This window comes from Triplophysa rosa, linkage group LG21, assembly GCF_024868665.1.
Source record: "Triplophysa rosa linkage group LG21, Trosa_1v2, whole genome shotgun sequence".
NCBI lineage: Eukaryota > Metazoa > Chordata > Actinopteri > Cypriniformes > Nemacheilidae > Triplophysa > Triplophysa rosa.
In genome coordinates this window covers 18,222,088-18,294,176 of record NC_079910.1, presented here as the reverse complement: position 1 = coordinate 18,294,176, position 72,089 = coordinate 18,222,088, and the positions used below count along the sequence as shown (strand labels likewise).

Genomic DNA, 72,089 nt, shown 5'->3' with positions numbered 1-72,089 from the left:
GACAGGGAACAAACAAAGCAAAATGATCCGGCACAAGACAGAAGACAGAGGGGCATTAAGTAAGGGGTAAAATCAAGAGGGTAACAGGTGAAGGGCATGAAACAATAAACAAGCAATAATGAGGAGACGAGAGGGCGGGAACAGAGACGAGACTGGAGAGAGTATGGCAAGCCATAAGGGCCAAAATTACCCCTCTCCACATGAAACATGAGGTTCTGTCATGATCCTGCCACTAGACTATGAGAAACATGACATGATGCGGCAGAATCATGACACTCCAATATGCAGAAACACTAAAAATCCTCAACGCAGCCAGAGAAATGGGCAAGCTATAGCAATGGAAAATCTCCTTTCATGATACAGTATATCGTGACATGTCATCGACCTTGTTCAGAAAGCGACAAGAATTCGGCGCACTCAAAAGACACCTATGTAATAATGAAGTGACTTATGCTTTGCTTCATCCTGCAATGTTAAGGATTCAGCTGCCAGAGGGACAATGATCATTCAACTCCAAAGCATCAGCTGAGACCTACCTTAAACAACATCATCCACATCTTATTGCAGGATAAGACACCACCAAATGGCTGTCACAAATCACTGAGGTTCCACGATAAATGTTTCTAAAAATAATGACACGAAATTATAATTATATCAAAGCATCAGGGGTGAGTTATTTTATTTTCTCTTTTACCTTTTGTTGGGAATGAACATTATAATGTCACAATTCTTTCATGGATGAATAACATTTAAGAAGAAGAATGTGACTTGTTATTTTGAACTTTGAGTTCTCTTTTCACCCTGATTGTTTAATTTGTTATCTGTGAAATGACCAGCAATGTCACAATTGTGTCAAGGATGACCAACACATTTAGAATCCGTTTGGGAAAAAAGTGACTTTATTTGTCATATTTTGGACTTGGACTATTTTTTCATCCCACAGTCAAAAGAATATTTGATCGAAGTATGTGACTATCTTCCAAGAATATTGTCAAGATCATGCCCCTTTACTTATAACAGTGCAATACTCTCCAGAACTGTCAAACTATAAGCTATGGCGATTTAACAACCACTTGCTGAAGCACTGTGTTTCATAAATAATTATATAGACTACTTTATGAGTACAAACAGTAACTCAATATCAAAAACAGCTGCAATTACTTCAAAAAGTGGAAAGAAAACATTCCAAAACTAAAGATCCCAAGTTGTTTCAAAGATTACAATTAAAAAAATTGGAGAACAATATGTCGACAACCAAAGAAGCAGATAATGCGCTCCTCCGATCACGACAGAGATATTATGAGCATGGCAAATAAGAAAATAAGAAATTAGTAAAACTATAACTGTAATATGCTCGTCAGATAATAAAAGTATTACACACAAAATTAATAAACCAAGAATCCTTAGATTTTTACGAATTACCATACAAATCTGAAGGAGTAGATGTAGATTAATTTTTTTTTAGCAAAGCAAATTGGATATCCCAGTTTTGGGAATATCTGGAAAAAGAAATTTCGCAAGAAGAGATTCAATTTGCAGTTACAGCACTGGCTGTGGGTAAAACATCTGGGGATTCACTATGAAAATTTATACAACTTTTTTGTAAGTTAGCTGACCCAATGCTTTCAATGTATAAGGAAGCCATTCAAAATGAAGAATTACCAGAGACTTTAAATCAGGCTTTAATTACAGTTTTGCTAAAACCAGGTAAAGACCCTAATTTATGTGCTTCGTACAGACTAATCTCACTGCTTAATACTGACTATAAAATCCTCACTAAAATGATTGCGATCCGTTAGAATGGGTATTACCTAGTGTAGTTCATATGTTTCAAATGGGATTTGTTAAAAATAGATCCTCCTTTGAAAAACATTCAATGGTTTATGAATATTATTTATTCGGCAAAACAAATAGATTCTCCGGTGATTGCTCTTTCTTTAGATGCAGAAAAATACAATTAGAAGACCGAATAGAATTATCTTACATGATAGCTATTTTGTTATTTATCACCCTACTTTCACTTGTCAAGAGGAACCAGACAGGGATGCCCTCTGTCTCCTCTACTTTTCGCAATAGCGGTAGAACCCCTGGCCATTGCAATACGGGCAAACAAATTAATCTCTGGGCTAGAGATAGGAGGCTATGTGCACAAAGTATCATTATATGCAGACTATGTGATGTTATACCTCACCAACCCGGAATTGTCTTTGCATGCCTTATCTCAGTTGTTAGAGAACTTTAGAGAAATATCTGGGTATAAAATTAATATAAATAAAAGCGCTATGATGCCATTGAATTTAGCTGCAGAAAAAAAAATCCTGAAATAATGTTTTTATTTTTCATGGAATTCAGAAAAGAGTTTATTTGGGCTAAATATCCCTTGGAGATTGGAAGAAGCATACTCTTTGAATTATTCACCATTAGTTAAAATGGTAATGAGAGACCTAGATAGGTGGAATTCGTTACCATTATCACTAATTAGCAGGGTAAATTGCATAAAAATGAACATAGAGAAATATCTGGATATAAAATTAATCTAAATAAAAGCGTTATCATGCCATTGAATTTAGCTGCTGAAAAAAATCCTGAAATAATGTTTTGTTTTTCATGGGATTCAGAAAAGATAGTTTATTTAGGGCTAAATATCCCTTTGAAGTTGGAAGAGGAAAATCTTTAAATGATTTACCATTACTTAAAAAGGTAATGAGCCGTTACCATTATCACTAATTGGCAGGATAAATTGCATAAAAAATAACGTTCTTTCTAAATGTTTATTCTTATTTCAAACTCTCCGATTTCTATTCTGCAAAAAAAAATTAATAATCTTAATAGTTCAATTAGAAAATGCATTTGGAATAATAAAGCCCCAACAGTAAAACTTAAAACATTACATTAAAACATTTTAAAAAGGTGGATTACAACACGCAGACTTTTTACTTTATTTTTGGGCAGCACAAATGAGGGTGATATGGTTTAGCAGACGTACTGTATGTATGGATACAAGTTGAAAAATAACATGCTGGGCGAATCCCTTTAGACGGGGCTTTATTTATTCCCTTGACCTGGGTAATGAAGGAAATAAACAACCCATTTATTAGACACACTTGCAGATTGGGATCTGAGATTAAAAAAAGGTAAATATAAAACAACACTCCATTTGCTTGCAACCCTACTCTTCCTGAGGGGTATTGCACAAAAGTAGAATTAAGAAAGCCAGGATAACAGAAAAGGCGCAGCTTGACCTATCTTAATCAGTGCATCCCAGCTTAGTCCGTTGCACATTTGCTGAGCCAGGATGAGAAAACGGAGCTAGGTCAAGCCAGGTGTAGATAGCTGGGATGAGTGCACGTTCAAGGCATTCTTAAATAGACCACAGGATCGATCACAGAATCAGTGATGCAAAAGTGGAAAAAACCTGTGCGGCATACTTCTCGCCAACTGAGCAACAGCTCATAATGCAAACATATGAAGCGGTAAAACATATAATATGTAAAAGGCGAAATACGGCTGCTATAATAAAACAAAGAGAAAAAGTCTGGCAGACAATAGCGGACCGATTGAATGTGTAAGTACACTCAAAAAAGTGATGCTCAATTTTTTTGGTGAAACAATTTACACTCAATAAGTAATGTTATGAGTAAATGTTAAAGCTCTGAAATCAATCAAATATAACTTTTTAAAGTAAGTACATGTAAGTAAAAAAACAAGTAAATCTGAGTAACTTAATTATTTTATTGTACTTGCCAAAAAATATCAAGTATAAATTAGTTAATTAATACACAAATATCGGATGCCATCACCTGAAAATCTGTACCTCTCAGTCAGATATTCTTCTGCAAAGGCCAACGGGTCTGACCTGTCCCGGAACACTCTTTCATGCCAGAATGCTCGTCTGAGTATTAACGCTTCCTCGTCTACTACGTCATCCAACAAAGGGCACGCCATCGTGAAGAGGAAACACCTGAATCTGACTTCAGCCTATATATTCGTCTTGAACTCGTCACAAACTCAAATTAAACCGCCTTTGCTACGTCATCAGTCATTTCTTATGCTCTCTACAACTAGGATATGTATTCATCAAACCTCTGACAGCAATATGAACAGCACTCTCCATAATCACAGTAGGCATACAATGAATGACAGTAACGTTATATCTATTATTTTAATGCAGGAAAATTTAAATGATGCAACATATTTACAGAACACCATGGAGTGACTGTATTCATTTCAAGATTGACTGCGGAAAAGACTGATAAATCACTAGGATTAATATTTAGCCCGGTTGTTAGTCTGCTCTGGAGCAGGCTAGCTGCAAAGAATAAATCTCCATAGCAACTTAATTTAGCCTGCTTTCATGCAACTGAGTCAGGGCTAAATTCATCCAGGATAATGTCTTGGTTACGGATGTAACCTCGGTTCCCTGATGGAGGGAACGAGACGTTGTGTCGAACCGACAGAATGGGGTTTGTCTTGAGAACCTATCATCTTCTGAGTATATAGAAAAGGCCAATGAAAATTGGCGAATGAAATTTGCATGCCGGACTCCTCCCCGGATGTCCGGGTATAAGAGGGCATGCTCATTCATTCACCTTTGGTCTGAGAAGCCTAAAGCATCCTCCCCCGACCGCTGGGGTGGGCGGCCAGTGTTGTGGCATGAGGGACACAACGTCTCGTTCCCTCCATCAGGGAAGCAAGGTTACATCCGTAACCAAGACGTTCCCTTTCTGTCGGTCTCTCGACGTTGTGTCGAACCGACAGAATGGGGATCCTATGTAAGACGCCACAGCACTGAGCCGCGTCACAATCTCTAGCGGAGCGACGTTGACTGGCCTGGGCGAGTCAGACGAAGACGCTAACGCGAAATTATGACCCTCCAGTGGAGAGGACGGGGGACCCAGAGCTTTACCACAAAGTTGGGAAGCCCCTGCCACCGGCCGTCACGGGCGGAGGCCTAGTTCTCTAAATGGCGAGAAGCTGCCCGGCACCGTAAGGGCCACTGGGTAAGCATTATTCCCCCACGGGGGAAAAACGCTGCAGAGACCACTACCTACCGTAGGGAGGAATTAGTGGAGACACCACTTTGGTCTCACCAACAGGGGAGAACTCATGGGAAAATGTGCGGACTGCAGAAGTTAACCGCAAGGTGGGAGTCCACCTAGGGAGGTCATGGGTTGCCAAGGTGGGAACCATTCATGAGGATACATCAGACGGAACAGCCCACGGAGGGGGGGTTACCACGTCTGGAGCACTAGGTCCGGTTAGAGCTATGTGGGAGATAACTCAACTGTTCCCCGGCCTAAGGGGGCAGGGCTGCTCTGCCCAGCCTGTCCCCTGGAAGGGTGCTTAGTGATGGATAAAATGCCTGTTCTTTACACGAGGGGAAAGAAGTGAGGCGGGATCGCCACTGCTCCCCCCGGAGGGGGAAGGGCTTCAGCAGGCGTACGCCCTACCGGCTGCCGGTCCCACACCTTGCCAGGATGCGGGCTAACACCGGTTCCGGTATTAGAACCTCACGGAGTTGTTAGGCATAGCCCAACCCGCAGCTCTGCAGATGTCTGCCAGAGAGGTGCCCTGAGCCAGTGCCCACGAGGGGTGTGCCTCACTCACAACGGGCAGGGGCGAATTGAGATCGGTATGCCCTAACGAGGGCATCCACGATCCAGTGCACCAGCCTCTGTTTGGAGACAGCCCTCCTGCTGACCTCCGAAACAGACAAAGAGCTGCTCAGAGCTTCTGGGCTCTGCGTGCGGTCCAAGTAGAGGCGCTGTGCGCGTACTGGACACAACACGGATAGGTTGGGTCTTCCTCCCCAGTGGGGAGCGCCTGCAGGTTCACCACCTGGTCTCTCGGGAGAGTGGTGGGAACCTCGGGCACGTAGCCGGGGCGGGGTCTCAAGATAACGTGAGAATCCCGGCCCCGAGTTCTAGGCAATCTGTGGACACGGAGGGTGCTTGTAGATCCCTACATACATTCCCATTGTGGAGGGGGAGAGGTTACTCCCCCGTCTCTCTTGAGGACGGGACAGCTCGTACCCGACCGAGCAACTCTGCGGGTCTTCTCGCCGAGAAGAGCACCAGGACGAGAAGAGGCGCCACCTATGGGCGTATAGCCGCCCAGTGGCCGAAGCCCTAGCCTGAGTGACGTCCCAACCAGACCGGGGGTGGGTCACTCAGGATCTCCTCATCCCGTCCAGACATGGAGCCCAGATTCTGCCTGGGATGCCGTAACGTGCCCCTTCCCCTGGGGAAGCAGTTCGCCAGGGGGAGCGGCCAGGGGGGAGTCGTTGTCAGAGCCTTAGCTCCGAGAACCAAGTCCTGGTTAGGCCAAGGGGCGTAACTAGTGCCACTTGATGCTCCTCTTCCCTGGCCTTGCACAGGACCTGTGCAATGAGGCTCACTGGGGGGAAGCATACTTCCGCTTGTCCCGCGGCCAGCTGTGCGCAAGGGCATCCGTGCCAAGGGTACCTCGGATAGGGAGTACCAAAGCGGACAATGGGTGGAGTCCGGGGAGGCAACAGGACCACCTGTGCCTGGCCGAACTGCCCCAAATGAGCCGGCTGCGCGGGGAGGGAGTCGCCACTCTCCGCGAGGCGTCGACTGACGAGAGAGCGCATCGGCTGTCTGGTTCAGGACGCCTGGGATATGTGTGGCTCGCAGGGAGCTGATCACCTGCTGACTCGCGTCGGGCGAGTCATGTTAGCTGCTGTGAGGCCAGCTGCTCCTCCAGTGGAGGGCGTCGAAGAGGACCAGGGCTGCTGGGAAGCAGACAGTGCACGGGACTCGACGGCCGAGGCGGCCGAGTTGCGGCACGGAGGACTGCTTTTTACTGTCGAGAACCCTCCGGGGAGGCCGCGTGCGGGTCTTGCGCCCCCCCCGACGGGCGGGGGGTGAGCGGGGCCGCTGCTGCTCGACAGTAACACCAACCAGCCCCCCCCTGCGAGACGGGTGCGTCGAGAAAGCGGACCTTCTCAGCGTTACTCATCTGCCCAAGGATCGGCCAGAGGAGTTTCTCATGGACCACAAGTGTGGACATCGTCCGACCCAGGGCCCGCGTGGTCACCTTGGACGCCCGTAGAGCGAGGTCGGTGGCGGCGCGGAGTTCCTGCATAAGCGCTGGGTGGGTCTTACCCTCGTAGAGCTCTCTCAACGCCCTGGCCTGGCAGGAGCCATAGCGTGGAGAGAGGAGGCAGCTTGGTCTGCCGCAATGTAAGCTCTCGACACCAGAGATGCCGAGACACCACATGCTTTGGACGGGAGTCTAGGTCGAGCCCCCCCTGGTGGCCGCCACTTACGGGCACGAGTGCACCGCGGCGGCATACTCCACCTGGGGGACACCGACGTATCCTCCAGCTGTCTCAACCTCGAGGGAAGAGAGGGTGACGGAACTTTGTTTGACGTGAAACGTGCCGGGAAGGGGCGTTCCAGGTCTTACAAAGTTCCTCATGCACTTCCGGTAAACACGGCACTGGGGACGGGCGCGGCTTGGAGCCGCACTCAAACCCGAGGCGCCATGTAGCCAGCAGCGAGCGCCGGGAGAGGCAGTGCGGGTCCTGCAACCCAACACTCACGGCAGCCCGGGAAAGCATGGCCGACATCTCGACGTCCGCTTTTCCCTGGGCTCGACCCCCCGAGGGAGGGAGCCCGAGGAATTGTCGGAGTCGGATGGCAGTACGTCACCCCCGATGCTGCAAGAGACATCTCACCATCACGCATCGTGTCCGAATACGTGATTGAGGAATAAGACGGCGGACCGTCTCCTGGGGAACGGTCAAACGAGTGAGACGAGGTGTGAACGGTCCGTGAGCCCGTGGCTGGCGGATTATCGCTCACAGTAATCCTCATATCACCCTCGCTGCTTGCCGTAGCGGACGGCAGGGCCGTAGTCCTGCCGCCACAGAACGGGGAGCAAACGAGGTGGTGGCTGAGTCTCGTGGGAACACAGCCACCTGTGACGCAACGTCTGCATCGTCACCGCCCGCAGTGCGGGCAGGACGTATCCACAACGTCTGCCCCAGCGTACTGGAAGCAGGCATTGTGTCCGTCCCCCTCCTCGATGAGTGTGTTGCACCCATGAGAACAGCGGGACAAGCCAAGCAGGAGAAATTTGCTCTTTTAGAAAAGGAAATTTGCTCGACCACCTCCGGAACTGCCGAGACGCCCAGGGGAGAGTCACTGCAGGAAGGGACCGTCCGCTGTCCACGTCGTAGATTCCAGCAGAAAGAATGATCACCAAGATCGTAGAGAAGCTCATCAGATGCGTAAGCTCTGAAGAACAAAAGGTGAATGAATGAGCACGCCGGCTTCCCTCTTATACCCGGACATCCGGGGAGGAGCCCGGCATGCAAATTTCATTCGCCAATTTTCATTGGCCTTTTCTAAATACTCAAAACCCTTCTAAATAGACAAACCCCATTCTGTCGGTTCGACACAACGTCGAGAGACTGACAGAAAGGGAACTAAGGTTACTAGTGGTTGCGTGGTTACCTTTTCCTACGACTCCTATGACGTAATCACGTTCTGTGCACTATGACCCTAAGGTTTGTCACATGTGGTGACATCAAAAGCCGCGACATTGGATCTCCGTTTGTGGTATGCTTTACGTTCTACTCGTCGTTGCGTCTCTTTATCATTACAGTCCGTTGCTTGATCATTTCTTTCACACATGCACATTTACAAACGCAAGTGCAAACACACACACTTCAATGCGTAACGTTATGACTGCACGGAAAAAGAAGTATACGAGCGCGGAGGTTTTGGAGCTACTACTCGCGTCCGACGAAGATGAACTTTCCGACTGCTCATCTGCTCCAGTTTCAATCAATTTCCATTCATGTGCGAGGCCTGCCAAGTGCCCCTCTGTGTTATTATGGACAGGAACTGCCACAAGTCTCATCACAGCTAGGCTGTGTATATGTAGCGGTGTCTTTCAGTATGTTTAGGTTTGTTTTGGGTTATTTATATTTTATTTATTTATCTTTTTGACCCCACAAATTCAAATGCACTCCATTTATGTGTGAAACATGTCAAGAGCCCCTGTGCGTTATTCTGGTAAGGAACTGTCACAAGTGTCATCACAGCCTTTTTGCATCTATAGTTCTGATAAAGTACAGATATTAGGGTAATTTATTATTTTACATGGTCTGTTTTAGCTGTTCAATCAACATTGCTCTCAAAAGCAGTATTTTATCTGTTTTACTTCACAATGCACTGTTTACAAAAATTATTATATCTCACAAACTATTTTGTGTAAACAGTCCAAATAAATTGTATGTGATTTTAAAGTGTTTGATGCAAGTTTTTACATTGACAAGTTTGAGGTTGATATTTGTGATAAATCTGTATTTAGTCAAATATCTTGGTGAAAAAAAACAATTTTCCTTTTTAGGGGGGGTTTATTGCACTTTTGACTGGTTTACCTAGTTACTATGGATCAATTACACACATAGCCTTCAAATTGGGGGTGTAAGGATTGTATTGATGTATGGCATGTGAAAATACTCAAAAGCATAACAGCACAGCATGTAAAAATACTAAAATGTACTCTAGCGGAATTGTTCAATGGCAGGTCATAAAGGGTTAAGAAATTGGAAACCTATTGCAGAAATATTATGCAAACCATTGATAAAATCATTAATGTTGATCTTCCATATGATCCGAGATTTATATTATTGGGGGATGATTTGATTCTAAGACTTGATCAATGAAAGAATTTGGGTTTTGTTAAAATGGCTCTTATAGCAGCAAAGAAATGTATAGCTACAATGGAAATCAGGAGAACCACCTAGTCACGTTGAATGGCTTAGAGAACTTTCATCATATGTTTCTGTTGAAATGTAATGTTTAATTTGAAAAGAAGGCTATTAATGTTTGAAAAGATCTGGGGCAATTTGATTGACTATATGAATAATTTAGACGTAACATCGAGTAATATGCAATATCTCTTATTTGCATATAATTTTCTGTTATATTTTTCTCTCTGTTTTTTCTTTTTTATGACTGCTGTGAATTAAATTTTTTCCCTTCTCTTATACACACCAACTCAATGCGTTGTTGTGACGAGTCACCCCTTGCACTATCAGCGTCACCATGGAGACGGAGGAATTCAGGGCGACACACCTGCCGCCCATCAGCACCTCATGCCGAGTGGCTATAAAAGCCGCTGGCATTTGTAGGAAGGGGAGCAACGTCTCCCGAGCCCAGAGATCGGACTCAAGCTTTGTGTCTTGTGTTTCCCTACAGACTCCGATGATTGAGCGAGCGACTGGCAGGAACGCCCACGCCCTCCCTACTCGAGGCAGCTGGACAGGCCGGCTCAACGACTCATCCCTACCAGAGCTCTGGAAAGTGGCGGATCCTGGGAAAGGACAAACGAAGCTCCATATCCTCTGTGTTTCCTTCGTCTCTTCCGGGAGTTTAACAATAAACTTACCCTCCGGGGCCGTACTCCTTGACCACTGTGTACGTGTCGTTGCTCTGCCTATCACACTGGTGGAGAATGCACTGTAACGACCCCGTGTACGTACCCCCCGACATTTTTTTGGAACAATTTTGAGTTTTTTTCCTGTTTTTTTTATTTGTCTCCTTGTTGTGTCTCTCAGGACGCCCATTGCTCTCTCTCTCAACTTCACCGACTCGAGCCACGATGGAGGACATCGTCCACCGCCTGGCTGAAGTAGTGACCCATCAACAGTGGTTTTCGGAGCAGCTGGCCCAGCGCCAGGAGCAGACCGACCACGTCGTGGGATTGCTGAGGGAGAGCGCGGCTGCCTGAGTGCCTCTGTCGGATGCCCGATCTACGGCCCATCAGCTGTTAACCAAACTCACGGCCCAGGATGATATTGAAGCCTACCTCCACACGTTCGAGGTCATCGCTACCCGGGAGGCCTGGGACAAAGCTGAGTGGGTGAAAATCCTGTCCCCCTTCCTGACTGGTGAGGCCCAAAGGGCCTATGTAGCGCTACAGCCGCCAACGAGTGAGGATTATGATGCCCTCAAGAGAGAAATCCTGGCTCGCCTCGGCCTCTCCCCCATCAGCGCTGCCCAGCAATTTCACCAATGGTCATTCGAAGACCAAGTGCTGGTACGGGCCCAAGCAGCCAGACTGTCCCGGCTAGGACAACTGTGGCTGTTGGCTGGAGAACCTTCAGCCTCCCAGGTGGCCGAACAGGTGGTGGTCGATCGGCTGCTCTTCCCCGGCGCTGCCGAACAACGGTTGGCATGAGAGGTCCTACCACCCTCCGCAAGGTCGTGGAGGCGGTGGAACTGGCAGAGGCCTCGGCAGCCCGAGACGCGGGAGAGAGAGCTTGGGCGTCGCCCCGGAGGGTAAACCCGGCTTGGCGACCATCGGAGGGCACTTCGAGGCCAGTACCCAGACCCGCAGCGCCCACACCGCCGGACGAACCGATGCCCACCGAGCCCGCTTCCACCGGACCCCAGGCTTGGCTGGCGATTGCATTGCACTCTCTACAGAGCACTTATACAGATACACACGGAAGCGTTTGAAAGTCTATCAAAGTAAAAATCAAACGCTTCCGTGTGTATCTGTGTAAGCGCTCGGTAGAGAGTGCAATGCAATGATCATTTCATGCGCTTCCAGGTTTGGTTGCGCAAGCGCTCGGTAAGGAGCCATTAGAAGACATATCCGATGACCTTAGAAACACAATAGCCAATCAGAGGTCTTTCATAATTTGCTCAACAGTGCTCAAAATGATAGCGGGAAATGCAAATTTCGTCACATTTAGTACCGACTGGTACCGAAATTTTGTGTTGTGACAACACTACTACGGACATCCGTCTACCACCCCTAAACCGATGGACTGGTCGAAAGGTTTAATCAGACCCTAAAGAGGATGCTCCGTCGAGTGGTGGCAGAGGACGGGCGCGACTGGGACCTTATATTGCCCTATGTGTTCTTCGGCCTTCGATAAGTGCCCCAGGCGTCCACCGGCTTCACACCTTTTGAACTCCTCTTCAGCGGGCAGCCACGTGGTATGCTGGACGTGGCCAGGGACGCCTGGGAGCAACAACCAGCTCTGCACCGCAGCCTGATTGAAGACGTCCAACAGATGTGGGACCGCATAGATCGGGTGATGCCCATAGTGAAGGAGCACCTTGTCAAGTCCCAGCGTGCCCAAAAACGGTGGTATGACTGGCCCGTCCAACCAAGAGAATTCCAGCCCGGAGACAGAGTGTTGGTCCTGACCCCCAAAGCCACCTTCAAATTCCTAGCCTCTTGGAGAGGACCCTACACCGTTGTGGAGAAGGTTGGGCCGGTCAACTACCGGGTCTGTCAGCCGGGACGTAGGTGGGAGAAACAGCTGTTCTGTGTCAACTTGCTGAAAAAATGGGTCACCACCCCAGCCCAGATGGCCGCGTTCTCCATGGATAACCCCCCGGTGTTCCAGATGGGAGAACAGCTGTCCCCCATCCAGAAAAAAGAACTCCAGGCCCTGGTCAGTCAGTTCCCGGACGTCTTTTCCCCAAAGCCCGGGCAGACTCGGGTAATTCAACACGAGATCCGAACACCACCTGGAGTCATGGTGAGACAGCAGCCCTACCGGGTGCCAGAGGCTCGTCGGCTGGCTATAGAAGAGGAGATCACCAGGATGAAAGAGTTGGGGGTGATAGAGCTTTCCCACAGCCCCTGGTCCAGTCCCATCGTAATGGTCCCGAAACCAGATGGCACTCTCCGCTTTTGTAATGACTTTCGGCGACTCAATGAGGTGTCCAGTTTCGACGGATACCCAATGCCCCGAGGGGATGAACTCCTGGACCAGCTCGGGAAGGCCCACTTCATCTCCACGCTCGACCTAACGAAGGGATATTGGCAGGTGCCCCTCTCTCCAAGTTCCCGGGGAAAAAACGCGTTTAGCACCCCCTCCGGGCACGGGCGCCTGCCACGTTCCAGCGAATGATGGACGTCTTGCTGCGGCCCCATCAAGCCTACACGGCCGCATATACAGTATAGACAATCTGGTCATCCACTCGGGGTCTTGGGACACCCACCTGGACAGAGTGCGGAGAGTGCTGTCGGACCTCCGGAAGGCAGGCTTAATGGCAAACCCCAAAAAGTGCCACCTCGGACTAGCTGAAGCCCAGTACCTGGGGTACCGGGTCGGGGGAGGCCTTATCCAACCCCAGACGAAAAAGGTGGAGGCCATCCGGGACGCCCCCCGACCCTGCAACAAATCCCAGGTGCATGCCTTCCTGGGGCTAGCGGGGTACTATCGGTGTTTCATCTCCAACTTTTCGTCCATAGTCAGACCCCTGACCGACCTGACCAAAAAGGGGCAGCCGGAGCAGGTGAAGTGGACCCTGGAAACGGAGCGATCATTCCAGGCCCTGAAGAAGACACTGTCGTCTGCACCTGTACTGCATGCACCCGACTTCGGCTGTCCCTTCATCCTCCAGACCGACGCCTCGGACACCGGCCTGGGAGCAGTGTTGTCGCAGACCCACAACAGAGTGGAGCACCCGGTGGTCTACATTAGCCGAAAACTCACCCCCGCGGAAAGCCGGTACGCCACCGTGGAGAGGGAGGCCCTGGCCATAAAGTGGACAGTCCTGGAGCTGCGATATTATCTCCTGGGACGGAGCTTCTCGTTGGTGACCGACCATGCCCCCCTCCAGTGGATGGCAAAGGCCAAAAACACCAATGCCAGAGTCACTCGGTGGTTCCTAGCACTCCAGGACTACCACTTCACCGTGATACACCGAGCCTGGGCCTCCCATTGCAACACAGACGGTCTATCGAGGATGTGGTCAGGATGGACAACTCGGTCAGGTAACTCTCGGTCAGAGAAACTTGACGCGTCATACTTACAGGGAGAGAACTAGACCCTCTGGGGGAGAACAGATCTGTGGGGAGAGAAACCATCGTAGACTCACAAGGAGAGAGCAACAAAAAAACAAAAAAGCAACAAAACACACACACCCAGACAAGAAAACAAAGCCCTGAAGTGGTCAGCTTCACGACAGTTTATTGAGTGCAAGACTGAGATGTTATGAGAACTTGAATTTAAAGAGTGATTTATAATAGTGAATGATTAGGGATGTTGGGTATAAAAAGTATTTGATATATTACTGATAATAAGTATAATCGATTTCACAAAATTGATTGGATGGTTATTTTTACAACAGATATTGCTCACTCATCGATAACACATACCAAACAACTAAGATATTGTAAATCTATAATGTCTCCTGTCGTGATCCCGGTCACGTGGGTTCTCTTCCTGTCACTGTGTCTGTGTTTGTTCTGTCGGACGCACATGCTAGTGTTTTTGACAGTTCAGAGTGCGTCCAGTGTCTGCGTCACTTACCCCGCCTTCGTGTTTCCCTGTTAGGCTTTTCCCTCACCGGTTTCTCATCACATCTTCACCTGTAGATATTCCCAGCTATCGTTATCATCATTACCGCTAATTCCCCGCCACCTGTGGCTTGTTAGGTTTTCCTATTTAGTCCCTCTTGTTCTCTTGTCTTGTGTCGGACCGTTTCAGTGTAAACCCTCTGATCGCTGTGCTCTGCCGTATCGACTTATAGTCTAGTGCTACAAGTAACCTTGTCTTGTTTAGTAGTATCCTTAGTAATTACTACTCTGACATCTTGTCAGTGTTTACCATAGTTGTTCTGTCCTGTTTCATCTCTCTCTGCATCTCTCCAGTTCCCGTTGGCGTCCCGGCTTGCTCCACACTCCACCGTCTGGCACCACTTTCTCCACGGAGGATTTTACCTCTTGCAAGGTTTCCTCAACCGAGGTTCTGAGCCGTCGTACGGCTGGGCATCCGTTCTCTCGACCCGAGAGATTTATCAGTTGAGCATCCCTCCCGTGGTGGATAACTACCTCTGCTCTGCTACATTCATCTCTCCGGTGGGTCGAGCTTCTCCCCACCAGCTGTTCCATTGCCGCCGATCCGATGGAAGTGACTCTCTTGGACTATAAACGAACTGTGGTCTGTGCTTGTGCTAAAGGAATCTCTGGGACTTAAACGAATTGTGGTCTGTGTTTGTGCTAAAGGAATCTCTGGGACTTAAACGAACTGTGGTCTGTGTTTGTGCCTAAGGAATCTCTGGGACTAAACGAACTGTGGTCTGTGTGTGGGCCTAATAAAGATCCTGTATTTTCCCTGCAATTGAGTCTACTCGCCTTGTGTATCATGACAGTCTCCGCCTGTCGTGATTCTGCCTCGTCGTGTCATGTCTTTCTTGATCTTGTGGTAGAATCACAGCAGGATCCCTTGTTATGTGTGGAGAGAGTCATTTTGACCCTGTCGGCCTTCGATACTCTCTCCGGTCCTTGTCTGTGTTCCCGCCCTTTTTTATCTCTGGTTATTGGTTGTTTATTAGTTCATGCCCCACACCTGTTCCGCTTTGATTTGTCCCTCTATTTAATGCCCCTGTGTTCTCTGTCTAGTGTCGGATCATTGTACTGTTATGTTGCACTGTGTCGTGTGGGTCTTGTCTTGTCTTGTCTTGTTAGTTAGTCTAGTTTGAAGTGTTCCTTTGTGATGTGTTATTAGTTTAGTCTTGTCAGTTTAGTTAATCTTGTTCTTGTTTCTCTGTTTTGTTATGTTTACCCCCACGTGGGTCTTTGTTTTGAGTTTGGTTAATTATTTATTAAAAGTCTTGTTAACCCCTTACCCGGGTTAACACTATTCTCCAGCAAATTTGTAAGAATTACCATGGCTTGCATGTCTTGCCCATCAAAAGAAAGAAAGTGTCCTGATGCAGTTTGTTGAGGCTCCAGTTGATCTTGGCTGGAAGTGATCAGACAAAATCAGATAAACTGAAGAGACGGTGGTCTCTTAAGCTGTAAGGATGTCACATCCTACAGACGTGACTGACCCAATCAGGAGATGGCACCTTTGTAGGGAAGTTAATTGTCTTTGTCTTCCAACATGGTGTTTTGCATGTGGAAGCTGATTGGATGTTCACTAAGACAACTTCTAAGATTTTAATAAACTAATATAAAAAGAGTTACCAAAACACAACAAACATTAAGGAAATCACAAATGCAGCTCATAGACACCAAACATGATCTACCTATCATCTTGGTTAAATGAGTTACTACAAATCTAATACACATTCATTCAAACTACTTTGTATTAATGTTTGAGGCAGACATAACAACAAGAACATCAATACATGGAAAGTTTATAAATGAATATATGTACATTTCTATATAAATGTACTTTATGTCTGTCCCCAGAGTGAATAAAGAGAGCGCATCTCCCTAAATTCCATTAGATCGTAAAAGAGTCTTGATGGTTTGGTGTGGGTTGCTATGGTCACCAGTGATCTGGTCCTGCGCCAAGGTGTTAGTTGCAGATTGGGGGTAGACCCCCTGGTGACTCGCTTGCTTGTTGGGTGAGGTGTGTTGTGTTGTTATATTTAAGAAATATAACTAGTTATTGCGTGTCTGAACTATCTCAGGCACTACAGCTTATAAAAGGCAAATTTGAAGTGGTCTCTTAATGTTTTCCAGTGCTATATAAGTCATCCAAAGGAAGGATTGTAGAATAGAAGAGCAAATTTTAGAAAGAAATTCAATTCATTCACTTTTGTCTTTCCACAGAAAGAAAATAATTGAATGGCAGTGTCACGCTATGTAAGAATGTGGCCTGACCAGTCAATCAAATGTAACGCTAATTTGCTAAACATGAATAAATGAGGCTAAGCTGTTTACTAAGGAAATGGGGAGTGGTGACAGGAGTAGAAGGAGCCTCTTCAGATGAAACTATTTCACGTTTTACATATCACTGATCTACAAGTTTGCTACACCGAGCTACAAGTTTGACATAAATCAACTGTGCATGTATGCAACACGTTCTCAACGGTTATTTTAACCCACAACTCCATGTGTTGTTTGTCTAACCCATCTTATGAGTAGTGCTAATGTTAATTATTCGAATGACCATATCAGTATGTTCTAGTTTTTGGGAGTTTATAATTTGCAATACTGCAAGAGCATGTCAGTTATATATTTTACTACCCTCAACTGTATTTCATAGACAAAGCAGTATATTTTGTAACATATTTCTGATTACAAACCCTTAAATTGAATGAATAGCTTTGTTTTACCAGTACGTTAACTAGTTTTAAAACTAAGTTTACTGTAAACCAGCACAACAACAAACAACAAAGAGTTGATGGCACTGATGGAGAAGAGTTTAAAAGATAAACTGCATGCAAAGAACATAAAACACACTATACATGCCTTGCTTTATTTAATCGCCGAGGGAACCATGTTTACCCCAACTATTTAAGAAAACAAAACAACATACAGCTTTGAAATACTAGTTCTTCTTTCAAGCCAGAACGTTGCCGGTATATGCCCGGAGATTTTTGGAAATTGCTACTGCAGCCATGGACATCCCAGGATGATATCAGCTGTAGAACCAGAACTGGAGATTTTCCAAAAGGTATATCCAATTTGTAAACAGAGGGGTTTTAAAAAATGGCTGCATCTCAAGGGCAACCCGGCAACAAGCGCATCTTCAGTCTTTGGAGAGAGCTTTCAGCCTTTGCAGTCAAGGCGGTGGAAAGTCATTGTTTTAGTTCCACAGAATTCAGCTCACACATTCCACATTTATTAGTGTAATGAAATGTGTAGAATGCTTGTGTGCAGGTTTCTGTAGAATTGAAAAGCACACCATTAATACAGTTCTTGTAAAAGCAGTTTTACATGTATACACTGTACAAAAATGCTTTGTCAGGTAACCTAAATTATCTGCTGTAACAATTACTGTTAAACACTGTAAAACGTTTTATATTGTGAATTTACAGTTTATTCTGTTTGTAAATTATTACAAAGAAGTAACACATACTTCTCTATTTATTTTTAATCTATAATAACATCAAACTGTCACAGTCCCGTCCGTTCCCTGTCAGTTTCTCTCCCTCCGTGACCCATGTAGTACATTTCCCATCATCCTCCACGATCCCTCACGTGTTCCTCGTCTCCCATCAACCACACCTGCGTCATCGCAATCATCACCCGGACACTATATATTCTCTGTTTATTCTTCGTATTGCTGTCCTGTCTTGTCACGTTGATGCTTATGCTTTGTGGTAGTTCGCTTGTATTTGGCTCCTTGTAATAAATAATGTGATAATTGTATTTCTCCGTGTCTCCGGTTTGGGTTGGCCACGTGCAAGTTTACACAAACATAGACTTTATGGCCTGGTTGCCCCGCCCACACTCATTTGAATATATCTCCTATGTCCTCCCCATTTGTCATCTGAGCAGCTTTAAATACTGAGAAAGAGGAAAACGTCTCGGTTACGGATGTAACCTCGGTTCCCTGATGGAGGGAACGAGACGTTGTGTCGAACCGACAGAATGGGGTTGTCTTGAGAACCTATCATCTTCTGAGTATATCGAAAAGGCCAATGAAAATTGGCGAATGAAATTTGCATGCCGGGCTCCTCCCCGGATGTCCGGGTATAAGAGGGAAGCCGGCGTGCTCATTCATTCACCTTTGGTCTGAGGAGCCTAAGCATCCTCCCCCGACCGCTGGGGTGGGCGGCCAGTGTTGTGGCATGAGGGACACAACGTCTCGTTCCCTCCATCAGGGAACCGAGGTTACATCCGTAACCAAGACGTTCCCTTTCTGTCGGTCTCTCGACGTTGTGTCGAACCGACAGAATGGGGTTCCTATGGAAAACGCCACAGCACTGAGCCGCGTCACAATCTCTGCGGAGCGACGTTGACTGGCCTGGGCGAGTCAGACGAACACGCTAGCGCGAAATTATGACCTTCCAGTGGAGAGGAAGGGGGACCCAGAGCTTTCCACAAAAAGTTGGGAAGCCCCCTAACGCCGGCCGTCACGGGCGGAGGCCTGATTCTCTAAATGGCGAGAAGCCGCCCGGCACCGTACGGGCCACTGGGTAAGCATTATTCCCCCCCCGGGGGGAAAAACGCTGCAGAGGCCACTACCTACCGTAGGGAGGAATTAGTGGAGACACCACATGGTCTCACCATCAGGGGAGAACTCATGGGAGGAATGTGCGGACTGCAGGAGTTAACCGCAAGGTGGGAGTCCACCTGGGGAGGTCATGGGTTGCCAAGGTGGGAACCATTCATGAGGATACATCAGACGGAACAGCCCACGGAGGGGGGGTTACCACGTCTGGAGCACTAGGTCCGGTTAGAGCTATGTGGGAGATAACTCAACTGTTCCCCGGCCTAAGGGGGCAGGGCTGCTCTGCCCAGCCTGTCCCCTGGAAGGGTGCTTAGTGATGGATGGAATGCCTGTTCTTTACCCGAGGGGAAAGAAGTGAGGCTGGATCGCCACTGCTCCCCCCGAAGGGGGAAGGGCTTCCGCAGGCGTACGCCCAACGGCTGCCGGTCCTACCTGTTGCCCTGCAGGACGCGGGCTGACACCGGTTCAACGCGGAGGTTGTAGAACCTCGCGAAGGTATTGGGCGTAGCCCAACCCGCAGCTCTGCAGATGTCTGCCAGAGAGGCGCCCTGAGCCAGTGCCCACGAGGAGGCGACACCCCGAGTGGAATGTGCCTTAACTCCTAAGGGGCAGGGGCGATCTTGCGACCGGTATGCCAAGGATATGGCATCCACGATCCAGTGCGCCAGTCTCTGTTTGGAGACAGCTCTCCCCTTCTGCTGACCTCCAAAACAGACAAAGAGCTGCTCAGAGCTTCTGAAGCCCTGCGTGCGGTCCAAGTAGAGGCGCAGAGCGCGTACTGGACACAACACGGAAGGGGTTGGGTCTTCCTCCCCGGTGGGGAGCGCCTGCAAGTTCACCACCTGGTCCCGGAAGGGAGTGGTGGGAACCTTGGGCACGTAGCCGGGCCGTGGTCTCAGGATAACGTGAGAGTCTCCAGGCCCGAATTCTAGGCAACCCGAGGACACAGAGAATGCTTGTAGGTCCCCTACCCTCTTGAAGGAGGCGAGCGCTACCAGGAGGGCCGTCTTTATCGACAGGCGAGAAAGATCGGCCTCTCCTAGGGGCTCGAAGGGGGGCCTCTGGAGGCCCTGCAGGACCACTTCGAGGTCCCAAGAGGGTACGGGGCGCGGGCGAGGCGGATTCAACCGTCTCGCGCCCCTCAGGAACCTGGTGACCAGGTCGTGCTGCCCTAGAGACTTACCAGCAACTGGGTCGTGATGTGCGGCTATAGCGGCAACATACACTTTCAGTGTGGAAGGGGAGAGGTTTTTCTCAAGTCTCTCCTGGAGAAAGGACAGTACGTACCTGATCGAGCATCTCTGCGGGTCTTCTCCGTGAGAAGAGCACCAAGACGAGAAGATGCGCCACTTGAAGGCATACAGTCTCCTAGTGGCCGGAGCCCTAGCCTGTATGAGGGTCTCTACCACCGCCGGGGGTAGGTCGCTCAGGATCTCCTCGTCCCGTCCAGGGGCCAGACATGGAGGCTCCAGAGGTCTGGCCTGGGATGCCAAAACGTGCCCTTCCCCTGAGAAAGGAGGTCCTTCCTCAAGGGAATCGGCCAGGGGGGAGTTGTTGTCAGGCTCACCAGCTCTGAGAACCAAGTCCGGTTGGGCCAATAGGGCGCAACTAGTAGCACTTGATGCTCCTCTTCCCTGACCTTGCACAGGGTCTGTGCAATGAGGCTCACTGGGGGGAAGGCGTACTTCCTCTTGTCCCGCGGCCAGCTGTGCGCAAGGGCATCCGTACCGAGGGGACCGTCGGATAGGGAGTACCAAAGCGGACAATGGGTGGAGTCCGGGGAGGCAAACAGGTCCACCTGCGCCCGACCGAACTGCTCCCATATGAGCTGAACCGCGTGAGGGTGGAGTCGCCACTCTCCGCGAGGTGACCACTGACGAGAGAGCCTGTCTGCTGTCTGGTTCAGGACACCCGGGATGTGTATGGCTCGCAGGGAACTGATCACCTGCTGACTCCACAGGAGGAGGCGTCGGGCGAGTCGTGTTAGCTGCCGTGATCGAATACCACCCTGGTGGTTGATATACGCCACGGCAGCTGTGCTGTCCACCCGGACCAGCACGTGTCTGCCCTGCACGAAGGGTTGGAACCTCTTCAGCGCAAGTAGCACAGCCCACAACTCTAGGCAGTTGATGTGCCATCGCAGGCGGGGGCCCGTCCACCGCCCCGCTACTGCGTGCCCGTTGCACACAGCACCCCAGCCCTGAAGGGAGGCATCCGTCGTTACCACGACGTACCTTGATACCTGCCCTAGGGGGACCCCCCCCCGTAGGAAGGCCATCGATGACCAAGGGGTCAGGGTGCGCCGACAGAAGGACGTGATGACCATACGCCTGCTGCCGGTGTGCCACGCTCTCCAAGGAACCCGACTCTGTAGCCAGTGTTGGAGCGGTCGCATGTGCATCAACCCGAGGGGGACCACCCCCGCCGAGGATGCCATGTGCCCCAGGAGCCTCTGAAAATGTTTCAGGGAGACCGCCGGCTGCCTGAAAACCTTCAGGCAGCGTAACACTGACCGGGCACGCTCTGTAGTCAGTCGTGCTGTCATGGAGACAGAGTCGAGTTCCATACCGAGAAAGGAGATGCTCTGCGCGGGGGAGAGCTCGCTCTTTTCCCAGTTGACCTGTAGCCCCAACCGATCCAGGTGCCGGAGCACCAGGTCCCTGTGTGTACACAGCAGATCTCGCGAGTGAGCCAAGACAAGCCAGTCGTCGAGATAGTTGAGTATCCGCACACCTTCTTCCTTGAGGGGAAGAAGGGCGGCCTCCACGACCTTCGTAAAGACACGTGGAGACAGGGACAGACCGAAGGGGAGGACCCTGTACTGATATGCCTGTCCCTCGAACGCGAACCGCAGGAACGGCCGGTGTCGAGGGAGGATCGAGACATGAAAGTACGCGTCCTTCAGGTCGATTGCCATGAACCAATCCTGACGCCTGACCGACGCCAGGATGCGCTTCTGCGTGACCATCCTGAAAGGCAGCTTGTGTAGGTGCCTGTTCAGAACACGCAGATCCAAGATAGGGCGCAACCCCCCGCCTTTCTTGGGGACAATGAAGTACGGGCTGTAGAACCCGCTGAACATCTCGGCCAGTGGGACGGGCTCGATCGCTCCCTTCACCAGAAGGGAGGCGACCTCCGCCCGAAGCACGGGGGCATCCCTGCCTCTGACTGAGGTAAAGAGGATGCCCCGGAACTTGGGCGGACGTTTCGCGAACTGAATCGCGTAGCCGAGACGGATCGTCTTCCTCAGCCAACCTGACAGTCTGGGAAGCTGAGACCAGGCACCCAGGAACTGTGACAGGGGGACTAGAGGTGTGATCTGCTTCATCGTCCCCCCGGAGGGTGGTTCGATGGCTAGCAGTACGGATTCCTTGCCGGGGGAGGACCCCCGGGGAGGAGATCGGCTCTGCTGTTTTTCCTGCCTGGCGATTGTCTGGCTCGACGCACTGTCTGTCTGAGAGTGCTGAAGGCCAGTGTTTATACTCGACATTGCGCTTCGCCATGACGCAACGTCGAGTTGCCGTCCACCGTCGACCAGAGGGTGGGAACGGCTGTGACAACCCAGAGAGAGAGGAAACTCTTTTCGTGAGGAAGTGGGCGCTGGCCCCCCGGGGGGGACCAGCTGATGGTAGGACGGGGCAGGAACCGTCCCTATCCGATCCAGCGATGTGGTGGCTGGAATCGGGCCCGATGGTAATCTCAATCTCCCTGGGGTCTCTCCGTCAGGGCCGCTTCTGCTTCCGCGACGGCTGCTGACGGGGAGGCGGTTTCCTCTTCGACGTCCTTCTCCGGGAGGCAGCCTGAGAAGGGGGCACTGGAGCCGGATCCGGAGTCGAAGAGGTCCGGGGCTGCCGGGAAGCAGACGCCGCTCGGGATCTCGGAGGCCTGACGACGGCCGAGTCACGGCGGGGCAAGATGTGCTTGATAGCCTCCGTCTGCTTCTTCACCGTTGAGAACTGCTGAGAGAAATCCTCAACGGTGTCACCAAACAGCCCTCCCTGCGAGATGGGGGCGTCGAGAAAGCGAACCTTCTCAGCGTCCCGCATCTGCGCAAGGTTGAGCCAGAGGTGCCTCTCTTGGACCACCATGGTGGACATCGCCCGACCCAAGGCCCGTGCCGTCACCTTAGTCACCCGTAGAGCGAGATCGGTGGCGGTACGGAGTTCCTGCATAACCGTTGGGTCGGTCTTGCCCTCGTGGAGCTCCTTCAACGCCTTGGCCTGGTGGACCTGCAGGATGGCCATGGCGTGGAGGGAGGAGGCGGCCTGACCCGCAGCCATGTAAGCCTTCGACACCAGCGATGCCGAAAACTTACACGCCTTGGATGGGAGTCTAGGCCGAGCCCTCCAGGTGGCCGCTGTCTGCGGGCATAGGTGCACCGCGACAGCACGCTCCACCTGGGGGATCTCGACATAGCCCCTGGCCGCCCCACCATCGAGGGAAGTAAGGGCGACTGAGCCTTTCTGACTGGAACGAGCCGTGAGGGGCGCGTTCCAAGTCTTACTCAGCTCCTCATGTACCTCCGGGAAATACGGGACCGGCGCTGGGCGCGGCTTGGAGCCGCGCTCAGACCCCAGGTACCACGTATCCAACCGCGAGCGCTGGGGTAAAGGCGGTGCTGTGCACTGCAGCCCAATGCTCGCGGCGGCCCGGAAGAGCATGGTTGACATCTCGACGTCCGCCTCTTCCTGGGCTCGACCCCCCGGGGGAGGGAGCTCCGAGGAATCGTCGGGGTCGGATGCCAAGAGGTCGCCCTCCGATGCTGCGATCGACATCTCATCTTCGTCACGCACTCCCGAGTACGTGACGGAGGAACAAGACGGGGTAGAACCGCCTCTTAAGGAATGGTCAGACAAGCGTGACGGGGCGTGAACGGTCCGTGAGCCTGTGGCTGGCGGTCTAACGTTCACGGTGATCCCCATATCACCCCCGGTGTTAACTGAAACGGGCGGCAGGGCCGTAGTCACTGCCGTCACGGATCGGGTAACAGACGAGGTGGTGGCTTTACCCATAAAGAATACAGCCACCCGTGACCGCAACGTCTGGATAGGCATCTTCCCGCAGTGCGGGCAAGATGTATCCACGAAGGCTGCCTCAGCGTGCTGGAGACCCAAACACGTGAGACAGACATCGTGTCCATCCCCTTCCTCAATGAGTGCGTCGCACCCAAGAGAACAGCGGGACATGCCACGCTGGAGAAATTTGCTCTTTTAGAAAAAAAGTGCTCAGACACTTCTGGAACTGCCGAGACGCCCAGGGGAAAGTCGCTGCAGGAAGGGACCGTCCGCTGCACCACGTCGTAGATTCCAGCAGAAAACCAGCGAAGAACTGGAAGATCAGCGAAGATCTGGAAGCTGCTCATCAGATGCGTAGGCTCTGAAGAACAAAAGGTGAATGAATGAGCACGCCGGCTTCCCTCTTATACCCGGACATCCGGGGAGGAGCCCGGCATGCAAATTTCATTCGCCAATTTTCATTGGCCTTTTCGATATACTCAGAAGATGATAGGTTCTCAAGACAACCCCATTCTGTCGGTTCGACACAACGTCGAAGAGACCGACAGAAAGGGAACTAGGTGTCAGTCATTCAGGACTGCTTGAGGATTCAACATGAGGACCCTTCCTGTCACTTCTCTTCTTCTGCTGGTGAGTTAAAGGCTTGTGCGGTTTATGCCTCATTTTTATCCTCAAACATTTCCAAGAATGTGAATGTTAAATTTGAAATTAACCCAATAACATGATGTTTTGGTTTGGATGAGTCAGCAATACTTTTCGTTTTAACCTTCTTTAAGTTTTACGGTCACCTTTTTTATTTCAGTTTGCCTGGACCGTGCATACATGGGCTGATACAGGGCGAATAAGACAGAAACGTACATGGATCATTGATTCGTTTGCTATTGAAGAAGAAAATCCTGGACCGTTTCCATATAAACTCGGAAAGGTAAGTAACAGTCACTACATTCAGCTTGAGATATTCATCAATTTAATTCCTTTTTGTTTGTAAACATTAATTTTAATGAAAATTATATGAAATTTGTTTCAGATTGTACTTGACAGGAAATATTTAGTCAATTTTGCCCTCTACGGAGATGGTGTGGATAGAGAGCCAAAAAATATTCTGATCATTAATAAGGATACAGGTGAAATTTATGTACACGGAAAAGTGGATTACGAAGCTATAACAGACAGAAATAAAGCTCTTAGTGTATGTGCTCCTTAAAGTACAATATGTTATTTTATAATAAAATAACAATTAAAAATCTGAAAAATGTCACTCATTTCAATACACGGCAAGCGAGGTCTGCATATTATCTTTCGTCTGACCCAACTACAGCTCTATTTTGAAGCAATAAATAAATCCAACAATGCAGTGGACACAAGGCTAGGGGTTGAGATCAAGGTTTTGGACATAAACGACAACCCCCCCATATTTCAGCAATCAAACTATGACGTCACTGTGGAAGAGTCACATCCCCAAGGTAACTACTTCTATACATGACAACGTTTTATGTCTAAAATGACAGAAAAGTCGTTACCCCAGAAATGAAATTCACGTTTAAGGTGTTTAAATTCTTTGTGGTCCAGTGAAAAGTAAATAATGTTTGAAAACAACACAAGTAAATAATGACAGAATATTTGTGTGACTTATTGTTTATATTTTATTCATATTCATGCAGGTGAACAGGTTTTCACTGTGTTGGCATTTGATAAAGACGATTCAAAAACGCTCAACGGAACCTTTTCCTTCACAATCAAGTCTGTCACACCAAAAACGGACAATGTTGAGTTTTATATCCAACAGAAGGAAGGATCAGGGACAATTTATTTTAAAGGGTGCTTGGATTATGAGGTATGAGCTTCATTTGTGTTTCATGAAAGAAATGTTCATAAACATTTATTCATACTGGGTTGTTTCCACCTGAAATGGTTTTACCACTTGAAATTTCAGATACTGCAGATGTTAATTCTTCTAAATTCAAATCTTTCAGAAAGCTCAAAAATATACAATTCTGGTTGAAGCAAAGGACCACGGAGAAGTGAAAAAGCTCTCAAGCACAAGTACAGTGAGAGTCAAGATTTCTGACAAAAACAACCACCTTCCAGAGTTCTCCGGCCAAACAGTGAGTTTCTCAGGTCGATGGGAGATTGTTTATGCCTGTGATGTTTTCACTTATTGGATGCTCTAAAAAAGTTGTTGGCCAGTTTGATAAAAGAGGACTGATATGTTACAGTTTCTGCTGTCTGAATTGGGCAGTTTGGACATTCAGAAAGCAGAGACCTGTTTTAGATGGTACAAAATATGACCGCCAGTTGATAATTCCCTGCAAGATCTTTTTTAATATAATAATGAATGTCATTTTCCTTAATATCATAAAGTCATATTTAACTTCTGTTTTAGGGCAGTGGGAACGTAAAGGAGCGAGACATTGGGACTGAAGTTTTGAGACTTCAAGTATCAGATAAAGACAGCCGTGGTTCAAAAGCCTGGAAAGCTAAATACATAATCAATGGAGATACCAAAAATATATTTAAAATAGAAACAGACCCAACTACAAATGAAGGGATTTTAACTGTTGTTAAGGTAAGCTGATGGTTTTTACCAATTAAACAAACCTGACTAAAATCATCTACTTCACGCTTTAAATGTAAAGAATGTATTTTTTGTGATCTTGTTGTTATTTAAACACCCAGCCAATGGACTATGAGGAGCAAACATACCAAAGTCTGTCCATCAGCGTGCAGAATGAGGCTCCTTACTTTTCATGTACGATTAAAAAGCGTCCACAGAATGCTTTGTGGGAAGTCGACAGATTTTTTGAAACCCCCGGCACGAGTGATCCACAACTTTACAAGTCCATCCCAGTGACAATTAATGTTGAAGATGTCAATGACCCTCCAGTATTTATACCCCCTGTTAAAGATGTTGTTGTAATGGAAAACACAGATGTAGGAACCTATCTAACAACCATTGCTGCTAAAGATTTGGATGGAGCTCATGCGAACACATTTAGGTAAGTAAAACTGAAGTTACATGATGCAAATAGCACTGTAATTTACAAGATAGAAAAGCTACAGGATTATATTAAGGTCTTTCTCCTTCTCTCAGATATATTAAAGGGGAAGATGATGCTGGTTGGATAACTGTTGATGAAACGACTGGAAACATATCCACAGCCAAAATTCTAGACAGAGAATCCCCATCTGTGATCAACGGCATCTATAAAGCAATCGTGTATGCAGTGGATGATGGTACGATATACAAATAATTATTGTAGATATTTGTATGTTAAGTGCAGTCATGGAATGTATTTTTAAATGAGTTTATTGTGATATAAATGTACGGAGCAACCAAAATGTTAAATTTGTTAAATTTATGTGAAAGTTGGCTTTGGTAAAAAACGAAAATATTGCTGGCCTTTCAAGAATCCTTTATACATAGATGTCGAACCTGTGCACGGCCAAAATGGTTTATATTCTTGATCACAAGCAGATACAGAACCAATCATTTAAGAGCTGAGTGACACTTCATTGGCTGAATAATAGGTGCTTTATGATGTTGTAATGTAAACATAATATAAAGCGGGTATCACCAATACATCACAACGTCATGCGAAGAAGAAATGTAGTGTTAAATTAAAAGTACCTAAATAATGAAGGAACAAAACAAAATTCAACAAAATAGTCTTCCAATACATTAACATAGTCCAGAATGCCTACTGTATTACTGCTGTGTTTACCCCCGTAAAGACAAACGTTTATACATGTGAAATTTGCAACATCTTCACCAGGTGGCGCAAAGGGACCATAAAGGCATAGTTCTCCTAAAAATGTCATCATGTACTCAACCTGAAGTTGTTTCTAACCTGTATGAATGTCTTTGTTCTGTGAGCACAAAAGAAGATATTTTATATTATTTATATTAGAATGTGTGAAACCCAAAATTGACTACCATAGTGGTAGTTTTTCTTACTGTGGTAGTCAATTGTGCCCCACAACAGTTTGGTTAGAAACTTTCTTCCAGATATCTTTGCAGTTAGCAGAACAAATACCTTTCTACAAGTTTAGAATAACTTGATTTTCATTTTTGTGGAAAGTTAAGTCTGAACAGCTGCTGTTACGTGAACATTTTGATTCATGACTGAACAGAACATCCAAGAAACAATGAGGTTCGATGATATTGACATTTGATCACTGGATAACAATAGCTAAATAAGCTCAAAATATTAATTTATTATAAAAATATTTTTTTGTCACAAACAACTCATTTGGCTTCAGAAGACATTCTATTCTGCATGATTTTATTACTCATAATAAATAGTTTTAGTAATCATAATGTTTATTGTATTTTATTTACTATGTTTGGAACTGTTGTTTTTATGCCACATAAAGCACTTTGATCAACATCAAGTAGTGTTAAAATGTGCTATATAAATAAACCAAACTTAAACCAAACCAAACTACTTTAATGGTGAATGCATGATTATGTCAGTTTGACAGCTTGGGCAGAATATCCTCCACTTTCACTGTCCACACAACACTAAACGTCTCGGTTACGTTTGTAACCTCGGTTCCCTGATGGAGGGAACGAGACGTTGTGTCAAACCGACAGATGGGGTTCGTCCCTGAGAACCAATCGCTTCCGACTACTTAGAAAAGGCCAATGAAAATTGGCGAATGAAATTTGCATGCCGGACTCCGCCCCGGAAATCCAGGTATAAAAGGGAGACGGCATGCTTCATTCATTCACCTTAGTTCTGAGGAGCCTGAGACCTCTCACGACTGCTGCAGAGGACAGCACGTGTTGTGGCAAGGAGGACACAATGTCTCGTTCCCTCCATCAGGGAACCGAGGTTACAAACGTAACCGAGACGTTCCCTTTCTGTCGGTCTCTCGACGTTGTGTCGAACCGACAGATGGGGTTCCAATGGAAAACGCCATAACACTGTGCCCTGTCACAATCTCAACGAACCGACAGTGACTGGCCTGGGCGTGTCAGCCGTGAGCGCTACCGCGAAATTGTAACCTGCCAGTGGGTAGGTAGGGGGTCCCAGAGCTTTCTTGAAAGGTGGGAAGGCCCCTGCCTTCGGCCTCACAGGCGGCGGCCTTGTTTCTCTAACAGCGAGAAGCCACCCGGAACCGTAAGGCCACTGGGTAAGTGCTACTTCCTCAAGTGGAGGATGCGCTACAGAGACCACTTCCTACCGCAGGGAGGAGTCTAGTGGAGATACCAACATGGTCTCACCGATGGGGGAGAACTCATGGGAAGAAAGTGCGGCTGAAGAAGTAACCGCGAGGTGGAGGTCCACCTGGGGAGTCATGGGTTACCAAGGTGGGAACCAGCATGAGGATACATCAGACGGAACCGCCCTACTGGGGGGTTGCAACGTCTGGTAGCACTAGGTCCGGTTAGAGCTATGTTGCGAATAACTCCGGAGATACCCGGCCTAAGGGGCAGGGCTGCTCTGCCCAGCCCGCCCCAGAAGGTGCTTGCTTAGTGATGGATGGAGTGCCTGTTCTTCGCCCAGTGGGGAAAGAAGGGAGGCTGGATCGGTATACTGACCCACTCGAGAGAGGGGGAAAAGAACCAATATAGGCGTACACCCTACCAGTTGCCGGTCCTACATGTTGCCATGCAGGACGCGGGCTGACACCGGCTCTACGCAGAGGTTGTAGAACCTCGCGAAGGTGTTGGGTGTAGCCCAACCCGCAGCTCTGCATATGTCTGTGAGAGAGGTGCTGCGTGCCAGTGCCCAAGAGGAGGCTACACCCCGGGTTGTGTGGGCCCTCACTGCTAGGGGGCACGGGTGATTTAGGGATTGGTAGGCTGCCTTGACAGCATCCACAATCCAGTGGGCCAACCTCTGCTTGGAGACAGCTCTCCCCTTCTGCTGACCTCCGAAACAGACAAAGAGCTGATCCGAGCTCCTGAAGCTCTGTGTGCGGTCTAAGTAAAGGCGCAGCGTGCGTCCTGGACACAACACGGACGGGGTTGGGTCTTCCTCCCCAGTGGGTAGCGCCTGTAAGTTCACCACCTGGTCCCGAAAGGGAGCGGTGGGAACCTTGGGCACGTAGCCGGGCTGAGGTCTCAGGATAACGTGAGAATCCCTGGGTCCGAACTCTAGGCAGTCAGGGGATACGGAGAATGCCTGTAGGTCCCCTACCCTCTTGATGGAGGTGAGCGCCATAAAGAGAACCGTCTTCATCGTGAGATGAGGAAGAGCGGCATCCCCTAGGGGCTCGAAGGGGGGCCTGGTGAGACCTGTCAGGGCTACATCCAGGTCCCAAGAGGGTATGGAGCGCGGACGAGGCGGATTTCGCCTCCTAGCGCCCCTTAGGAAACTAATGACCAGGTTGAGCTGCCCTAGAGACTTCCCAGCAACTGAGTTGTGATGAGCGGCAATGGCGGCTACATACACTTTCAGTGTGGAGGGGGAGAGGTTAGTCTCGAGTCTCTCTTGTAGGAAAAACAGCACGGACCCGATCGCACAACTCCGTGGGTCTTCTCCTCGAGAAGCACACCAGGTCGAGAAGAGGCGCCACTTGTAGGCGTACAGTCGCCTAGTGGCTGGTGCCCTTGCCTGAGAAATGGTACCTACCACCGCTGGGGGCAGACCACTCAGGATCTCCTCGTCCCGTCCAGAGGCCAGACATGGAAGTTCCAGAGGTCTGGCCTGGGATGCCATAACGTGCCCTTCGTCAGGGGAATCGACCAGGGGGGAGCTGTCGTCAAGAGCATTAGCTCCGAGAACCAAGTCCGGTTGGGCCAGTGTGGCGCAACGAGTAACACTTGCTGCTCCTCTTCCCTGACCTTGCACAGGGTCTGTGCAATGAGGCTCACTGGGGGGAAGGCGTACTTCCGCTTGTCCCGCGGCCAGCTGTGCGCTAGGGCATCCGTGCCGAGGGGTCCCTCGGTCAGAGAGTACCAAAGCGGGCAATGGGTGGTTTCGAGGGAGGCGAACAGGTCTACCTGGGCCTGCCCGAACTGCACCCAAATGAGCTGGACTGCGCGGGGGTGGAGTCGCCACTCTCCGCGAGGTGTCGACTGAAGAGAGAGCGCATCTGCTGTCTGGTTCAGGTCGCCTGGGATATACGTGGCAAGCAGGGAGCGGGTCACCTGCTGACTCCACCGGAGGAGGCGTCAGGCGAGTCGTGTTAACTGCAGTGAGCGAACGCCACCCTGACGATTGATATACGCTACTGCAGTAGTGCTGTCCGACCGGACCAGCACGTGCTTGCCCTGCACGAGAGGTTGCAGCCTCTTCAGTGCGAGTAGCACGGTCCACAACTCTAGGCAATTGATATGCCAGCGCAGGCGGGGGCCCGTCCAAAGCCCCGACACTGCGTGCCCGTTGTCACCACGACATGCCTCGTAACCTGCTCTAGGGGAACCCCTGCCCGAAGGAAGGTCATGGAAGACCAAGGGGTTAGGGTGCGTCGGCAGAGAGGCGTAATCACCATCCGCCACGCTCTCCAGGGAACTCCACTCTGAAGCCAGTGTTGGAGCGGTCTCATGTGCATCAACCCGAGGGGTATCACCACCGCCGAGGATGCCATGTGTCCCAGGAGCTTCTGAAATAGTTTCAGGGGAACCGCTGACTGCTTGAAATGATCCAGGCAGTTCAACACCGACTGGGCGCGTGCTGTGGACAGTCGCACTGTCATGGTGACAGAGTTGAGTTCCATACCAAGATAGTGGATGCTCTGCACAGGGGAGAGCTTGCTCTTCTCTCGGTTGACCTGTTGCCCCAATCGATCTAGGTGCCGGAGCACCAGGTCCCTGTGTGCACACAAAAGATCTCGCGAGTGTGCCAAGATAAGCCAGTCTTCGAGATAGTTGAGTACCAGCACACCCCTCTCCCTGAGGGGAGAGAGGGCGGCTTCCACGATCTTCGTAAAGACTCGTGGAGACAGAGACAGACCGAAGGGAAGGACTCTGTACTGATATGCCTGACCCTCAAAAGCGCACCGTAGGAACAGGCGATGACGAGGGAGAATCGAGACATGACAGTAAGCGTCCTTTAGGTCGATTGCCATGAACCAATCCTGACATCTGACAGTGCGTGAGCATCCTGAACGGCAGCTTGTGCAGGTGTCTGTTCAGGGTACGCAGATCTAGGATGGGGCGACTGCACCGCGACTGCACGTTCCATCTGGGGCACGTCGACGTAACCCTTAGCTGCCCCACCATCGAGGGAAGAGAGAGCGACGGAACTGATTTGACGTGTACGTGCCGAAAAAGGGGCGTTCCACGTCTTCGTCAGTTCCTCATGCACTTCCGGGAAGAACGGAACCGGGGTTGGGCACGGCTTGGAGTCGCACTCAGAGCCCAAGAACCATGAATCCAACAGTGAGCGCTGGGGGAGAGGCACCGGAGTACACTCTAACCCAATGCACACGGCGGCCCGGGAAAGCATGGCCGACATCTCGACATCCGCCTCTTCCTGAGCTCAACCCCCCTTGGGGGTGAGCTGCAAAGAATCGTCGGGATCGGATGCCAGCAATTCGCTCTCCGATGCTGTGATTGACATCTCATCTTCATCACGCATCGTGTCCGAATACGTGAAGGAGGATGCCGATGGTGTGGTACCGCCTGCTAGGGAATGGTGAGGCGAGCGAGACGGGGTGCGAGCGGTCCGCGAGCACTTGACTGACGGATTAATGCTCACAGAGACCCCCATGTCACCCTCGCCACTCGCCTTGGCGGACGGAATGGCCTTAGCCATCCTCGTCACAGCCCGGGAAGCCTGCGAGGTGGTGTCTGGTTCTCGGGAGAAGACAGCCACCCATGACTGCAAAGTCTCTATGACTATCTGCCCGCAATGCGGGCAAGATGAGTCCATGAAGGCTGCCTCAGCATGTTGGACCCCCAAACACTTGAGACAGACATCGTGCTTGTCCCCTTCCTCGATGAGGACACCGCACCCACGAGAACAGCGGGACATGCCACGCTGGAGAAATTTGCTCTTTTAGAATGCGTTTTAGAAAGGTGAGGCACCGTCTGTAGGCTCGAACACCTCTGAAACCGCCGAGACGCCCAGGGGAAGTCGCTGCACCACGTCGTAGAACCGGCAATAAGATATTTTGCTAAGTAGCAAGAGTTGATCTTCATCAGCGAAGGCTCCGAAGAACAAAAGGTGAAGCAGTGAAAGGGAAAGCAGTGTTTTCAAATTCATCCACTTTGGAGAGCATTTTCATTGACAGGAACACTGACTCAGTGGACAGAAGGCCAAATGTATTTTTTGTACTGTATATTTCATGGCAGGTTCACCACCACTGACCGGCACAGGCACTCTGCTTATTTACCTACATGATCAGAATGATAATGCGCCAGTGTTGACTGTGAACCATGTCAATATGTGCTTGGACAAAGAGCCCACAACAGTCAACATCTCAGCTGTAGATCTGGACCTTCCTCCATACAGTTCACCTTTCTACTACGAGTTATTGGGAGATGTTGAGGGGAAATGGAGGATTGACCCAGTTGATGGTAATCCACTGACTACATGAACTAATATAACGATTAAAACAGATTTAATGCATTTAATATTGTAGTGTACAGTAGGTAAGGGACTATATATAATATTCACAAGCTACAAACAAGCATTTTGATTGGTTGTGGCGGTCAAACGTCTTTTTTAATGATTTCACGTAAGGGCAATTAACTTAAAACATAACTATATAATATGCTACCTGCCAAAATGATCTGTTTTTAAAAGACAGGCTCCTTTGACTAGCAAAGACTATTTTATGTTTTCTCTCTGTATTATAGGGACAATGGTGAATCTTGTAAAAGAAAGCATCGTACATTCCGGTCATCATTTCCTCCAGATGAGAATATCAGACCAGCAGGGGATTTCTGCCATTCAGAATCTGTCAGTCACTGTGTGCAACTGCGCTAGTGATTCCAGCTGTCATGAGAGAATGGTGTCGAGCATTCGGATGGGCAGTGGGGGCATCTGCATTATTATCCTTGCAGTTCTGTTACTCACAGGTACGGCGGAGTGCAACTAACTAAAAGTAACATCACTTCTATCTCGGCTTCATTTTTCAGTACTGTAACAAATTTTTTAAATAGTGAAGCTTTTCTAATAAGATTTGCATTTTAGATTTACATTTGGTCATTTAGCAGACGCTTTTGTCCAAAGAGACTTACAGAGTGTTCAGGGAGCAATAATAAATTGCTCATACAGGAGTAATAATAAAATAGGTGCTAATGCAAAGTTACTAGTTTCAACAAAAGCCAGACCACTACCTGTTGAGAGAAAGAGAGAGGGTTAGTGGTTTTTATTTTTTTATTTGTCTGTCAAGTATTCACAGAAGAGATGGGTTTTAAGTAGTTTTTTGAATGTTGTGAGAGATGTGGTTGACCGGACCGAGTTAGGAAGAATGTTCCACCAGGAAGGAGTTGTTAAGGAGAATGAGCGATTTACTGCCCTTTTGAGAAGGCAATACAAAACGCAGCTCGTTTGCTGAACGCAGGCTTCTTGATGGGGTGTAGGAGTGTAGGCGGGTGTGAAAGTATGCCGGTGCATATGGTGATCCATTGAGAGTCTTGTAGGCAAGCATTAGTGACTTGAATCTGATACGGGCTTCAACCGGTAGCCAGTAGAGAGAGATGAAAAGGGGTGTCACATGAGCCCTTTTGGGCTGTTGGAAGACGAGGCGTGCTGCTGCGTTCTGAACCAGCTGGAGTGGTTTGATAGCCTTTGCAGGAAGACCAGCAAGGAGAGCATTGCAGTAGTCCAACGTTGAGATTACCAAGGCCTGGACAAGGAGTTGTGCCGCATGCTCAGTGAGATGGGGTCTAACCTTTCTAATGTTGAATAAGGCATATCGGCATGACCGCGTTGTCTTTGCAATGTGATCATTGAAGATTGAAGGACAGCTGTTCATCAAATATGACTTTGAGGTTCCTGGCTGTTTTGGAAGGAGTGATTGTGGTATTGCCAAGTTGGATGGTGAGATCGTGTTGCACCGTGGTGTGTGCCGGAAACACGAGTAGTTCTGTCTTGGCAGGGTTCAGCTGGAGGTGATGCTCTTTCATCCAAGCTGAGATGTCTTCTAGGCGGGCTGTAATGCGAGCTGCTACAGTGGTATCGTCTGGATAAAACGAGATGTAGATCTGGGTGTCGTCAGCATAACAGTGATACGAGAAATCGTGTGCCCATATGATGGGTCCCAAGGATGTCATGTAGATGGAAAAGAGCAGCAGTCCAAGCACCGATCCCTGAGGGACCCCTGTGATTATGTGGTGAGCAGTGGACAGCGAGCCCCTCCATGACACCCTGAAGGATCTGCCGGAGAGATAGGATTTGAACCAGCGGAGAGGAGTGCCTGAGATTCCTAGAGATGACAGGGTTGCTAGCAGTATCTGGTAATTGACAGTGTCAAACGCTGCAGAAAGGTCTAGCAGAATCAGGACCGAGGATCTAGATTCCGCCTTGGCTAGCCGCAGTGCTTCTCTGACCGATAGCAGTGCAGTCTCAGTGGAGTGGTTTGTTTTGAAGCCAGACTGCTTGTCATCTAGTAGCTTATTCTGGGATATGTAGGAAGACACCTGGTTGAAAACTGCCCTTTCAAGTGTTTTTGCAATAAATGGGAGGAGAGTGACAGGTCTGTAACTGTCGGTAGTAGAGGGGTCCAGTGTGGGTTTCTTAAGTAGGGCCGTGACCTGGGCCTGTTTGATTGTGGATGGAAAAGTGCTGGTGAGCAGGGAGGTGTTGATGATGTGTGTGAGTGCAGGTGTGAGTGTGCTGGATGTGGCCTGAAGGAGATGGGAGGGGATAGGGTAAGGGGACAGGTGGTGGGGTGGCTGGAGAAAAGTCTGGTGACTTCAGTGTCAGTCAGTGGGGCGAAAGAGGATAGTTCAATGTTTGAAGTGAGGGTAGTGTGTACCGAGGACTGAGGTGCTGAGAATTGTTTGCTGATGGACGATGTTTTCTCAGTGAAAAATACAGAGGACTCCTCCACAGTCAAAGATGAAGTGGGCGGGGGAGGAGGGGGAAAAGAAGAGAGTTAAATGTCTTGAAAAGCTGCCGAGTGTTAGGTGCATTGCTCACCTTGGTGGTATAGAAAGACGTTTAGCTGTGATAACACTAGCAGAGAAAGAGAAGAGTAGTGACTGGTAGCCCCTTAGGTCAGCAGGATTCTTGGTCTTGCGCCATTTCCTTTCAGCAAAGTTGGAGGGAAGAGAGGATGTCACTTTAGCAGAGAGGGTGCTAGTGGAGAGAGAGCGAAGGTTCAGTCTAAAATAAACAGGTGGTGCTGTTGGTGTAGTGCATGTAGGAAGGAGCATGTTGAAAGTGATGAAGAAGTGGTCAGAAATGTGAAGAGGTTTGACTTGAATGTTATCTGTGGTACAGTTACGGGTGTATATGAGATCAAGCTGGTTTCCTGATCTGTGAGTACCGGCTGTGGCGAGGCACGTGAGGCCGAACAAGGCGGTGAGTGGATCCAGGTGGATGTTGAAGTCCCCAAAGATTACAAGAGGGCCGCCATCCTCTGGGAATGATGAGAACACCACATTTAACTCTTCAATGAAGTTGTGAAGAGGACCTGGGGGCGGTAAACTACAACAACACTGAGCTGAGTGGGAGAAGTGATATTAACAGTGTGGTATTCAAATAAATAGTTGTTGCCTAGGGAAGATAGTGTGGAATATTTCCAGTTATTGTTGATGAGCAAACCTGTTCCTGCTCCTCTTCCAGTTTGGCGGGGAGAGTGAGAGAAGGAGTAGTTTGTGGAGAGAGCAGCGGGTGTGTCTTCAGGACGAATCCATGTTTCAATAAGACCTAGAATGTGAATGTCAGACTGGCTGGCAAACGCATGGATGAAGTCAGTCTTGTTCACAGCTGACTGGCCGTTCCAGAGACCCATATAGAGAGACAGGGGTGTAGAAGGGGAGGTGTGAATGGGACGCACGTGAGAGTGAGCGCGTCGTGCCTTGCGTCTTGGGTGAGAACATTGTCTGCGGTGGAGTACAGGAATAAACTGGAAGCACATGATGTTACTATACAATTAAATGAAAGAAAAGGTATGTTTTATATAGTGATGTGCCTTGCCGGTGTCTTTGCTCAGTGGAGTCGCACAAGCTAGTATTAAGAAAATAAATAAATACATACTATGAGTATTATACTGAGTATTAGGCCTGATGACGTTCCTCTGTCAACTCATCATCTATAGGTGATATATTTGCTCTTGGGTGTTCATTTCTCAGTGGTTAGAGCATGGCGTTAGCAACGGCAAGGTCATGGGTTCAATCCCAGGATTGCACATAATTAGAAACTAACGTACAATGTCATTCGCTTTAGATAAAAGCATCTGCCAAATGCATGAATGTAAATGTATACAAATGGAGCTAATGTGCACCACTCATTCAAAGATATCTAGACTGCATTTAAATTACACTCGCTAAATTGAAATGGCCTTTTCTACAAAGATCAGAGGTGACGGGCTCCCAGAAGCGAACCTCGAGTGTCACATCATGGACACAACGTCAAGTGAGTAACAGAAAAAAACAAGGTTTAAAGAAATGCTCCCTTTTGTATTTCAGCAATGCTCTTGATGGTGCTTCTGGTGTCATGCAAAACAGAGACAAAAATGATTCTAATAGATGAGAGTTTTGGTGGTCTGACGAAAAGCAATACTGAAAATCCAGGAACAGACTGCACGGTAAATTTATCACAAAAGTTTCAGCATTATATGGATTTTGTATTGTACTGTACAGTACCAGTCAAAAGTCACTTCTCATTCTTTGTTCACCTTATACAATATTTTTATATACAATAACTCTTTTGAAAATTATGGAGTAGGACAATTGCAACTGGAAATTATGTTGTGACTAAGCTAAAAGCTTTAGCATCTTGAAGGTTGCCACCCTTTGACTAAAATTTGCAAAATCGTTCTCTTGGCATTTTATTGGACATGGTCTCACCCTGGGAAGCTTTTTAAAGTGTATTGAAGGATCTATTTAGGGTTCTTATTTGCTGCTTTTACTTCATTAACTGCATGCACCTTATTTTAAAGATCATTAGAAATATTTCAGTCAAGCGTTTCCGAGCTGTAGACTGGTTCTGTATTTATATTTATTCAACATTTACCGTTACCTTGGCAGGTATCACATAATTTTTAACTCGTAATCTGTTCATGCAGGCATCTTTCATTGTGGGCAACCAAAAAACGAATTCTTTATCTGTAAATTCATATCAGCACAACACATCACAAACTGTGAGTTACATAAAAACTTAATAATATAATATATTTATTATATTTTATTCTCTTACCCTGTAAGTGTTTATTTCCTGTGTCTGTATATATTATTTTGGCAGGTTTTGTTAATTCAGGCGACTTATAAAAAATGATGTGAGGTTGATTTTACGGTATGTCAGTTGAGTGCATGATGCTACTTAAATATAAACACACCAAACACTAAAAATAATGCTTTTTAATGCACTATTTATAATGTTGATCATATTTTTTTATGAAAAACTATTAAACATCAAAACTTTGTGGGGAAGGGGCTGTCATTAAGCACATAAAAAAAACCATTCATTGAGTCTCTGCATAGAGGACACAAGTCTCTGCATAGAGGACACAAGGCAAATTCCTCTTCCAGCAGAACATATACAAGAGCCAGCTTTCCAATTCCAACATAAAAGAAAATCTTTTCAGTCACAGTTTACAAAAATGCATTTAGATTTGTGAAAACCACAGACGAAAGCAAATTAACAGTAGTCAATGCACACAATTCAAAACCAGATGCAACATTATATAATGCAATTATTATACTAAACACAAGAGCAAACATGACAATATGTGATCTGCTAGATCTGCTATAAAAGTGGAAAAATACTGCCTTTAAAAATTTCTCAAGTTTTAAGTTGTTGGGTAAAAGTTATGCTGTGCTACTGGTGACAGATAAATGTTACGAAAAATATTTACCATTATGCTTACATCATATATATTCACTTTTTATTCACTCGCTGTGATGTAAAACTACCAAAAACTTTTCTTTAATTATATTTCTAATTAAATCATTTCCAAAAGACAAATCACTGGTGCCAACAGGCTGTTGGACAGGAGTCAGTCTACTTTGACCCAATGTTTCCAAAGCCAAAATATGGGGTAAGAATTTAGGTCTTTCACTTTCAATAGTATAATTTTTGCTTATTTTAAGGTATCCTTATAAAACACAAATACACATGTAATAGGAGTAGATTTACTTAAATATTCATTAACAACGTGTACACCTTACTATAATGTTATGGTGGGTTGCTGTAATATACATAAATGACTATAATATAAATAAGTTAGATGTATAACAGAGACACTATAAAATAAGGTGTTAAGTGGTTTAGTGGCTTGAGTGTCCATACACCATTTGCGCACTTTAAATGTACATTTATATAGCATACAGTATAGAAATATCCCAAAGTATTATGATTAATGATGATAGTTATTTATTATATTATGTATTTTTTCTATATTAAAATTGTATTTTTATTTACAGCCATATCGGAGCTGGTCAATTGCTCAGACCAACACAGTAAGTTTTGCAAATTAGTAGCCTAAAATGCTAAATACAGAAATTATAGTACAATGACTAAACATGGACAAACATGGACAACATGTTACAGCTGTTTGTCGCACTTGTTTTTCAGAGTGGAGTGAGTCAGTTCGCTCATTTATACAGTCCGGCCCAAATCAACAGAACCCTGCAATTTTATTTTAACAAGGTAAGACCCCAATCATCATGTAAAGAATAATATTAACAAATCAACATGCACTACACTGTATCTGAAATAGGATAATGATTGAGAGCTAAATGATAAGGATTTGGATTATTATATTTCTCTTTTCATTGTTATGCTTTAGAAATACACTGTGCATCCAGAAGATCGGAGAGACTGTCCAGAATATTTGCCATATCAATATAAATGTGAAGGGGAGGAAAGTGATTGTGAGTCATCAGCATTCAGTCAGCTCACTAAAAGCAATATTGGAGATAACCTGGACTTCCTGCAGAACCTTGGGCCAAAATTCAACACTCTGGCTGGGATTTGTCAACAGTCAATGACGCACAAAACATCACTTTAAAGATGAATGCTGATTTAACGCTTTGGGAATTCTACTGTATATTATTATTTTTTTGTTACATTTCTGTTAGACATTTGTGACATTTCTTTTTTTTACCTGTGGGAGACCGATGTGGGATACAAAGAGGTGTTGGATAAATTAAACAGGTATAGAATATTAACACAAATCCCGGGGGAGAGACAGGTATGATGGCCCAGTGGTTAGCACTGTTGTAGGTCATTGGTTTGAATTCAGTCCCATCCATTTTTCCCTTGTAAAAACCTAAAGGCCTTTTGATGGATACAACACTAAATCACGAACGCTGTCTACCGGTATCTGATTACATTACAGAAAATGACAGAGGTAAACTTTACTACTCCAGTGGTGCAGAGGGTTAAGTGTGTAACGTTTTTGGTTGCTTTGAGATTACAGACCAGGTTTCGAAACTCGCTTGGGCCAAACACTTTTCCCATCACATATCAGATCATAAAGGCATTTATTGTCAATAAAATAATAAAAATATTTGAAAAGTTGCTAACAAGTGTTTAATTATGAAGTGTAGGGTAAGGTTAGGGGGTAGGTAAGGGTTTGTTGTGATTATAAAAATTTGGCTTTTGCTGACTATCAGCGTATAGTGCATCGCACCACTACCTTATTTTAATAACTGTTGTTTGTTTAAATGTTGGACCATCTCAGTTAAAATATTGACAAACTAAGGACAAATCACGGACAAACTTTCTGTCAGCATTAAGTAGCAGGATGACTTATTTGTACTTTTACAGAACTGGTTATCTCCCAGGTATTATTTCATCACATATCGTTTATGCAAGGCGAATTAAACGGCCAATCAGCGCTATAGCCCGATGCGGGGTGGGGTTTTCCCTCAAGGGGCGGGGTTTGCACGTAGCTGGTTTGGGGAGAAATCACGCGTGTAATGCCCGCCTACGTACCATTTGTGACACTGCACGCAGTAGACCAATCACAGCAGACTAGACCATTTGACCAATCAGATCAGATTGGGCTGACAGAAAGGAGGGGATTAGACCGATGAATCGCCAAATGTATAATTTGAGAGTCAGTCAAGTAGTAAGGTAACAATAACTAATAACTGCCTATTATTAGAAAATGAAAGGGTTTTACACAGTGTATGTGCGTAAACTTTTTGTTGGACACTCCGTAAACCAAAGTAGGACGTTAAAAATCACAAAATATTTACTCTTTAATGGGTTTTTGGTTAAATGCATGAACTGAATTTCTGAATATTTACACATTATGTGCTACGACATAAAACACGCCTAATAATATAGAAAAACAGTAGGAAAGAAAAGAAATAAAGATAACACAAATTAAAATTAAATTAGGATTAGAATAAAAAGCACTTTTGAAAAGTGTTTTAAAGGGGTCATATGACAGGGCTAAAACGAATATTATGTCACGGATACGAGGTGGAAGAACCCAATTGCAGGCAGGCAATGACGGGTTAACAAACAAGACTATTTATAATAAAAACAGAAACTAAACACCCACGAGGGGGTAAACAAAAAGGTAACGAAATAATACAATGAACAACAGGACCAAGACTAACTAAACAAACTAGACAATACTTTGACAGAAACTAAACTAAACACTTACTAAGACAGGTGAAACAGGAACACAGCAAACTGGGAGAACACGGACCGTAAGGCTAACATCCAACACAGGTAAACACGACGAACGTACACGCAAGGACACCACGCACATACAATGACCGACACAGGACAATGAAACATGAGGGTATTATATAGGGAATACAAACGAGGGATAATTAACACAGGGCAGGTGTGGGTAATAAACACTCAGGGAAAGATAACAAGGAAACGAGATGGCGGGAACAAAGACGCGGACCGGAGAGAAAGAGTATGGAAGGCCGAAAGGACAATAATCTCTCTCTCCACATAAAACCTAAGGCTTTGTCATGACTCTGCTACAAGACCAAGAATAAACATGACATGATGAAGCAGAGCCATGACATATTATGGTTTGTTTTAGATGTAATGCAATGTGTATACACTATTTAAGGTTAAAAAATGCTGTATTTTCCACATACCGTTCATGTTTGTATCTCCTCTTTGCCCCGCCTCTCTGAAATGCGCAGATTTTTTACATCGGTACTTCCTTATATCAATTCAAGCCCGAATCTGATCCGGAAAATGAAGATGATCAAGCCAATACATCAACTTTGCCAGCGCGACTTGAGCAGGATGTAAAGGATTGGTAAGGTTTTTAAAAAATATATTATAGCTAACTGTTTTACCTTTTATATAGGACGTTATAAAGATTTGCCGTTAGTGATCAACCAGTGTTACGCCATGTCTCGTCGCGACTCAACAAAGACAATAAACCCCATTATAAACACGACATTTGTTGTCTCTAGTTGGAACATAATTACTGATTATTAGGACTTATGTTGTCTTTTTTCACGTTGCACACGTGTCTGCATTTGCAGATCACACAAAGAAACAACATGCGCTACAAACACACAACAAACTTAACTCGCGTTAGTCCGTAACAAAGTCTTTTACAATGAAAATATACTTACAGGCTGCGAATCTGAAGTGCCAGACTGTCCTTGCGAAGTTGTAATGGTTGTAATTGCCCCACTTTTTAACAAAAGCTTTCGTGCACAGCCAGCCTTGATCTCTCCCAGGTTCATCAAGCAATCATCTGTGAAATGCGCTGCACACACTTGAATATTCGGATTGTACTGTTCTGGAACAGTATTGTAAATAAAATGTAACCATTCGTTTTTTGGTTGTCTCATCTTTTGGAAGGGCAAACAAAGAGGCTTTCTTTTCGCAACGAAACACACAGCATCTCCACGACATGGCTGCGCCGGCGACGATACAATGAGATTTACAAGTACGCCCACCTTACTTGCGTTTAGATTTGGGTGGTCTTAGTCAAGTCATACCACGAAATGACGTAGATTCGTGGGGACGTTTCAGGCAGGTCTGGGTGAGCATTCGCTTTTTGATAGAATGCATCTTTTGTTCAAATTTTTGCAATTTTACGTGTCTAATACATGCATGGGCAACTTATAACACACCAAAGACACAGAAAAACATGCATTCGTGCCATATGACCCCTTTAAAACGATGAGATTTGCTTGCAGCACTGGGGGACGTTGTTCAGCCTTTTTGTTTATTTAAAAACAGATACTGGTATTCCACATTGCCAGAAACTTGAACCAGAAACCTGTTTTTTATAGCTAGGTCATTTACATTTGCTGATTTACATCAGCGAAATATTGCACAGGCTGAACTTCAGAATCAAGTTGTGATATACAATATGTAAATTTCATAAATCCATTCTCTTTTGAATATATTCAGAATTATTTTTGCCCTGTCTGTGGGTTTAGCAAATATTTAACAAGTGAAAAGTAGTCTTAGGCTACAATTTGTCAATTTTGGCCAAATGACAGAAAAACCTGAAAGACAGCATAAATACAACTTTATAACCTGAAAACATAATGAAATGCTCTTACAGCCTCAGGTGTGGCGGTTGGAGAAAAAAAAAAACACATACGATCAAAAACAAAGCAAAATTGTACCTGACATATGCATGTGTCCTAACCAGTGGTGTAAGTCAGGTCCAGGTAGGGCTGTAGTCAAGTACATCTTTGTCAAGTCCAAGACCAGGACTAGTCGAGACCGAGTCTAAAGAGGTTCGAGTCCAAGTCAAGTCCAAGTCCAAAGAGGTTTGAGTTCAAGTCAAGACCAAGTCCAAATGAGACGGTCCAGACAGAGACAGAAAAAAGAATCCTTTATTTGTAATGAACAAAAGCGGATCAAATTAGGTTATTTTATTTACTTTAGGTATAGAAATTTCACCAAAGTCACATAAAGCCGAAGTGCAACTTCAGGTTTTCAGTCTTTTTACTGTAGTGTAACAACAACAAGTCACATTCTGGGCTTCCAGTGGAAAATGTGCCCATTCTCAGCTTGTTGACTTGTCAGTGATAACTGCATTGAATCAACATCACTTTTGCCACCTCGATTAATGTTGAAAGAATTTAGAAGTTTCAACAAACATCATTATTGTGATCAGTATTTTCTTTAGTTGGGTTCTTGATTCTTGTGTTTTAACGTTTGGTTTTCATTGTCTGTTATAACAGTGTGCTAAAATACAATTGTTGAGGCACAGTATCACAGTAACAGTTTAATTTGGCACAGTATCTTAGCGTTGTGAACCAGAACACTCAAATCAGTCATTTAGTATAATTTAATTTAATATTATTTATCATCTTTTTTACAGCTTGACACCCATCACAAAAAGTAACCTACTCCAAGAGGAAAGAGAATTAACTTAATGAAAGTCAAGAGTCCAACTAAAGCAAACATAAATGCTTCATCAATGGTTTTGTTTGGAAGGAGAAAATATCATCAAGACCAACAAGAACATTTGGCGAGTCCAATGACCGAGTCCGAGACAAGTCCGAGTCCAGATACCAATGAGTCCAAGACAAGTCCGAGACCACAGAAAAACGTCTCGAGTCCAGACTCAAGTACTACAGCACTGGGTCCAGGCCCATATGCAAAAACTTTTAACAAGCCCCCTTAGTCTGTTCGCGACCGCGTTGCGCATTGCTGGACATCGGTTGTTTACTCAGGTTCGTTATTTAAATGTTGACACGCCTAAATTGCGCTCAAATAGTAACAGCAGACCCCAAGGGAGTCTCTCAAGCACCAGAAAGAGGGGAAAAGCAACGCAGCCAGCACGCCACATGTGAACTGCCCTGACATTTCTATGATAAAACAGTTGTCAAACATTAAACATTTAGCTACTTAAATCGCACTCTTTTACATTTAAAACTGATCTTGAGCTCGGCTTCTGTCAATAGCAAATCCCGCCTTTTTTCATTTGATTGGACAGTAATCCTCGCATTTGTTTGGCCACCACAATCAGATTGACATTGACAAGCTCATTCAGAGTCCATATAAATTAAACTTCATTCCATTTTGACACAGCAAGGTAAACAAAGTAGTGTTGTACATTATACAACAATAATAAGTGTAAATGATTATGTGTATTAAAATTATTAAATGGATGCCAACTAATTGGGACAATTAAGACCTCTCTACCGCCCCTAACCTTACCATACACTTTTATTAAACACCTGTTAGCCATTTTACAAATCTTTTCTTAAATTTGTTGAAAATAAATGCCTGTATCTGTATGATCTGATATGTGATGTGAAAATGTTGTTCGGCAAAAGGCAGAAAAACTACCTGACTGTACATCCGAACTACCTGTCACGCGTCTTACTCACTATTCCACTGAAGCTGCTGGAACAATGGTGTTGCTTTTACATTCTACATTTTTTTACACTCCCCACTCCCATTTGCCCATAAGTAGACGAGATCTGAGATCAGTCATCTAGTCGTTTTCTACATTATTTTGTGACCATGAATAAAACTTGGATGCGGGCCCCCAATTCCCCGGCCCCTGGCCCATATGCACCTGCATGCCCTGCATACCCAAACGCCACTGGTCCTAACACGTATTTTCTTAAATATAAAATTCAATGTAGGGACTTTTGTAAACACATTTGCACGATGACATTAAAAGAAGAATTTATTGTTTCTGTCATCTGTCTATTTTTATGACAATTTAATTTTAATATGGCTATAAAACACTTGCAACTCAAGGCCCATCAAACACAGCTAAACCAGATAATCAAGGTTTGCTGGAATAAATCTCTGCAACGAGCAATGTTTGCTACCGACTACTGGTTGGAACAAGGTTGGTGTGTTTTGACAAGCGTGCTGTGTTTTTGATATGCTTTGCTTTGTTGAAATAAAGAGTTATTGAGGAATTAAAATATCTTGATGTCTGACATGTGCTTTGTGCTTAAAAATGTACTGCAACTATGAACATGTGATACCAAGCAAAGTAAATATTGAGGTGAAAGAGTGTGATAGAGCATGATAGAAAAAAAGTTGAATGTTATGTTTGGTATGTGATAAGACTATGTCAAAAGAGAATTTGCAAATAAAAACAGAGCAAAAAGCACAAAGGGACGTGAGAGGAGCTGACTGACTCAAAGAACATTTATTTCACGCTTTTATGCCCAAAGTAAATGGATTCGAGACTTTATGATATGTGTAAGCAACAATAAACAATTATGAGGACATTATCCATTCACAATTAATGTGATGGTTGCAAAACTTCAAGTTTAAAAGACTGAAAATGGCTTTTTTGAGTAAGTGTGCAGTGTTACTGTAGAAAATTTGTTAGACCGTTGCATAGTATCTGACTGCCAGTCATATCACCTCTTGTTTCCCGTACACATGCATAACAAAGCTGAAATTCAGCCTAAAAGTTATCTAGATCATTTCGCCATAATTGCATAAAACTTACCTCACTTTTTAGCCATAATATTTATCAACCTTAAACTGCATGTGGGGGTTTAGTGTAATTACAATAGTAATTCAGCAAATATTAGTTGTTTAAACTTAGTTTGGTGCTGCCACATGACTGATTTCAGCCTATCATAGAATATCTTCAATAGTTGAGAGCAACAGTCAGCGAAGTACAGACAGACAGTCCACTGACAAGCAACAGAGAGTCTACAGAATTGAATAGATCTTATTTTTGGCAGACCACAAAGAAATGTAACTTTAGGCTGTTCTGAAACATCCAAACAGCATTTACAGAAAGCGAGAACACACATACAGTACACGCACACACACACGCACACACACACACACACACACACACACACTCTGATAAATCGCACCATCAACCAGACCTGTTTGCTCTGTAGGCAAACTGCAGGGGTCCTGTAAGGGTTCTGTGATGTCCTTCAGATAGGCCAGTACAGTCTCTCGAATGACTTCATGACCACAGATGTGAGAGCGACAGGTCTGTAGTCAGTTGAATAGCACAGCTTTTAAGACAGGCTGGGGAGATACCATCTGGGCCACATGCTTTTCTTGTCTTATGTTTCCTAAAGACTCGGCACACATCCTCTTCACTGATCTGAAGTGCAGGAGGTGGGGTGACTGAAGGTGATAGGTGTTGTTGTGTAGAGAGAATGTCAGAGTTGGTGTGAGGTGGAAAGCTAGCATTTTCAAATCTGCAGTAAAAGTCATTCAGATCATTGACCAGGTGTGTATTGCCTGCAAAATTGGGGGATGGTTGTAGTTGGTGATGTCTTTCAGGCCTTTCCACACAGACGCAGGGTCGTTGGCTAAAAATCGGTTTTCCAACTTTTTAGAGTAGTTTCTCTTAGCCACTCTGATCTCCTTTGTTAATGTGTTCCTAGCCTGCTTGTACAAGACTTTGTCCCCTTTTCGGGAGGAATCCTCCTTGGCTTGGCGAATCTGTCTGAGTTTTGCTGAGAACCATGGTTTATCATTGTTCTATTTTAAGGAAGTCCTAGTAGGAATGCACAAATCCTCTCAGAAACTGATGTATGATGTTACAGTCTCTGTGAGCTCGTCCAGATCGGTGGTAGCAGCTTCAAAAACACTCCAATCGGTGCACTCGAAACAGGCTTGTAAGGCCCGCTCTGTTTCGTTGGGCCACCTTTTAACAGTCCTTACCATAGGTTTGGCAGCTTTTAGTTTCTGCCTGTAGGCTGGGATAAGGTGAACCAGGCAGTGATCAGACAGTCCTAAAGCTGCACAAGGGACAGAGCAATATGCATTCTTTATTGTGGTGTAGCAATGGTCCAAAATATTTTTGTCTCTGGTAGGGCATGTGATGTGTTGTCTGTATTTTGGCAGCTCGAGTGTAAGTTTTGCCTGATTAAAGTCGCCAAGAATAATAATAACAGAGTCCGGATGTTGTTGCTCAGTGTCCGTGATGTGATCAGTGAGCTGTTGTAACGCCACGCTCACGTGCGCTTGCGGTGGAATGTAAACACACACGAGAATGAACGAGGAAAACTCTCGCGGCGAGTAAAAGGGCTTACAGTTAATGAAGAGTGCTGATAGGTCGAGACAGCACATCTTCTTCATCACTGTTGTATCTGTACACCACTTTTCATTGATGTAGAAACATACCCCACCACCGCGCGATTTCCCCGTTGATTCTGCGTCGCGGTCCGCTCTGAACAGCTAGTAGCCGGGCAGATGTAGCGCGCTGTGTGGGATGAAGTCATTCAGCCACGTTTCCACGAAACACAAAACAGCAGAGTTTGAAAAATCGTTATTTGTTCGGTAGAGTAGAAGTTCGTCCGTTTTGTTTGGCAGAGAGCACAGATTCGCCAGATTTATGCTAGGCAGTGCAGTTTTAAAGCCGCACTTTCTGAGCCTGACTAGCGCATCGGCTCGCTTCCCACGCTTGCGCGTCCTGGAGCGCTTTAGCAGCGCCTCCGACTACGATGTAAAGTAAAACGTTCGAATAATCAAAAACCGGTAAAAGATCAGATGATGTTCACTGCCGATAGTTCATCTCTTGTGAAACTGATTGTATGGGTAAAACATAAAACAGGACAAACTAACAAAAACGCTAAAACAACTGGAGAGCTCCACACCGAGGCAGCCATCTGCGGCGCCATCTTGTTTATACTTGCTGCCATAGTATGCTTATATGCTGCCATAGTAGGGAAAATAAATACTATGGGAGTCAATATGGGATGAGATCTGTTTAGTTACTTACATTCTTACAAATATCTTCCTTTGTGTTTAGCAGAACAAAGAAATGCATACAGGTTTGAAACAACCTGAGGATGAGTAAATGATGACAGAATTTTCACTTTTGGGTGAACTATCCCTTTAACTTCTGAACATAACAGTTGTACAGAGTAAAAAGCTACAGTATAACATAATAATAAGTCAAGTTAACAAAAACAATTATTTGAGGTAACAAAAGAATAGTTCAACTGCATGTGGATTCTACAACCAAACAAGGCAATTTATATTCATCAAGATTTTGGTAGCAACTCATTTTTACAGTGCTGTTCTGCATGTAAACACGGTAGCAACCAAAAACGCATATTAAAAACACATATTAAGCACACTGTGAGTGCACATATTGTAAAAAAATGTGCTAAGATACTTCTCTTAACAAAAGTAATTGTGCTGATATATTGATGTTTGATTTATTTGTGCACTAAATAGTGAATTTAGGGGGGGGGGAGGAAAAAGACAAAACAAAGGTCTTGAGAAAACTTCCGTTGCTGTAGCATACATTGTTTAGTCAACATTTCATCATATCAGTGTTTTCCATCCTGATGTTGAAATACCCCAACAGTAAAATGCACAATTTCCATGTCTCACTGTTCTGACACACCCAGATCAGATAAGTGAGTCACAGAAGCTTTAAGGTAGATTCCTCAAAAAAGCCTCCAGTTTCACTGAATTCACTGAACACTGAATTCACTGCTTTGTTGAAGAAATCGCTCATCATTTAATGCCTGTTAATTCTTAACATGTTTTACACAAAATAATATATTTTGCGGGGGAATGTTACAATACTGAGTTTTTGGGGTGTCTACTTTTTTTGCTGTGTGTTTATTTCTCTCTCGCTCGCTTTGTGTCCCAGCAGTCAATGCGAGTTGCCGCCTCCTCGTTGATTTGTGGCTCCGCCCCCCGACGTTGATTGGTTGCTGCAAAGAATGTTTCCTTCAAAATTCCGAGAGCCAGTGGAATTGATCCTCTTGCGACTTTGCGAGCCAGTCGTAGGGCTTGGGGCTACGGCAGCCGCCAGACCAACACAAGCTTGTTCAGTGTAGTTCTCTTATGTTTGTTACATCAACTATCCAAACAAGAAATAGAGAAAGTCCAATCGTAGGGGTGACCTGCCCTTTTTGGTTTGAAGCTCGTTTGCCTTTGTTTATGCTAAGGTAGTTAAATTTCAGTGTTCTCTTTTCATCTTAACAGTTATTTTCCCTTTTACTTTGAATAAGTGTTTTGTTTGTTATTTTGGGCCAGGTGTCACCCTGAAGCTAATACCACTAAACTCATAAGCTTGCTTCAAGACAAGCTTTGAATGACTGAAGACCTGTCCGTCTATATTCTTTCAATGAAACCAAACTCTTGTTGTTTATTAATTATATTTCTTTTGAACAATAAATACCATGAAAATTAATTGGTCTGACGGCTGGGAGTCTCTTTACCCTTTATTGCAACCAACCCCTAGAGGTTGTAATAGGAACTGTATCAAAGTCCATTTACGGAAGTAGTGCCACTCAGTGGCCATGTTTGCAAAGCCTCTGGGCAGTTATTTACATCACTGCAAGTCAACAGTCCTATCTGTAGTGTTGCTTTCGTCAACGAAAATTATGACGAAATATGGTCATCAACGAACCTTTATCACGTGACGAAAACGAGACGAGACCCAACGTAAATGCTGGTCATGTGACGATGACTATAATTAAATGTATAATGCAATATTGTTGACGAATAAAAACGAGACTAAATGTGGTTTACAAAATAAAAACTATGCTAAAATGTCTCTTCATTTTCGTTGACCAAAACGAGACGAGACGAAATGTTATAAAGTTATTTCATGTGAAGCTTTAAGCGGAGCGGAATCCTAAATGTCATCTGGCTGTTCTGCGTGTCTGATTGAATTATGTGCACAGTTTAACATACAACACGAGTGATGGTCGAGGATTTATCTGCGTCTGCACTGTATGAGGATATGAACAAATTAACTTCATCTCCAGAGTTGCTCTTGTATGCTACTACAGGGCACTGAGGGCAGTCACTCTTTTCCTGTTGGTTCTTTGCAATGCTGGCAAATGTAACCTTCCAGTTGACTTGACAAATCACTTCCATTTGTTTTATGAATAAAGGATATTGGAAGTAAAATCGGTCTGGGTTATGACAAATACTTTGATTTTAATAGTCACACAGCAAGAAAAAGAAAACTTGTATAGGAAAACGATGCATCAAGAATAGTTTTATCATCGCATCGCAGCCCTCTGAATCGTAATCGAATCGCATCGTGACGTGCCTAGAGATTCCCACCCCTACCGATGGCCTTAAATTCAAATCAGACATCTTCCGTGTCTGGAATGGATGTATTCTTGAGTAACAATAATATAATAAGATTTATAAAATTTTGGTTTCGTCTATACTACTAGGTACTTATACTATATTGACTGGGTTAAATAGAATTGCATTACTAAAAAGAGACTAAAATACAATTTTCATTGACTAAAACTAGACTAAAATGTCATCAGTTTTTGTCGACTAAAACTAGACGAAAATAGTCATGGATAATTCTGACTAAAATAAGACTAAAATGCTCAGACTTTTAGTTGACTGAAGCTTGACTAGACTAAAAAGCGAATGAACGTGACTAAAACTAATAAAAACTAAAATGACAGCTTGACACAAAGACTAGACTAAAACTAAAATTAAAACAGGCCACCAAAAACAACACTACCTATCTCCTTAATAGTGGAAGGCAGATATTAAATAGCTTATTTCCGATCAATGATTAAACGTGATATGGACTGTACTAAATTGTGCTAAAAATCACCTTTTTCGAGGTCGCTTCAGCTACTGTGCATGCATGCGCACAGGCTGGCAAGTGCCTCACAAGAGCCCTGCCCCAGAGAAGCATCAGTCTTTATCGATTGATGGATCTTTATACTGGAAGGCGGGACTTTCTTCACTAGAGCGGCCATATAGGTTGTTTGCACATGACGTCACGGCACTACGCGAAGATGGAGGGTAGCAAGTGATTTTCTCCATAGGAATTCACAAACTCAAAATTTTGCGTCATTTTTGATTGTTCAAATTGATTAAACGATGAAAGGTGTTTTTATTGTGTAGCAAAAGTTGATGTTCATGAAGGGGGGAAATGCGAGTATTGACTGAGAAACAAAGATTAAAGTGGCTTGTAAAGCTGAATCAGCAGCAGTGTTGGGTAAGTTACTCTGAAAAAGGAATTAATTACTAGTTACTAATTACATATTCAATAGTGTAATTAGATTACTGTACAAATTACTCTCTCCAAATAGTATTGAATTACTTACAGTATGACTAATTACTTTCTATATCCTACATCAACCTTGATTAGAATTGATTCAAGGATAGACATGAAACAACTTATTTAATTCATTCAAATAAATAATAAATAACTACATAAATGATTCTTATTAACTGACCAAAGTAATACAAATGTGAGAAGGATACATTAAAGCATACATTTTAAAGTTAGACTTATAATCAAAAATAGAGTAATACCTTACTTTATTTTTTCAAGGGAAAAGTAATTAAATTACAGTAACTAATTACTTAGTAACTATTTACACCCAACACTGATCCGCAGTCAGGAGGAGCTGAGCCAGATGACTTTCTAAAACGCTTAACATGGTTTAATGTACCTAAACAACGACCAGGGAAGACCCCATTTCTGTCATAAACACTAGCTGCTGCTAAAAGAGAAAGTCCTCATTAAACGGATAAAGTGATCAATCTTGCGTTAAGCGTTTCTCCACCATAGAGTCCATTATGAGGAAACAGCTTAACATACTGAACCGTGTGTTCTTTTTCAGCTTCCAGGTTTCACAAATTGCAATAAACTGTAATGAGCTGAATTGTAATTAGTGTTATGGCTGTCATGTAGGTTAATCTTGCTGCATTTTAATTAAGTGAAAATTAATTATAAATATTTTAATATGTTGGTTGTTGTTTAATTTAAAAAATGATGTGATTTTGTTATGGCTTCAAGGTTTGGTTTTAACAAACAAATTAGTATACATGTGTACTATTACTGTGTTATTCCTGGAACAGGGAACATGAAAAGAATTCATATAATTGCAAAACAAGATGTCATGAACAACATCTTATAGAGTAAGTTAATAGCATACGTGATGTTTGTGTTCTCAGTGGAAATATAGGCAATTAACAGTATAAATGTTTATTTGTCTTTACCTCCATATTAAACTTTTTATCAGATTAGCAGAAAACAAATTCTCCCAATATATGTGGTAAAATAGACTAATAAATGATATGCTTGTTTTATCAACATATCTCTTAAAAAAGATTAATGGATATATTTTATCAACGAACAAACATCTTATATTTATCGTAAATCAAATCAGCCCAAGGATTGAGAAACATTGTATTATATCATGGAGTGTTTTGGCTTCTTAACAGATAAATAATACATCTATAAGATGTTTGCCTCAAAAATATTTTCCATTTAGCATTTAAAAGTAAGACCCTAAACACATTAACCTTAATACTAATTTACATGTAAAAAAAATGTTTAATTAGTTACTGACTATAAAATTGATGTCTAATTTCTGTAGTCGAATGGCCAGTTTCCACCAGTTAATTGCTCGTGTTTTCTCCAGATTTAATGACAAAAGTGACTGTGTCATTACAATCAATCTGTGTTATATAAAACTGGTAATGGTTTCCTCCGAAGAAGCCCTTCCCTGGCTGTCACCACTCCCTGATTCCTAGTAATATGGGCATTGCTTCATTTCATGACTTACCTACTTCCTACAAATACTATTAAACATTAAAATCCCATTCATCTGTCTGTTTTGATTTTACATTTGTCTGATGAGTTTCCACACACTGCGGTTCTGCCATGGAAATTCTTCCTCCTTCTTCTGAGAAAAAACGTTTGTGAATAAATGGAATGAGGGAAATGGTTTCTATTCAAGATAAACACCCACTCAGCACTTAGCCAAAGTATTTAGACCATTGACATGTAAAGTGAATAACAGTGTTTATATTGTTTCAAGAAATTAGATTCAGGCTGAAAGTCAACAGTAAATGAATTGATGATAAAACAGTTACACATATCATTGTTATATCTTAGGTCTCCCTGAACATTGCTACAATGTAAAACATTCATGTAAATGATTTAATGGGGAATTTGTGAACAAACACGTGCAGGGGCTGTCGGATGCTTGAGCACCTGCCGCTTTGCCCGAGTTGCCCTTTTTTAAGCCCAAACAGACATAGGGGGACCATCAACCCCCCCCCCAGATCAGTGGTTGGAGGCTGGAAAAATGGTAAGCAAAATTATATGATTGATAAATTGTCATGTCTATATGATTGGGTCAGAGCACCAGTGGCAAGTATTTTGGGGGGCTCTGGTATTGAGCTGGTTAGTACCAAACAAAAGTAGTTCATGTAAGGCATTAGGTAAATAGGTATCAAGGTCATGGGCGCCCAAGACTCATTGAGCACTTTTCCACCATCGCACGATTACAAACCGTTCTCGGCCCGGAATTCTCGTGCTGATAGAATGCGTGTAGTGACGTCGCCACTCAGGATTAGTCACTCCTCAGTTGCCTACATACCAGTTTGTCAGGATATGGCAGAAGAACCCAATAGCAGGCAGGCAGTGAAGGGGTTAACAGATATATTTATTAAATAATAGACAAAACAGAAACAAAACACCCACAATGGGGAAAACGGAACTCAGAAATATATATATAAAACAAAAGACTTCCCACGAGGGGGCAAAACGAAAACAAGACAAATAACTAAATTCAAAGACACGACCAAACGTCTTAAATCATAAAAGGCACAAAACTCACAAAACTCACAAAACACGAACCGGAACAGGAACAGGAACACGAGCAAGAGCACGACCACAATACAGAAACACACAGTACAGGCACCAAACACATACAATGCACGAACACAACACAAAGAAACACGAGGGTATTTAAAGGCAAGACAAACGAGGGATAATTACATGGGGCAGGTGTGGGACATTAAACACTCGGGGAAGGATAACGAGGAAACGAGATGGCGGGAACAGAGACGAGACACTGGAAAAACACATGAGAGGCATAAACATCTCATGGTCTTCCCACATAAAACCCAAGAACTCTGTCCCGATCCCACCACACGACTAGAATTTCATAAACAAGACGGTGGGACCGTGACAGAGCCCCCCCCTTAATGAACACCTCCAGGTGTTCACCAAGGGGTGACTAACAAGACCTGACAGACTGGACCAAAGACAAAAACCAGACAAACATGGTGAACAAGACAAGGGGAGACAGACAACAAGACTACAGGACTGGGGTGGCATAACAAAAAACAAACATGGGAGGGGGGGTGGGGCAAAACAAGGTCATAGGGGGAGTCCAAAAGGGTTGGGGGGAAAGTCCCAGTCCCCGGCTGCGCTCGAGGGCGCTGAGTCCTGGGGGACTTAGGAGGAGTCCGGGGGGAACAGTCTTTGGCCCTGGGAGTCTCCCAGGGACCGGCTGGACAGGGCTTGACGCCGGCTGGAAGGCCGGCTGGACAGGGCTTGACGCCGGCTGGAAGGCGGCTGGACAGGGCTTGACGCGGCTGGAAGGCCGGCTGGACAGGGCTTGACGCCGGCTGAGGCCGGCTGGACAGGGCTTGACCCGGCTGGAAGGCCGGCTGGACAGGGCTTGACGCCGGCTGGAAGGCCGGCTGGACAGCTGCGCGGCTGGACGCCGGCTGGACACCGACTGGACGCCGGCTGGACACCGCGACTGGACACCGACGGACGCCGGCTGGATCACCGGACGGACGCCGGCTGGATCACCGACGGACGCCGGCTGGACACCGGACTGGACCGGCTGGACACCGGACTGGACGCCGGCTGGATCACCGGACTGGACGCCGGCTGGACCACCGGACTGGAGCCGGCTGGACCACCGGACTGGACGCCGGCTGGACCACCGGACTGGACTCGGCTGGATCACCGGACTGGACCGGCTGGATCACGGACTGGACGCCGGCTGGATCACCGGACTGGACGCCGGCTGGATCACCGGACTGGACGCCGGCTGGATCACCGGACTGGACGCCGGCTGGATCACCGGACTGGACGCCGGCTGGATCACCGGACTGGACGCCGGCTGGATCACCGGACTGGACGCCGGCTGGACACCGGACTGGACGCCGGCTGGCACCGGACTGGACGCCGGCTGCACCGGACTGGACGCGGCTGCACCGGACTGGAGCCGGCTGCACCGGACTGGACGCCGGCTGGACACCGGACTGGACGCCGGCTGCACCGGACTGGACGCCGGCTGCACCGGACGGACGCCGGCTGCACCGGACGATGCCGGCTGGACACGGCTGGACACATGACTGGACAAAAGACTGGACACAAGACTGGACACAGACTGGACACAAGACTGGACACGGCTGCACCGGACTGGACGGCTGCACGGACTGGACGCCCTCCGCTGCGCCTCTCCCTCCTTCTCCGCACCACCGGATCCATAGCCGACTTGGCGAATCCGTGGGGACCGGAGGGAGTTCCGCTCGGAGGAGACCGCAGACGTCATCCCCGGGTCACACCTCCCCCACTCGCCACAGGCGCCGCCAGGAGAACCGGGGACCGTGGACTCAGCCGAAGGGTACTGAGTCCCCCCGGGCAGCGGCAGCCAGGACGAGGCCCTCCGGAGTAGTCGACCGTGGGGCGAGGGCTCCGAGTGGAACCTCACCCTCGGGACCGTCCCGGTTGGCCACGAACCTCACCATGTCCGCGAACCCAAGGGGAGCCAGCAGCCTCTTCTCCGACGGGGCGAGGCGCTGAGTGAGGCAGCAGTTGAAGATCGCCTTCAACTCTGCCTCGCCAAACCCAGACGCCCTCGCCACCGTCGAGAATGCCCCGGCGAACTCCCGGTTCCCGTAACTCCCCTGACGGAACCCCAGCAGCAAGTGGGCTTGGGCGGCCCGCGAGGACGACGCCGTGCCGTCCATATTCCTGCCCGCTGGGTTCTGTGTTGGCTCGTGCATTCAAAGACACGACCAAACGTCTTAAATCATAAAAGACACAAAACTCACAAAACACGAACAGGAACAGGAACAGGAACAGGAACACGAGCAGGAGCACGACCACAATACAGAAACACACAGTACAGGCACCAAACACATACAATGCACGAGCACAAGACAAAGAAACAAGAGGGTATTTATAGGAAACACAAACGAGGGATAACGACATGGGGCAGGTGTGAGACATTAAACACTCAGGGAAAGATTACGAGGAAACGAGATGGCGGGAACAGAGACGAGACACTGGAAAAACACATGAGAGGCATAAACATCTCATGGTCTTCCCACATAAAACCCAAGAACTCTGTCCCGATCCCACCACACGACTAGAATTTCATAAACAAGACGGTGGGACCGTGACACCAGTTTCTCTCTGTAGCCAAAAAATTGCGTTTTTAAAATAGGAAATAAAGTAAACTGGTTAACAGCTGGAGCTGGGGGGTACCAAGAGAAACAAAACGTTTTTCAAGTCATAGCTCAATCTCTTGCATTACCAGGGCAGCGAGTGGCGGCATTTGTGTTTACATTCTAAAAAGGACCTTTATCAGCCCTGCGGTGGAAAATTAAACCATTTACGTAGAACAATTAAGCAACGAGAATGGTTCGGTGCGATGGTGTAAAAGCGCTCATTCATTAATGTGGGCAGACTGTCTGGTTCGAGGAGCTGAATTTCAGAAAACGTTAATATTCCCCTGATATGAATGTGTCAAAACACACAGTATATCAGGGGTGGGGGGTTGTGCGTAGGGCTGGGCAGAGTGCTCATGATGACCCCTGAAATTGCATGCATTGGGCATGTGAAGGTTAGAAATGGACCATGGAGCATCAATAATTCTGATGAATCTGAAGGCAATGTTCAAAGTGTTTGCTTGATTTAGTCTGACTGAACACCCCTGGGATGTGCTGGACCTAAAAATCTGTTTCATAGAGGCCCCAATTAGTCAGACAGATGTATAGATAGATAAAAATACATTATCAATGGATTTCACTTCAACACCCTCACCATCTGCTAACCTGTCAAACCTGCTCTGTGTTCAAGAACGATGGGGCAATAGTTCTTTACAGTAAGTGGAAGGCAAAACTGAGATATCTGATAAAGCTCCTTTCACAATTTTGTACATTAGGTGTGTCATGAGTTGGAATTTGCAATACATTTATCATAATTGTTTTTGTTCAATACGTGAATTATCTGTTAAAACAAACTCATTTGATTTAATTAGTGTTAAAAACAACAATACAAATGCAAGTGTCCCCATGTCCATGCAAAGCCTTGTAAAAACGTACATTCAAATAAAACTAAAAATGAAAACTTTAATGAAAAGTTTAATTGCTGTCTTACATTTGAACACTGCAACCATTTTGGAATTCTGTGCACGCATATTATGTCACATACATTGTAGAGTGCAGGAAGAGTGGATTGACAGATTAATCTGACTCAAAAAGACAATAGAAGGTGTTTGTGGCGTCGCATCACGCCACGTCTCTGTGGAGTTACCCTCCAAATGTCATTTTAAGTATTAAGCATTTCAAGAGCATGGTGAGAAATAAGGAAAAGAATAAAGAAAAACGTGGGGAAATATAAAGAGGTGCTAGGGAAAAAATATGATTATATATGACACCCCTAAATTGTAATGTGAGGAAACTTGTTTAGGCTATAATTATTTTTCACCCCAACCACCAACCCAAAAAATCTCACTTCAGTTGTAATCCAAAATTGGCAACCCTGCCATTAGATAGTAGGTAGTCTCGTGTAACTGAATGGTCTGGAATCCATCACTACTTTGAATGGCCAAGGACCACCCAAGAAGCCATAAAATAATCATATTTAATTTTGTGCTGTGTCGTATTTAGGGTCGTGGAAATGTCCCCACAGTAACAGGTGTCAGGAATGATACCGGAGTCAAAAGCAGTTTACCAGATTTATTTCCACAGAAAATCACAACCAGAAGTGGCACAAATTTACTTCCATACAGGACGGAACTTAGGAGAAACCGGGGCTAGGGGAAATGGCTCGAGCGCTCGGCCGAAAACAGTGGAAAAGGTGATAAGCGTAGTCCGTATGTCACAATAGGTGGTACTAGCAAGGCGTCTCCTAAGGGAGAAGCGTGAGACAAAAAGTTCCGTTCAAGAGTGTGAGGTAGAGTCTGCAACAAGTGGCGTTAATCCGAAAGTCCCGTTTGCCGGTAATGAAGTAGAGAATCCTCAATGGAGACGGAGATTGTTCCACCGAAGCTGATTGTCCGAACCCGCACCCACAGCGGAAGAAGATAGCACAGCCACCCAGGTGTCCTTGACTCTTGGTGAAGAGAAGTCCAGCAGGGAAAAACTCCCCTTCGGAAGAGAGCTTGCAACAGCCCTCCAAGAATGCTCTGGGGTGAGGTCAAGCAGCCGTGGTCGCTGGGTAAACAAGGCAGAAAATGCAGACACCCGGTAGTGGTAACGGCACTGGAGCCAGACAGGACAATGGTGAGTACTGAGTAACAAAACAAGATACAAGGTTACAAGACAAGATAACACGACTAGAATGGAATCTAACTTCCCGGACAAGACACAAGAGGGTCTAGACTGGAATACTCGTAGAGCAAACACTAACGATCCGACACAAACTAGGAGAAGCACGAGAAATAAGAAGAGGATAAAATCAGTGTGGAACAAGAAACAGCTGGAGAGAGAGAGTGACACCAGGTGATGCGAAGAGAGCCAAAAGTGGTTAATGATTAGTAGACACCAGGGACGGGGTCAAAAACACGAAGCTGAGCACATGGTGAACTGTCAGGCGAAATCAAGTGTAAACACACACAGAGGACAAACAAAACAGAAGTGCTAGACCCGGGACCCGACAACAGGTGTGCATTCACAAACTTGTAAAAAGTTAACAACAATGTTAATGACAGTGTTTATGTTGTGAACCTCACAGAATTCAGCGTTTAGTCGATCATGATGTAAACATGGCAGTGTATAGAACGTCTGCTGCAGATCTGGGCTCGGTTGAGAATCCCTGACCCCTTAAGATAAGAAACCCCTTAGTGACGATACTGTTACATTTAGAATGAAGGGTTTTCTTAACTTTCTTAACTACGGGGTTTCTTGCAACTGGACCCTGGAGATCTGGAAAACATCTGCTGTGTAAAAATTTACATCTGATAAACATCTTAGAAAAGGCAGTTTTACATTCAATCCAATTCATAAACATCTTACCGATATCTAAATGTCTACATGACATCTGACAGGTAACAACTGACCTTGTTGTTAATGTTGTGGATATTTCAGCAAAAAAGATTGCTTCAATTGAACAGCATTAGGTTAAAGAGGGAATTTAGATGCTAACATTATTTCTCCATCAATGCAGTCTTTAATGACCGTGGGTTTGCTAAACTTCTCAAGTAATATCTATGGTTTGACCAATTCCAGAACTCACGTGCATATGCATGAATCACAGTCTTGCTTTTAAAATTTAACACTGTTTTAAAACGTTTGGTATGCAGCATGTATCACTTTAATTATTCCAATGTAATTACACAAAATCTTTAAAAATCCAGAATATCCTACTATTGCATTTTTTTAGCATACTAACTAAAACTAACTTTGTGTTAAACTTGCTTTTATGATCCAAAACGCAAATCGTTACATTTATTTTATTATTATTTATCATTTTTTTACATTTATTTACATAAAGGTAACATTTTACATTTGTTATAGTTATGTTTTAACTATAACAAATGTAAAATGTTACCTTTATGTAAATAAATATTAACAATTTAGGAACAGTGTTTAAAACGTACATGAACTGTACCATAACATTTGTTTCGTTAGTTTAAATTTAGCTATATCACATTTTACAGTGTCGCTTTGGTTATTGTGCATGCGCACAGGCTGACAAGCGTCTCAAAAGAACCCCGCCCCAGAAAATTGTCAGTCTTTGTCGATTGGCTGTTTTTGGTGGAAGGCGGGACTTCTTTCGCCGGAGCGGCCATATTAAGCATTGCATCCCATCCCCATTCATTGTAATGGCAGTGGCACATCTTGTTATTATTTACTATCTTAGGCACCATGGGAGGAACGGGAGAATGTCATCAGACGCATTTGTAGCTAAAACATCTTATCTTCTTCTTTTAAATTCTTCCATTTTTGTTGTGTCCATTAAAAATTGAAGTCGTTCTTAAAGGAGCCAGCTCGACTTATTAGACCCATCACTACCGGCCAGGCACGAGGCCATGTGTAGGTGCCGTGGTGGTCAGATGACTGTAAAGAAGCTATTAAGGCTAGGAATAAAGCTTTTAAAACTGTTAAAGCAAATCATTCATTTAATAGAGTATAAAAAAGCACAGGCTAAAGTTAAAATAGCTATACGTGAAGCAAAACGGAATGATTGGAGAAATTATTGCAATAGAATAGGAACAGATATTCATGTTAATGAGATATGGGGAATGATTAGGAAAATGGGAGGCATTAGAAGGGATTTCTCTTTAACTGTACTCAAAAAATGATGGAAAGGAAGCAATAACCAATGAAGAGAAAGCAGAAATGCTTGCAAAAGCCTTTGCTAAAGAACACAGCTCTCAGAATCTATCTAATGGGGAGATTTTATGGAGAGCAAGGAAAATTGAGGAAAACAAAGACGTACTGGGAGTAAAGGAGATAAAGGACATTCCGTTAGATGCAAAGATTACATTGTTTGAACTTAAAGAGCATTAATAGGTGTGAAAAATACATGACCAGGGAAAAATGGAATATGCTAAAAATGATTGAACAATTGAATGATGTACAAAAAAAATGTGAATACCTACTGTATGGAAACATTTGGTAATAGTTCCTGTAGAAAAGCCTGGTAGGGATAAAACAGACGTTAAAAATTATAGAGTATACAGAGTGAAAAATCTACATGACAAGATCTTTTAGATGAAGCAAATCAGTTAATTTTTAAAGTAACTCAGGAAAATATGTATGTACCGTTTTTTCTGGGTTCCAGCACATGTGGGTATTGAGGGTAATGAAAAAAGGGTATTTTTAAGGTCCTACTTTGGTTTATGGAGTGTCCAACAAGTTAATGTACAGAGAAGGTGTAAAAACACTATTATTTCGTAATAATAGGCAGTTATTCATACCTTATAGTGTTGTCAAAAGTACCGGTACTTCGGGTCCAAGTCGGTACCTAAAAATAAAAAAGTTGTCGGTACCTAATTTTCACAAGACCCGGTAGTACCGACGTACCGGGTCAACCGGGTACTGATGCTCTGTCTGACAGGTTGTCAGTCGGAAACTTTTTATAGACGCAATAAGACGTGATGAGCGGATAAGCGTGGCTCCGATCCACAAGAGATGCGCACAGAAATACTTCAGATTAAAGTCATATCACGAAGAAAACGAACAGAGTTTTGTGGTGAAACGAGGAAGCATCCGGATTTAAGTTAACAAGTTCAAGCGGTAAGTTTCAAATTATGTTCGCGTTTGCATTATGAATGTTGTAGCATATGTTAAGTTAAAGGTTACGTTAAAATAAACATCCCTGTTTGCGTGTTAATTTGTTAGCGCCAATGCTAATCCAGTCAAGTGTCCTTATTAACCATTTAATGCTTTTATAACTGTAATGGAGTAAAATTAATGGGAGGACAGGGTGGGGTTTACAGTACCTAGTATTTTATTTAGGCCTATCTGCAATCTATGTGCTAGAAAACTATCATACTAACTGCATGACTAGCAATGTGTATGTCTTGGATAGATAACTCTATTAGGTTTAAAAAACCACATTTAAACTAAAGAAAAATATATCTGTTGCATTTATTATTTTAATATACAGTTACCTTAATGCAAGTAATCTTGTGTAAATGCAGTATAAAAACTGAGGTTTGTTTAATATTGCATATGCATGTTTGTTCAGTCAGTTGACTTACTGAAGTTTATTCTATTTGTCTTATACAGCAGCAGACTGAGGAGGATGTTCATCGCACCAGAGGTGGACGAAGTACACAACTTCCTTACTTGAGTGAAAGTACAGATACTACTGGTCAAATATTACTCCACTACAAGTAAAAGTTGTAAAGACAGATTCTTACTTGAGTAAAAGTACAGAAGTACGTGCTTTTAAAAGTACTCAAGTATTAAAAGTAAATTTCCTTTATGTCAGTTGTGCATTGTTTTATTGTCGTATACCTTATGCCTCTGAAGCAACCTACTGAATACACTGAGTAGCTCACAGTATCAGTTGTATTAAAGGAGTAGTTCACTTCAAAATTTGCCCCCATTGACTTTCCATAGTAGTTTTTATTCCTACTATGGAAAGTCAATGGGGGCAAATTTTGCAGTGAGCAACTCCTTTAAAAGCTTTATATGTTTAGCACACGTATGTTTAGTTTAGATATAATCCTGTATGATCATTTAGCCTAATTATCCTCATTAGCCCCCTAGGCCTATATGTATTTATGAGCAGTGTTCTTTTATTTTGTATATTCCCTTTACCAGTTTTAGCAGCAATTTACCAGTAAGTAGTAAGGTTCTTGTAAATAGTAAAGTGTAGAAGCCATGTGTTTGTTGGATTTATTACCATTTGTATTACCGTAATTTAACTATACAAACATAAACTATAGCTAGTATAATGAACTATGTTCATTATATGTTTAGTTGCTGTGGTTTTACTAAAGATTATTAATTGGAGTATGGTTCCTATATATAGAAAATGGTAAATATGTGGATACTGTGGTTTTACTGCAAATACCATCCCTGCTGAAAAAACAATGAATTTTTGAATTAGAATGAGATTTTTTTAATTAAATTCCTGCTGTAGTGTGTTTTATTCCAATAGGATTTACCATCCCATCAATAGAATCCATCACATGCAAGTAGACAACAAGTATCCATAGTACAATTCCCATTATAACCATTACATCCATTACATTTTATGTTGTATTTTGGGCAGGGTTCTATAGTTTTTATTTCAACAGGAATACTTCAACTATAGTTACTACAGTAAAAACATCATTCATTTTCCAAATCGCTTTAAATGATACAGCAGCAGATCAGAAGTTAACAAGCAATGTGTATATGTGGTGCTTATTTACCGTTTAGCCGTTATGCCGATCATTTTCATGACGATGTTTCTACGATCTTTGACTGATCGTAACCCACAGATGATTACACCACACTTTAACATGTGCCTTTTTCCTCTTTTATTGTTCTATTTGCCTTTTTAGAGCACTATCAACGGTGTAGCAGCGCCTACGTTTACATTAGTTTAGCGGGAAGATCCCAGAGTTGCCAGATTTGCGTTACAAAATCTGCCAAATGGCCATTCAAAGCTTGCCAGAAAACCGCGAGTTTAGAAAAACTGAAATACTTGGCAACAGTAAAAGGTCCTGGCAGATCGCAAGCCAGATAAATTGCGCACACAGGAAACCCCGCTGCATAGAATCCATTTTCTACTTTTGGACCTTTTTATAAATGTAGTGGAGTAAAAAGTATGATATTTGTCTTTCAAATGTAGTGAAGTTAAAGTACAAGTACTCAGAAAAAATAATACTCAAGTAAAGTACAGATACTCAAAAAGTGTACTTAAGTACAGTACTCAGGTAAATTTACTTCGTTACTCTCCACCACTGATTGCTCACTTAATCCTTGGTGTTTCGAGTCAGATCCGTGGGCGTGGCTTGTTGGTTTTGACTAAATCTTTGGTGTTTCAAGTCTTACGAAACCTTTACCCTAACCCACACCCTAACCCTAACCTTACTCTAACTATCTAAACTACCTATGATTGTTAAAATTGACGAAAAAACACGTTTGGGTGATCACGTCTGACTCGAAACACCAAGGATTTAGTGAGTGCCGATGTTCATCAGCATGAAAGACCCCAGAGAGCACACAACAGTTTCAGCAACAATTAACTTATACTTCATGTATACAAAATGGCATTGCTTTCTATACATTTATATTAACAATGAGCTTTATTAATAAAATTGTGTTTCAATTAGCATGTACTTGTGTTTTGCTTTGGTACCGAAATTGGTACCGAGAACCGTGGAATTTTACTGGTATTGGTAGGACTACTGAAATTTTGGTACCGTGGCAACACCAATACCTTACTTCTTGACTGACTCTCATATGATTCGTTCCGCGATTCATTTGTCTAATCCCCTCCTTTCCGCTAGCCTTGTCTGATGTGATTGGTCAGATCGTCTAGTCTATTCTGATTGGTCTACTGCGAATGAGGCTCACGTCACGAGCTACAGTGTTTGGGGGAGAAGAGTAAAGTTTTCGCAGGCAGTCCTAGCAAAACGTATCAAACACTTCGCACAGCCCTTGCGATGGCACTGTCTGCCCCACACCCGCCTCCTGGTAAGGCTGTTCCGATTAAAAGGTTGCTTCAAATGCAGCCCCAAAATGCGACCTTATTTCCGTGGGTTTTTAAGGATAGAACGAATGTGTCCTTCACAGTTTTGGCTATCCCGAGATTCATTGCGCGCCTGTAACGGCTTGAAATTTTTCAATAATCATTCAAAACTTTAGTTAAATAAAAGTATGTAGTTCACAAAAACGGTTAATTTCAGTGTTTTAATATTATATATGATGTTGTTCATTAACATTACTCGTGCATTATTGTGTTTTAAATTTGTAAGATTGGTTAATTTAATATACTGTTGGGCTGTTTTAATCTACATAAACGTATACATGTAAATAAAATATCATTTTTCTGGCTCTGTATTTGTTTAAAAAAGTCAGAAACGTCTCTGCTGTGTCCTGCTGCTGTCGCCACGCAACATGAGCAGCAGGTGACGCAATTAGGAAATCCTCTGCGAGGCTAGACCGTCTCATATCAGTTCGATTCTTGGACTTTTGAGGCTGCGTTATGGAATTTAAATGGACCCAAAACTCACGCGCATGGAATCCGCGCGCGCACGCGCTATGCAAACGCGCATAATGATAACCACGCGCGGAAAGCTGCTCCGCGAGGGCGCATTTAAACTCCGCGAGCGAGCAGAACAGTATCCGCAAGCGGAAAAGAATCCTCGCGCGGGCGCATTTCTGCTCCGCGAGCAAAAACTCAGTCCGCGAGCAGAGGCTTTGACGAGCGCGCGCGCGATTCTCTCTATGCTCTCGCAACTGCTCAACACTTGCTCGCTCGTTGAGTTGACTTCTGAGACTTTGGAGGCGGGACAATGCATGTTAAAAGTTACCAATCAAATGAGGTCTCCGCGCATTTGATTGGTAACTTTTAACATGCACTCACCTACATGCAGTCACCTACAGATTACATGTCTTACTACCGAATGATTAGTGTATTACCTTGCCTTAGCTATGTGTTAGTGTTTTAACAAGTGACATTTTGATTTCTTACATCTGTCAACAAAAATTATGCTATATAATATAGCAGTTAAACTTACATGTCATGTATGACCTATTTAAAACATACTATAATAATATAATTAAATGTCTCCTGTAGTCATTAAATTTGAGTTATCTAATATCTGTTTACTGGCATAGCCCGTTTTAATATTTTCAAAACAAATAAAGCAAAACAAATAAATTATTTAAATTAAATTTTAGAGAGTACATCATATTGTAATTTATAATAACTTGTGCTTTGAGTTATACTGTTGTAGACATTTATTAATTCTCATTTTATAACAATTTCATGAAAATATTAACAATACAAAAGCAATTATGAATACACATACCAAACTATTTATTTCTAACTTCCTGTCAAGATGCCAAATATGTAAATCCAAAGCCAAGGGCATACATAACACTGTAACCCAAGTTTAAAAACGGAAAAAAGTATCGTGTTATGCCAAATTAAGACGTCTGTACAACGGGTAAGATACATGTCGGAGACTGTAGGTGAGTGCATGTTAAAAGTGACCAATCAAAGGATCAGAGAAGTCTGCCATTGTCCCGCCTCCAAAGTCTCAGAAGTCAACTCGACGAGCGAGCAAGTGTTGAGCAGTTGCGAGAGCATAGAGAGAATCGCGCGCGCGCTCGTCAAAGCCTCTGCTCGCGGACTGAGTTTTTGCTCGCGGAGCAGAAATGCACCCGCGCGAGGATTCTTTTCCGCTTGCGGATACTGTTCTGCTCGCTCGCGGAGTTTAAATGCGCCCTCGCGGAGCAGCTTTCCGCGCGTGGTTATCATTATGCGCGTTTGCATAGCGCGTGCGCGCGCGGATTCCATGCGCGTGAGTTTTGGGTCCATTTAAATTCCATACCTGCGTGCTTTGAAATACAAGTCCTCGTTTTTAAGTCCGCGACCTAAGAAGGTTGTATTCCTCGAATTGGGACACAGCTCAGGACACGCAGACAGCTGAGTTAGTCAACATCCATTTATTTTTCTTCTCCATTCTTATTCTACATTCTTTACTGAACTCGAGCGCCCTCTAGTGTTAAGGCGGATCCCACTACACCCCCTCCTTTTAGTCTAAACATTCTTTTCTAACAAGATATACTGTATACAAATTTTCACACAGCTGTATATTTTCTATCCTCAGGGAACAACCATTTCAACAACACATAACATTTAACTTTTTTTTTTTAAACTGGAAGCCGGGGTAGACTACCTGGACATTCCTGACTCTGTTGAAGGGATTAGTCTGCCCTTTTCTTGACAGCAGGTCCTCCTATTCTAATATTGAACTCATAAATCCTGTTCGCACTGCTTGCTCTGCCTCTCCGTTGCTCTGAGGGTATCGAGGACTGCTTGTGACATGTGCAAACTGGTAGTCATTAGCAAACTCTGCAAACTCGTAAGACGCAAACTGCGGGCCTATATCTGTCACCAAGGTTTTAGGAATTCCAAACCTGGAAAAAATTACCTTCAACCTCTCCACAGTTGTTGACGTTATGAGTTTGGGTAAATTTGCAACCTCAATGTATCTCGAGAAGTAGTCAACCACGACCAGGTAATGACCTCCTTCCCACTGAAAGATATCTGCTGCAACTCGCTGCCAGGGTCTCGCTGGCAAAGGCGTTGGCATCAGCTGCTCTGTTTTCTGCTGTGAATGCTGACAGCAGATGTCGCATCGCTCCACTAACTCTCTTATTTCTCTTAATACACCAGGCCACCAGACAGCTTGCTGTGCTCTTGCAATGCACTTTGTCATTCCTTGATGACCCTGATGAAGTCTGTTGAGCATCTCCCTCCGCATGGGTTGTGGAATCAGAATTCATTGGCCGGCCTTTTTGTGCATATTGTTTCAGTTGTTGGCAGGTTAGATCCTCATTCTATAATTCCTGAATCTGTTTCAGTTTTGTCTGTGTTGCAGGGATTTGTTGAAGAACAAGATTCACGAAAACTCTGCACTCTTCTTCCAAAGTCTCATTTTCTGTTGATTTTTCAGGTCCCAGTGGTGCTTGTGACAACGCATCTGCAGTGACCAGTTGTTTCCCTGGAACATGCTTTATGTTGTACTTGAATCTGAGCAGCCTCAATCTGAACTGAACTGATTCTTGGAGGAAAGTCGTCAAGTGGTCTGTCACCCAACAGTGATATTAGGGGTTTGTGGTCAGTATGCATCGTAAATTCCATTCCCAGTAGATAAGCACTGAGTCGCTCACATGCCCATGTTACTGCAAGAGCTTCTTTTTCAATTTGTTCATATTGGGTCTCTGTGGGTGTTAGACGTCTTGAAATGTATATGACAGGTCTCCACTCACTGTTTTTTCTGTTTCTGCATGAGCACCCCACCAAGACCATAGGATGAAGCATTGGCTGAAATTACAGTCTCACTATTCGGACTATACTCACCAGTATAGCTGGTGAGCTAAGATCCTTTTTTACTTTTACAAATGCTTCTTCCTGCGGTGCGTCCCATGTCCCATGAAGCGTCTCACTCCTTCCACATTTTGTGGCTCAGGCATGTTGAGAATGGCTTGAATCTTGTCCTGGTCCGCCTTCAATCCCTTGAGCGCTTATTGTATGGCCAAGGAATTTCACTCTCTCGACAGCGAACACACACTTGTCGTTCAGCATCAGTCCAGCTTTTTCCAACTTTTTCAGCACTTCGCATAGTCTCTAATTGTGTTGTTCCTCATTTTCTCCAAACACTAGGATATCGTCTGCATGGCAAAGAGCTCCTGTCGTTCCTGCAATGATCTGTGAGATTCTGAGCTGGAAATGCTCTGGGGCTGAAGATATCCCAAAAGGAGGACTAGAAGCATTATCTCCCAAAGCGTGTGATGAATGGTGTTAGTGACTGGGAGTCTTTGCGCAAGGGTATTTGCCAGAACCCAATTTCGAAAACACAGCTGCTCCCTCTAGCAGCGGTACTAAGGTATCATCCACCGCTGGCAGTATGTGTCTTTCTCTACACACATACTCATTCAATCTTGTGAGATCAACACAGATTCTGATATTGCCATTCGTTTTAGGTACGATGACCATTCCCGCGCACCAGGCACTAGGCTCTTCTATTCACCGAATGACTCCCATTTCTTCCATTTGTTGGAGTTCCGGTTTTACTTTCTCCACGAGCGCCAGGGTACTCGTCGTGGTGCTGATAGCGCATATGGGACAGCCTCTTTTGTCAGTTTGATCTTGTAGCTGTCCTCTAATTTCCCAAGTCCCGTGAAGACTTTGGGGGATATCGTCTTGCACTGCTCTGCCGGTTCATGTACGTTGGCTACCTTTTGCAGTGAATGCAAGCCTTGGATCGCAGGCAGTCCCTGCAGAGGAATCACTAAATCTGTTAAAACATATATTTCCTGCCGGATTCTGTTCTTGTCCTTTTTCAGGCATGCACGGAATGTTCCAATCACTTTCAAAGGAGTGCTGTTGGGGCCCAACATGGTCGTTTTTGAGTCTTTGAGTTTTCCCTGTTTTTCAGCTGAATACATAGATGCTGGAATCGCCGTTACTGCTGCACCTTTATCGATTTTGAAGGTGATTGGGTATTTGTTTACCAGGATTTTCTGTTGCCACATATTTTCCTGTTTTTGGGTCTGCATCGCTCCAGAGAAAGCAGACTTGTTTGAGCTGTCAACTATCGTCTCAAGTCGTTGAGCCGACCGGCACACTGCAGCAAAATGCCCTCTCTTTCTGTCTTTTCTGCATTCAGATTCTCTGGCTGGACACATTTTCCATGGGTGCTGGGGACTTTACCCGCATCGTTTACAGGGACCCGTCTGTTTTATTTTCTGAGCTGCATTAAAAGTTCTTTGCGTTCTCTGAGCTGTCTCCTCTGCTCTCTGCGATGTCATTTTTGCTTTAGACGTTTTCGTTGTCATGACTGTGTAGCGGTTTTAGCTAACGTTATTATATTGATGAGCAAAGCTCACCAAATATGGTTCTCCACCAGATCTTTCAAGATCATATCCATGAAATGAGTTATTTAAAACATCAATTTCAGTCAAGGAATTAGTTTAGTTTAGTTTAGTTTAGTGATCAAATATACATATTTTATGGTCTCTGATTAGTAATATAAAGCATAACAATACTTGTATGCATTCGTCCAGCAAATGCCTCAATGATATTATATACTTTACATTATCTCATGGCCATAAGTAACGTGACTTTACCAAACAGGATTTAGAGCAAAGGTAGGGTAAATCGAAACACAGTAAAAGGGACCAAGTCTGTGAGCGTGAATACAGAAAACCCATCACAAATGAATATATATGGTTGTTTATTAAACTCTACTCTACATGATAACAAAAACAATGACGATCGCATAAAACAAACAAATACATGAAACACAAATGCGCTTGAAGCACGGAGGGAGAAAGAGTGAGACGAGAGAGAGGGCATGGCAGCGATTTCTGAACACCAATAAAAATCATCTTTAACAAAGAGGCACAGACTTAACGCAGCTATTCTATAAATAGAAACATATACTTGCAAGCTCTGTGCTGGACCGATATCCGTATGTGCGTGTAGAGATGGAATTGTTCAAAAGGTTTCAGAAGGCAAGTCCTGCCGAAAGTTGCGGGCCTCGTGATCGGCCCGCATGGCTTAACCACATGGCAGTAGAAGTTCATTGTTCCATCCCTTTCCCCAGGGGGTGAGGGCAGTCTCCGAAGAGACCGGAGGAAGGGACAAAGCCGGAAGAGAAGAGAGGACGACAAGACAAGAGAAGGTTTTCAGAGCAGGCTAAATATTTAACCTCATGAGAGGGCATGCCCACCTGAGTTTGAATCGACCAATCAGAGTTGAGCAGGGAAGAGGTTCTTTGTCCACTCAACAGCTAATTTGCATCTTTATGACCTCCTGGCAACTTTACAAAATATCATTCCCAATTATAACATAATGAAAAGAAAGTGTTCTATGGTCACACAATGTATATATACAAGGAAGAATTGTAAAGACAAACATTTAGATATCAAAAATGGACAGGTTTGAATTGCAACAAGTCATGATTCATTCAGATGGAACGCATACAAACAAAGCCTGAATTAAACTTGTATATCTAACTGTGACAGACTATTTAAAATGGCACGAGCGCCAACACACAACCTAGATAGTTAGATATACTGTATGTATAGAAAAGGACAGTTTAATCACATAAGTTCCTATTGTGAGGGACATTTCTCTGGTTAGCCTCAGATGTTAAGTTAGAGATGAGACAGAGACTTCTCACCAATGCTTTGAAGCATAGGGGTCGTAAATATCCAACAGAGAGACTAAACGTTATCAAAACTCTAAAACCAGACCCCTGGAGCCAGGTTTTTGCTATGGTCTTTTGATGATGATAGCAAAAGAAACCAGGACAAAAGGCAGTGGGGGTTGATGGCTCTTCTTTCAATGACTCCGATCATTTGGCTCATGCTAGATTCTCTACAACTGCATCAACATTAACTTCTTTCAGTTCACTTTTTCTCGTCTGATTGTTCGCTGCTGACGTTTTATTTCCTAATTTTGTCTGACCTGAGTTATTGTTTTATCCAATGTCAGGTTTGGATCTAGTTGCAGTTTCTCAGAGAGTTTTGCATTGTTTATGCCCACTACAATACAGTCTCTGATCATTTCCTCCTGGAGATCGCCAAATCTGCAGTGTTCCGCAAGCTTGTACATATCTGTGATAAAGCCCTCTGCTGATTCCCCGGGTTGTTGGAATCTGAAATTGAATTTCGTTCTCTCTTATATGATGTTGTGCCTGCCGATGAAGTGTTCGCCTAAAGCCTTCTTGACTCCTTCATAACTCTTTCATTAGGGGTAATGTATTTAAAATATCATCACTTTTCTCTCCCATAATGTAAAGAAGCGAGTTTACCTGGTAAGCGGAGTCTTTCTCAGCAAGGCCCGATGCAACTCTGAATCGTTCAAAGTGGCGAATCCACTGTGGCCATGAGCTCAGCTCATCAAAATTAAAACTTCCTGGTGGTGTCAGCGAAAATATCTGATCCATATTTATTTTCCTGTGATCACTTACTTTTAACTTGGAT

The 72,089-nt window shown here is 44.7% G+C and overlaps 1 protein-coding gene across 1 annotated transcript; it reads left to right on the top strand.

Annotated features, from left to right (window-relative positions):
• The first annotated feature begins 24,531 nt into the window (after positions 1-24,531).
• LOC130545416 (cadherin-13-like) lies at positions 24,532-40,473 on the top strand. Its single transcript, XM_057319881.1, is given in 17 exon segments — positions 24,532-24,582; positions 24,740-24,862; positions 24,965-25,096; positions 25,217-25,400; positions 25,599-25,771; positions 25,911-26,042; positions 26,321-26,503; positions 26,614-26,933; positions 27,029-27,171; positions 33,185-33,409; positions 33,692-33,913; positions 37,475-37,593; positions 38,074-38,148; positions 38,968-39,045; positions 39,431-39,466; positions 39,582-39,656; positions 39,796-40,473. Coding segments are annotated over 17 exon segments (2,493 nt in total). The 3' UTR covers positions 40,018-40,473.
• Positions 40,474-72,089: the final 31,616 nt, after the last annotated feature.